At 42.8% G+C, this 53947-nt stretch overlaps 8 protein-coding genes across 10 annotated transcripts; 4 read left to right on the top strand and 4 right to left on the bottom strand.

The window, feature by feature from the left end:
- The first annotated feature begins 1611 nt into the window (after positions 1 to 1611).
- Positions 1612 to 3892, top strand: LOC104450327 (glucan endo-1,3-beta-D-glucosidase). Its single transcript, XM_010064839.3, has 3 exons — positions 1612 to 2759; positions 2916 to 3212; positions 3338 to 3892. Exons 1-3 carry the CDS (start codon positions 1691 to 1693, stop codon positions 3367 to 3369), a joined length of 1398 nt encoding a protein of 465 aa, XP_010063141.1. The 5' UTR covers positions 1612 to 1690; the 3' UTR covers positions 3370 to 3892.
- A 747-nt stretch (positions 3893 to 4639) lies between these two features.
- LOC104450326 (glutamate receptor 3.3) lies at positions 4640 to 10118 on the bottom strand. 2 transcript variants are annotated; one of them, XM_039315338.1, is made up of 7 exons: positions 9490 to 10118; positions 9007 to 9336; positions 7568 to 8904; positions 7202 to 7479; positions 6395 to 6426; positions 5902 to 6308; positions 4640 to 5337 (listed from the first exon to the last, which is right to left on the bottom strand). In XM_039315338.1, exons 2-7 carry the CDS (start codon positions 9302 to 9304, stop codon positions 4864 to 4866), a joined length of 2826 nt encoding a protein of 941 aa, XP_039171272.1. In that variant the 5' UTR covers positions 9305 to 9336; positions 9490 to 10118; the 3' UTR covers positions 4640 to 4863. The 2 variants fall into 2 exon arrangements, with proteins under 2 accessions (XP_039171272.1, XP_039171271.1); XM_039315337.1 differs by having other exon boundaries at positions 9007 to 9321.
- Positions 10119 to 14654: 4536 nt separating this feature from the next.
- Positions 14655 to 26497, top strand: LOC104450325 (Fanconi anemia group J protein homolog). Of its 2 annotated transcripts, XM_039315336.1 has the most exons (29): positions 14655 to 15143; positions 15429 to 15519; positions 16036 to 16111; positions 16681 to 16745; positions 16840 to 16884; positions 16960 to 17060; positions 17148 to 17289; positions 17506 to 17567; positions 17641 to 17714; positions 17799 to 17869; positions 18481 to 18568; positions 18649 to 18721; positions 18812 to 18907; positions 19495 to 19603; positions 19796 to 19889; positions 19981 to 20064; positions 20156 to 20312; positions 20501 to 20694; positions 21020 to 21064; positions 21179 to 21207; positions 21279 to 21400; positions 21587 to 21634; positions 22863 to 22987; positions 23107 to 23387; positions 23599 to 23774; positions 23808 to 24547; positions 24704 to 24769; positions 25464 to 25577; positions 25670 to 26497. In XM_039315336.1, the coding sequence occupies exons 1-29, from the start codon at positions 14768 to 14770 to the stop codon at positions 25712 to 25714; spliced, it is 3789 nt and encodes a 1262-aa protein (XP_039171270.1). In that variant the 5' UTR covers positions 14655 to 14767; the 3' UTR covers positions 25715 to 26497. The 2 variants fall into 2 exon arrangements, with proteins under 2 accessions (XP_039171270.1, XP_010063138.2); XM_010064836.3 differs by having other exon boundaries at positions 23599 to 24547.
- A 1060-nt stretch (positions 26498 to 27557) lies between these two features.
- On the bottom strand, positions 27558 to 29492 carry LOC104450324 (high mobility group B protein 3). Its single transcript, XM_010064835.3, has 8 exons — positions 29336 to 29492; positions 29166 to 29216; positions 28845 to 28940; positions 28543 to 28600; positions 28380 to 28424; positions 28164 to 28244; positions 27959 to 28048; positions 27558 to 27873 (listed from the first exon to the last, which is right to left on the bottom strand). Exons 2-8 carry the CDS (start codon positions 29204 to 29206, stop codon positions 27856 to 27858), a joined length of 429 nt encoding a protein of 142 aa, XP_010063137.1. The 5' UTR covers positions 29207 to 29216; positions 29336 to 29492; the 3' UTR covers positions 27558 to 27855.
- A 5169-nt stretch (positions 29493 to 34661) lies between these two features.
- Positions 34662 to 38905, top strand: LOC104450322 (pentatricopeptide repeat-containing protein At2g01860). Its single transcript, XM_010064834.3, is given in 3 exon segments — positions 34662 to 35423; positions 35426 to 36643; positions 37110 to 38905. Coding segments are annotated over 2 exon segments (1476 nt in total). The 5' UTR covers positions 34662 to 35044; the 3' UTR covers positions 36523 to 36643; positions 37110 to 38905.
- On the bottom strand, positions 36776 to 38666 carry LOC104452132 (transport and Golgi organization 2 homolog). Its single transcript, XM_039314615.1, has 5 exons — positions 38584 to 38666; positions 38292 to 38475; positions 37658 to 37864; positions 37222 to 37413; positions 36776 to 37143 (listed from the first exon to the last, which is right to left on the bottom strand). The coding sequence occupies exons 1-5, from the start codon at positions 38664 to 38666 to the stop codon at positions 37000 to 37002; spliced, it is 810 nt and encodes a 269-aa protein (XP_039170549.1). The 3' UTR covers positions 36776 to 36999.
- Positions 38906 to 41131: 2226 nt separating the features above from the next.
- On the top strand, positions 41132 to 46104 carry LOC104450321 (hypothetical protein). The gene is made up of 10 exons (XM_010064833.3): positions 41132 to 41135; positions 41624 to 42099; positions 42709 to 42745; positions 42850 to 42928; positions 43022 to 43067; positions 43139 to 43237; positions 44039 to 44107; positions 44192 to 44525; positions 44606 to 44748; positions 45065 to 46104. Exons 1-10 carry the CDS (start codon positions 41132 to 41134, stop codon positions 45821 to 45823), a joined length of 2046 nt encoding a protein of 681 aa, XP_010063135.2. The 3' UTR covers positions 45824 to 46104.
- A 1198-nt stretch (positions 46105 to 47302) lies between these two features.
- LOC104450320 (glycosyltransferase family 92 protein RCOM_0530710) lies at positions 47303 to 49693 on the bottom strand. Its single transcript, XM_010064831.3, has one exon. The coding sequence runs from the start codon at positions 49460 to 49462 to the stop codon at positions 47681 to 47683; it is 1782 nt and encodes a 593-aa protein (XP_010063133.2). The 5' UTR covers positions 49463 to 49693; the 3' UTR covers positions 47303 to 47680.
- Between the last annotated feature and the right edge of the window lie 4254 nt (positions 49694 to 53947).

Below are 53947 nucleotides of genomic sequence, written 5' to 3'. Positions count from 1 at the left end.
TCCCTTCGGTTCCTTTCCCAGTAAAAAATAAAGGTAAACCCCACTGGGTTACCCCGGCCACTCCCGAAAGGGAAGAAGGGGGCCCAACTGGGATCCCCGCAATGATGCCGCCAGGTGAAACATCCTGGACGCATTACAGGGAAATGACCAGAATGGAAATTGAGGAGAATTGGAGCTTTGTAGATGAGGTTGGGTTCCATCGAAATCTCTTGTAATTTTATAGATTTGTCACTGAGCATTGTTGGGAAGAAAACGAGGCAATGGGAGAACTAAACGCCGGCCCAGCCCAACCTGGGGCTGCGTTTCGAGGCGATACCACGACACATGAGCGAGAACACGGTCGGATCCTAATTGGGGGCCACAGAGCCAATCACGCCCCCCCTAATCAACGGCCTGCTCATCAGATCTGGCCCACGTCGGACGACCCTTTTGATGCTGCTTTTTGACTAATCCTCCCTGCCACGCACGCCTATCGCAGGCAATGCGCCTTCACTCGAAGCCCCCACCCCCAAGAAAAGAAGAGCGAAAAGACAAAAACATCCAAATTGAATATAAGTTTTAAAAATTAACTGAACAATTTCCACGAACCAAGAAAATCCCACCGGGGGTTAGACTGGGCAGTTTTCACTGGCGGCACCCAACCACCGCTCTAGCGGTCGTCCATCGTGACGGTCCCTCAATTCGACATCCTCAAAGATTATCGCCGGTTTCCTTGCTTATGGCTTACTTGAAAGGGTAGGGCTCACCACTTCCTTCTTTTTCAGTTGGCTTTACAGCTTTTTCACCGTCGCCAAATTATCTCTCTATTTCATTTCTACTCGATTGACTTTAAACTGGAAATTCATTAATGCCAAAGAGAGGTTCTCTAAACTTAAGGGTCTTATTGCTTTTGGTTCGGAATTTTGCTTAATGGGAAATATCATGTTTGATTTTCTAGGAATTACTTGTTAACGACTATAGTTGGAAGAGTGTGAGTCGAGAATGACCATGGTGATGAGGGCTTAGTGACAATGGTGACATGCATGAGGAGCTCACTAGAGATGAAATTTTCAAAAATTCAAATAGATTTTAAAAAATATAAGGATTTTAAAATATTTTCAGTTTTATCTTGGGCTTCAAATTTTGAAAAATTTAAAATCTATCTTAAAGTTAATTGCTCAAACATTTGATGGGATATTTTTACAATCTATAATATATTTGGAGGATTTCAATTTTACATTTATCTTATCATATCCCAATTTGAATTCGGATGAACAATCTCAGCTTGTAATATGTATCCATATTTGTTTCGTGAAAAGTTTAATATAACTTGAAAAAAATATATTTTTCTTAAAAAAATTATTTGTATTGTTTATATAAAAATATTTAGAATAATATTATCATAAATGATAAAAATATTTAGAGCTAAAGTATCATAAATGATCAAAATATTTTTAATTGGGTAGTTAAATCAATTGATATGACATGAGTAATGATTTTTAAGAAAATAAATTTTAGATTAATTATTTTTTACGAAATAAACGAACTGTAATAATCGATGGCATTTTCGGAAAACACGTACGCAGCAATTACGAGACAAGCAAATGGCCTGTAATATTTACGTTGCTTCTGTATCATCTTCTTCTGCCATTCTCACTCTACCACTCGTTCCACTTCCACTCATCACCTGAAACCTGCGAGACTCGCTCTCATGGCGAACCCCCACCTCCCACCGCTCTCCCTCCTCCTCCTCCTCCTCCTTCTCGGCTCGGCCCACGGCGTCTCCGCCGTCGGCGTCAACTACGGCACCATCGGCAACAACCTTCTCCCGCCGAAGAAGGTGGCGCAGCTCCTCCAGTCCACCCTCATCGACCGCGTCAAGATCTACGACTCCAACCCGGACATCCTCGACGCCTTCTCCAACACCGGCATCGACCTCGTCGTCGCCGTCGAGAACCCCCTCGTCGCCAACCTCAGCAAGGACCCCTCCGCCGCGGCCGAGTGGCTCGCCTCCCGCGTCGCCCCCTTCCTCCCGGCCACGTCCGTCGTCTCCGTCGCCGTCGGCAACGAGTACCTCACCTCCGGCGACGACAAGCTCGAGCCCAACGACGTGGTCCAGGCGATGCAGAACCTGCACGCGGCGCTGGTGGCGCGCGGCCTCGACCGCAAGATCAAGGTCTCGACGCCCCACAGCATGGCCGTGCTTGCGGCGTCGTTCCCCCCGTCCTCGTCCACCTTCGCGATGACTCTGCTCCCGACCATGACCTCGATCGTGCAGTTCCTCGCCGACACCGGCGCTCCGTTCATGATCAACGCGTACCCCTACTTCGCTTACCGCGACAACCCCAGCTCCGTCGACCTGGAGTACGCATTGCTCGGGAACAAGACGACCGTCCGCGATCCGAAGGGGTACGTGTACACGAACATGCTGGACGCGCAGATCGACGCCGTGAGGTCGGCGATCGGGGCGCTGGGGTTCGGGAACCGGTCGATCGAGATCACGGTGTCGGAGTCGGGGTGGCCGTCGAAGGGAGAGGACGGGGACAAGGCGGCGACGCCGGAGAACGCGAGGACGTACAACACGAGGCTGATAGAGAGGGCGCAGGCGAACAGGGGGACGCCGATGAGGAAGGAGGAGAGGGTGGAGATCTTCGTGTTCGCGCTGTTCAACGAGAACAAGAAGGAAGGCGGCGTCGCCGAGAGGAACTTCGGGCTGTTCGCCGGCGACGGGTCGAAGGCGTACGACGTGGAGCTGAGCTGCCAGTTCTGCAGCGGCGGAGGTACGACTTTTCAAATCTCTTCTCTAATGCTCGTTCGGAAGGAAGGAAGGAAGGAAGTCATTTTCCCTCCAAAAAAGGGTTTTCTCGTGATAAGACGTGATAATTTAAATGGTTAAATGTTCCCAAAACGATGTGATGCGATATACATGTGTGCAGTGTCGGGGTTCGGAGAGAAAGCGGCTGGGAGCAGTGGCGTGGCCCTGAGGGGGCCGTCGGTGTGGTGCGTGGCGAAGCCGCACGCGGAGGAGGGGGTGCTGCAGGCGGTGGTGGACTTCTGCTGCGGCGCCGGCGGAGTGGACTGCAGGGAGGTGTACGAGGGAGGGGACTGCTACGCGCCGGAGAAGGTGCACGCGCACGCGTCCTACGCCATGAACGCCTACTACCAGATGCACGGGAGGAACTACTGGAACTGCGACTTCAAGGGCACCGGCCTCGTCACGTTCAGCGACCCCAGTAAGTCGATTTTTTCAGCCGTTCGTTCACGTGAACAAACATGAAACGGGACGGGCACTCGAGCCGATGCTTTGGACCGTGCGTTCTGATTGGTTTCTCTGCATTGTCTTGTCGATGATGGTCAGGTTACGGAAGATGCCGGTACTCTCAGCAGTAGTAGAGGAAAGCAAGGAATCAAATCGAATGGGCACCCTGCGCGCTTGAACAGTCGAGCGCTTTTCTCGATGAAAAAGCACCCACCATCAAGTGTGTACTCGATTGGAGATTTTGAATGTGTTGAATTATATCGTGTGGGTTCCACTTCTATCCATAAATGTCTTCGAAAGTGATCTGGCCTTTTCCTCGACCTAAGCAAAAAGCTCGACTTTTTGTGTCTAGACAAACGAGGGCGAGCTCTCTTAGCTGGCGTTCTTTTCGGTGGCCGTGTCTTTCGTTTCTTTGCCCCCTTTTTTTGGGTCTTTCTTTGGGACGAAACTTGTTTCCGAGGTCCCTTTTGCAACCCCCTACGATGTTCGTGAACGCTCGTGCATGAACTCACGACCAAACCACAAAGTCGACATGCTTGTGGCGGACCATGGTCTCGAGTATCAAACGCCCCAAATGCTGCATCGAAATCCGAGTTTGCAATGTATTGGAATCTCTTTGCACGGCTTGTGCATTTATGAACTTTCCGTTAATCAGGACCAGAAACACGGTCGATGGAAATTTTTCTTCTCCATACAAAGCTGTATTAGGTCACCGAATTATGCATTCGAGTCCGCTTCTATTTCAGGTTTTCTCAATCAAGGTGCTGTATGGAATACATCTCCCTCGTTTTTTTATCCGATAGTGTCTGTCCTACGTCCCTTTGAACAGAATCGGTCGGGACTTCATACCCATCAGATGCAAGTGTCGCTGGTCGAGTTTCCCAAGTCCAGCCCGTGCTGTGTCAAAGGCCCCCTGTTCGCGACGAGTTAATGCGGGGCTCACTGCTTATGCTGCCTTAGTTAGGCTTTGCATTTTGGGGCAATAATGATGTTAGCAAGTATCTGTACATCACCAGGGCCAACACAGTAAGACATCTTTCTACTAGTTTCCAAATCTGATTCCCTTCTAAATGCTTTAATACAGACATTAGGCGGTTGTGCATGTCCAAATGTCGCCAGGTACTTGGTTCTGAGATTTGAACAAACGACGTTAGAACAGCATTTTTTTCAGCTGACTTTGGGTAACTCCAGGAAATGAAAGACGCGCAAACATCTATTTGGGAGCCCCTACGTGCATCATTCTGATTCAGCGAAGCAAAATTACGCGTCTTTTTTTTTTCTCATCTACTATCTCACGGAGCATCTGGCTCCCCCAGGAATCTATAGACACATCATCCACAGCTCAAATCTCCTCCCGCGTCCAATGCTGAACCGAATCGAGGACTCTGAGCACAATAACAATGTTCGGTCCCGCTTTGACAACTTAAATGTGCAGTAACTTCATCTTGCGCTATCGTTGATATTTGACAATTTTATTGGCAAAACTTTCAGATTTTCTACCCTACAGAAACATAGGACGGATGGTAAGAATGTGGTGACGACAAGAAAAGGAAAGTTCGTTCAAGTGGCTAGAAATCTATATCCAAGATCTCATACATTTGTATGACTGAGAGGTGATCCAAAAATTAGCTGACAGGGGCCGATGACTGCCGCTCATCCTGAATTCCCATTTGTCTCTTATTGTCTCTTTCTGGATTGCCGGCTATATCATTTTCGGACAATGCCCTCTCCACTTTCCTCCTTTTACTTCTTTTGGAAGGGTCTTCCTTCTCATCCATCAGCGACAGAAATCTCTGGAGATGCCCAGAGCGCGAGCTGCTTGAACCCTCTGGAACAGATTCGGCAGGGGTAGTGCACAGCTGGTGCAAAATCTGCAGGAAGTATATGAAGAGAGCAACAAAGCAAGCAATGCCACAGATAAGAAAGAGACCCCAGAAACTTTTGAGGTGAAGTCGGTCTGATTCAATCTCGGCACTGTCCGAAAGGCAACTAGTTTGCATCAGCCACTTGTCATGGATCCTTTGGAGATCGCCGTTCTCAGAGAGCGCTAGAATCGCAGTTGACAAGTCAACTGCTAGGGGAGAGTCCCGAGGAAATGCCTATCATGCAAAAGAGGATGCGCGTAAAACAAGGGGACGAGAGAGTTCAATGGGATCTCGGCATGTGGCAATGTTGAGGTTACATTAGATGCCAGACACTAGTGGTACTTAAATGGAATCTTTTGTATGATTCAACATTGATGTTCCCAGAATAACAACCAAGAATTTCGAAATAACTTTATGAGATTTTCCATTTTTCATATGCATCAGTCCACACTATCCGATTATTTAGTCTACTTTAGTGACAAAAATCCTTGATTTCAATTCTCACTTGTACCGGAATATCTACAAAAGCGGAAGGAGGCGTTTCAAACCTCCTCCTTTAAAAGATCCAAAAGGTTCAGAGGATAAACAAGAGAAACAACTTTGCTTAATCAATTTCTAAAGGACCTTATTTTGGCAAGTCCTAAATACTTCTGAAAGTGAAAAAAAAAAATATTAGGGGAAACAGAAGTCCTCTACAATTTATCTAATTTACTGTCTTCGCATATTGGTGAGCCCAAAGATACGATTTTCGGGAGAAAAGAAAAAAATATAGCAGAGCACTCGAAACAAAATACTTACAAAACCCCAGCCGCTTTTGGTGAATTCTGGACCAACAATCCTAAATGAGCATTGTGTCGAGAGAAACATTTCTACATATGGAAGTTCATCAACCAGAGCAGCCACGCCTCCCTTCCCTGGACCATCTCTCAGTGCTTTAGCATATGCATCTGGTGATCCCAGGGGCTTGAGTCGAGACCTAGATATCTTAAGCTCCTGTGTCAAGTAATGTTCAGCAAAAGAACCCACTTGAAACCCAATAGGCTCATCACCCTTTATTAAGCTATCAATTCCTTTAATAGGCGAAGATAGCTGCTGCACTGTGAAGATTGAAGTCAAACTTGCAGTGTAGCTTGAGTTGATTATCAGAACGACAAATAGCCATATAATTAGCACAACCCGACCAAGAGTGCTTGCGGTGTTCTCTCCTGCATAAGATATGGTGAAGCCAACTCAATAAATGCTGTTGTGTGCCATTCCATAAATCTAAAATTGGAGGAGCAGAGTAACTCACTGTGGGCAAAAAATAAAGTTGAGAAGCTAAACCTGAGACATCAGCAAGTCGGGAAAAAAATTGGTTATACGCCAACTAAGAGGTTAATAGGTGATAAATCTGATGTGCATACAAAATCACACTGGACAGAGTTCAACATTTGCTGAAAGTAGTTTTAATCACATCCTCCACAGGGCAATCCTAATCGCAGAAGAAAAACTAAGATAAAACACATCATTTCTCTGGGAAACACAATTAAAGCACATGATAAGTACTGAAGATTTTGATAGAGTGTCTTCACAACATGGCAGAAGTGGAATTTTCTAAATTAACAAGGAACAAAGACTGGAAACAATGTTGCCCGGCCCCTCCCCCTCAAAAAAAATGAAAAGGAAAAAAGGAACGGGAATTTAGTCTACCAGGTTGACACAATTAGCACCTCATAGTCTTACCCGTGCACCTCCCTAAGCATGGAAATAATATCAATAAAGTAGGTAACATCATTTTTATCTATTTCTCAAGACTAGAGCAGCATATCCAGCCTGAAGACTGGTCTATAAGTATTCACTCACTTGCCCGTATTATTGACAAATTCTTGGCATTTGGAACTCATACAACCATAGTTAGCTGATAACAGAACCCTACAGCCTCCTCGGAATCTCTTATTTTGCCCGTACATGTTCAACAGCCCTATAGGTGTCTTCTGTAAAACGGACAAACTTTGAAATGAATTTTACACAGATTTTGGACAGTACACGAGGGCATCTCCATGCTTGATCATGTGTACAATACCATATTGCTAGAAGAAATGTCTATAGAAGAACTCACCACAAAATGGTCATTACTTGCTGTCGAGGAGAACCTCTAAATTCATCGTTTGTCCTATGCTCCAAAATCCATATGACAATCCCAATGGCGAGGAAAAAAGCACCGGTCACAATCCACATCTGAGGGGTGAATGGGCGCAAGAAGGCCCAAGCACCAGTGTTCATTTTCCTGAATGGGGCCACAACGACAAGTCCAGATGCAACATATGGCTGTGTAAAATCTACAATCTTCGTCCTATTGGTAGTAATGGCAATATCACCAACGGCAGCATCAAATAACTGTCACAGCACATGAAAACATAAGCCACCAAATCAAATTAACATTGTGGAAAAATTCTTTCAAAGCTCAGGTCTTATAAGTACTCACACCGGTTGTGATCGAATTCACCAGATCTGTGTAGCTTGGGTTTTCATGACCATTTCCAAAAGGAACGAATTGATATGGAACTGCATAAGGTAACAGGTTTACGGCAGCTGCAAATACATCAATGCAAAACCCTTTGAACATATTGTCTGTCCCGCGGACTTTTGATACAAATTGACGGAAACTGGCTCGATCAGGTACACCAATCCGTAATTGCTTGCCATTACTTGGGAAGACCCATCCACGAGGTTTTGACAGTGTCTCCCCTGGCCAAATAACACTATAGAGCTGCTGGCTAGAACGGTTAGGTGCCCTCTCATAAAGCTCTTCAGGAGGTAGAGTGGACAACCCAGTATAATTGGACCAATAACCAATACGTCGTACCCCAGTCCCAACCACATTGATAATATCATAGGCAGGATGAATAAGACATCTATCGGAATTGAACTGAAAAGGACCTGTTAAACCAACAAAATTAGTCTGTAGAATGTTCTTTAATAAGAGTGGTCCAGTGTCAAAGAAGCTCATTTCTTCGAGGTGGAGGCCACCGCTTTCAATAGATTTTATCCTGGAGTCATTAGAGAAAGAAAGTACGCCCCCCTGCTCAAAGAACGCTTCAAGAGCATGAGCAACAAGCCAAACAGAGTCATAAGCATAAAGCCCATAAGAGTTCAGGCCAGGGGAGCCACGAGTCAGTCTGTTCCACCGAGAGGCAAATGCTCTCTTTTTATCTGACTCTGCGGTGTGTTGACGCAAAACGAGAACTCCCTGCAAAGAATCCATGGTTTCGGATGGCAAAGGAGAAGCAGAATCTAGAACTGATGAAAGCCAGTCCGTGGCAATCCAAACATAGCCATTACCCATCATAGCGAGATAGCGTGCTATGGCGAAAACCTCGAAACCTGACTCAGGAGTTACATGCAAAACAATGACCCTTGATTCCATGAGCGCAACCTTGACAAGAATATCCATGATTTCACCACGTTTAGCTGGCCCTGGTTGAATTCCTACCTTGTATGAGATTTTACAGCGTCTTTCCGCTAGCTTATCATTCAATGCCGACACAGCATTTCTGCCATAATCATCATCGAGATAAATGGCAGTCACCTCCTTCCAACCATAGAAATCAACAAGCTCCGCTACAGCGCTCATTTGATTCAAATCACTCTGCGTCGTTCGAAGAAAATAGGGGAACTCGAGGTATGATAGGGTGGGATCTGTGGCCGCAAATGAAAGCATAGGCACGTGGAGTTCGCTGGCAACAAGGCCCGTAATATGAGCTACCACGGAAGACTGTGGACCGAGGATGGCAACAACATCATTCTTCATGAACTGCAGAACTGCAATAGCAAGAAAACACCAAATATATATATATATATTAGAAGTGCATTTCCAAGAAGAAGTTCTGTTCATCAAATCACGCACACACAGAGAAACCTGACCTTCAACCATGCCAAAGAACCCACTGCAGTTGGTGTTTTGCATCTTGAGGACGAGCTCGGTTCCAGGGAGGATGCTGGAATTAGAGTTGACATCCTTCACAGCTTCCTCGATGGCAATCTTGGCGACTCTTCCAATGGTGGAATCGAATACGAGAACGCCTCCAACATTCACGGCAGCAGGTCTTGAAGTAACGTTCTTGCTAAAAACAGAGGGAAACGCTCCAAGAAACAAAAATGGCAACAGCAGAAGCCAAACCCTTCTCATTTTACATGACCAGCATTTCCCTTTAATCGGCATAAGAAGCCACTAGCACTCTGCAGCACACAAGACTAAACCCAATAACGTAACTGAGGTGATGAACAAATTTCAATAGACATTCCACCGCTCGGAGAAAATGAGAGAAGCGCTAGAGGAAGAAAGAAGACAAAACAAAACAAAACAAGGAACAACTAGTGGTGGGTTGGGTTTTCATTAAAACTCACCTCCGACTAGTAATTTGACCCGAGGGTACGATACTACACGCTTTCCATTTCTAGCCAAAACGAAAGCATCAGCGCATGTGGGTGTCATGTGACCTGTGCTCGCAATCCTCCCATTTACTTCGGTTCTTATCCGCAGTTGCCCCGCGAACGAGGCAGAGAGTCTACAGAATAAAGCTGGACAGCGCAGCGAGACAACAGCTGCTCAAGAGCAGGAAGAACCAGATGCTGATTCTCCCAATTCAAGCTAGAGCCCGGAAGCCAGGAAAAAACCACGGCGCGGACATCATTCGATTCTTGTTTCGTGGAGCGAAGCGATTCCCGCTAACCGGAGGCAACCTCCCACGCCCCACGCCCCACGCTCCCACCGGTCGCTTTTCTGAGCTGGTTGAAGAGACCCGTTTTGCAATCTCAGACCCGGTACTCAAAAAGTCGACAGGAAGGACAGTCAGCAGAACAAAAAATGACGCGCGACGGTCGCCGAGGTCGGGATAAGATGGAGAAGGGAGGACCTTCGGGACGGCCCGGTCCCGGTGGAGTTGGCGACCGAGGGAGGTTGCTGAAGTTGAGGGACTTCTGACAGAGGAAGGTCCGTAGGCTGACGTTGACGCTTGGATTTTGCCCCGACAGAGAAGGGGTAAGGGCGGCACGGGGAAGGGGCCAAGGCTCACGTGGGTTGCGGTTTAGCCCACGAGGGCCATACTATAATTACTATTGGCCAGCAAGGGATACCGGTATCCAACATACAACGTAACAGGCCTGACCGGACGCGATCGCGGCCGTTGATCTCCTGATCTCGCGGGGCCCCTCGTGTCGGGGGATCCGTGTGATCGACGGCTGCGATTCGTCTCTGATTGGTTCCGGTTCGGGCAAGCAAAATCCCTTGGCCAAATTCTGATCCTTTGATTGAAGGGGGGAATTTATATAATTTAAAAAAAAATAAGCGAAAGGGTTTTTATGAAGTAAAGCATTGGATTCTAGTTGTCGAAGGATGAGGAACTGCTTGATTTTATAATTCGAGGGAGGTTTATGAGATGAGATTATTATTTTTTTAGACTCGAAATTATAGATCTTCATATATGATGCACGGTTGTCGTCCATATAATGTCGATTGTTATCATAGATGGAACCGGCTAATCGGAAAAATTGGATATCATTGAATTTATTCCGGTCAAAGTTCTACTTTGAAATTGATATTGAGATTGTTGCGTGGAAGCGAGAGATTAGAGATGGGGAAGAAAATGATGGTTTGGAACTGCTGGAGTGTTGAGAAAAAAATAAAATTGGTGGGCCTCTACTGGTGGCTTGATAAACTGTTGACTTGTAACCATCGAGGCGTGAAGCCTAAGCTTTAGGTGGTGGAAGGTTGGAATATGCTTAACATAGCAATATAAAATGATTTGAAGGTTTAATAAAATAGTATAAAAATAGATGGTGATTTGCATGGGACTCGATAAGACACTAACACTGTAACTACCCACATTTGTTTATGAATTTCGAAGTACTGCCTTCGACAGACGTCTTTCCCTTTAATGAAAGATATTATTCCGTAAGAACATCCGTGAAATCTAGAGGGGTCATTTTTCCATAAAAGAGAAGGAACCCGATTCGCTTTATAATGCGTTATAATATAATTAGGTAGGTACAGTTCACGCACAATCTGAAAGGTTTAAAACTTCATTACGTAGATCAGCATAGTATGTAGATTTTAGTAAGAAATAATGTCCAATCAATCTTAAGCCTATTATGCGGCAACCAGTTTAATTATAAACTTTTAAATTTTATCAAGTTAACCATAAACCTTTCGACGATGGGTCAATATAGTCATTTCAATCAGTTTTAATAAAAAAAAATTGTTGAAATGACCACGGAAATTCTAGACTAAATTAATAAGTGATTAAGATATTTATAACTGTCTTGACAAAATTAAAATATCCAAGATTAAATTAGTTGCCACGTAATAAATTAAAATATCCGTGATTTATAGTATCTCCAATCTTTGGGTTATTATGAAGATATCAATTTATCGTGAGTGACGAATTCTCGAATGAGTGGACTTCGCAATAATTTATAATTATCTGTTGTGTGATTTTTCGTGATGCAATCCCTAATTGTTTCTGTGTCTTCTAATGCTGGTGGGAATCGATTCGGACGCCATCCACAATTCCGCCGTTGCCTATTAGCTGGAATTGACGCTCAACCGAGCAGGGTACGACGACTTTGACAAAGCGAATCGCTAGTGACCTCCTTTTACAGTCAGTTCCGCAATCAGATAAAAGTGCACTAGGACGGAATCATAGGTCAATTCGGTTCGGTGGGTGGGGCACACCACCGCCAAGTCGTGCCAATCAAGAGCTCGTCAAATCCGCCCCCGGGCAACCCGACGCGGAATTTCCTTTTTGTACTGATGGCGCGGTCGACGGGACAGGCAAATGTAGCGACATTGGACAGAAACGGATATTTTCCACGGCGCAACCCCACCTGATGCTGTCGTCCACGGACGTCGTCTCCCCGACTTTGCGTGCATCGGCCGCCTACCTATCTCGAGAACAATCTTTTTTGCCTTTTTGTTCAATTTAACGTGATCCGTATGGTATAATTCTCTCCGTCTCGTACATCCGACGTTTGACCCGATGCACGTAACCTAGCCTGTTGAGCGACGAGCACGGCACTAGATGCTAGTCTACGCGAAGAGGCGTCACTAGCGATCGCGAGGCCGGTTCGCCGTACGTTGGGTTTTTTGACCGGCCATTTCGTTAACGAATCCCAGGCTATCATCTGTCCGCCGCAAGAGAGAGAGAGAGAGAGAGAGAGAGAGAAAATAAAGTCTTAAAGCTTGAAAGTTCTTCAGTCTCACAGAAGAAAGTTGCTCATCGTGCGATTCTTTCGTTTATCTCACACATGGTCAAGGAATTTATCCCAGCAACGCTTTGTTGCAACGAGAAGCCGGTTTCACGAGGATACCGTGGTTTGCCTTCGGGCTTATCTAATTTTTACTGGATTATTTTTATGTCATGTACCCATCGATGTTCAACTTGATCAAGAGAGCAGGTTGATTCATGAGGAATTCCAGTCTAACTTATATTGCTCTTGACGTCACTCCACAACAGTCATTGTAATCTTTATTTTTTACGCATATTTATTTCGCCCTTCTTAAAGTCAAAAATGACACTCCACTGCTCCAGTCAAAATCTATCTTTATAAATAAATAAAAGATCCTTGACAAGTATTCAAGGACACTTAAACATTAGTGTCCAATACACCATTTATCTTGTACGGCGCATAACCACCCCATTTTTTTTTTTTGTTGGATATTGAAATTAAATTATTTCACATGCATGCCTTAGCGATGGCGTAACAAGCGAAAACAGAAAAAAAAAATAGAAAAAGGAAAATAAGAAAAATAGAAGCCAACAAAAAAAAGCATGGAAATTTAGGGTGCGTTTGGCATGTTTCACCTTTTATTTCTTTCCAAACGCGAACAAATTGTTTCTTTTTTTGTTCGTTTCTGGAACAAAAGAAACACAACGCGTTTGGTGCGTTTATCTTGTACGGCGCATTTTTTTTTTTTTTTTTGTTGGATTTTTAAATTCCCTTAGCGATGGCGTAACAATGTTTAAAAAAAAAAAAAAAAAATAGAAACTTGTCAAGCCAACAAAAAGCAAAATTTAGGGTGCAAACAAGAAACACAAAAAGTTGTTTCTTGTTTCTTGAACAAAATCTAGAAACAATTCTCTTTTTTTTTTTTTTTTTTTTTCTTCTTCTTTTTCTTTCTTTTTTTTTCTTTGGCCGGTCCGCCGGCCTTGGCCATGGCGGCGACCGGCCGACGAGGGCCGGCGAGGCCGAGCTCGCCCGGCCCGCCGAGGCTCGGCCTCGCCGCCACCGCCCGTCGGCGTCGCCCGGTGGTGGCCCTGGTGAGGCTTGGCCTTGCCCGGCCACCGCCGCCGGCGTGCCGCCAGCGGTGGCCCGGCAAGCCTCGCCGTGGCCGGGCGAGGCCGCCGCCCTCGCCGCCCATGGCCGAGGCCGACGACCGGCCAAAGAAGAAAAAAGAAAGGGCGAGGCCGCCCGGCCCTCGCCGGCCATGGCCGAGGCCGGCGACCAAAAGAAGAAAAAAAGAAAGGGCGAGGCCGCGCCCTCGCCGGCCATGGCCGAGGCGGCGGCACCGGCCAAAGAAGAAAAAAAAAAGGCGAGGCCGCCGGCCTCGCCCGCAAAGAAGAAAAAAAGAAAAAAAGGAAAAATAAATAAGAAAAATAAGAAAGAAAATAGAAAAATAAAATAAAAATATTAAAAAATTAAAAGAAATAAAAAATTATACAAATTTACCAAACGTGTTTCTATTCTTTTTATATTTCTGAATGCAGTTTACCAAACGCATTTTTTTTTTTTTGTTCAAAAATTGTTCGCGGAATAAACATTTTTTTCTATTTCGCTAGAAATAATTTTTAAACGAAACGTTACCAAACGCACCCTTAACGTCCACACTTGACGGCTCACGGGAGGGATTGGCGGCTGGAGAATGTCGGGACCATAGGAGAATACGCATGGCTGGCTTCGCGAAGCAGGTGGCCGCATCCTCCGCCCTAGAGATCGAAGCCAAAGCAACAAAGGAGGCGCTGTTGTGGTCCTCGGAAGCTACCATCGCAGCAGAAACTTTCTGGTTTGCACGTGAAGCTCCCGACAGACAACAAATCTGTGGTTAGATTTGTTGCTGACTCAAGCCTCAGCCTTTCCTTGAAGAGCCTCTTTGAGGAGTGCAAAGAATTATTAACCCATTTAAAAGTTATCTCAGGAGCCCATTGCCCATTGGAAGCCAATCAAGCCGCATGTTGGACTGCCAAGGCCCACCGCCTGGGAATCCTTTCTTCTAATTGGCCATCAGTACCACCCCAATTTCTTTGGGATATTTTATGTATCGATTTTTTTCATCAACGCTTGTCATGTTCTGCCTCTGAATGAATGAAATCCGATGTTTAGATTCTTTCTTTTTTTAATAAAAAAGCCAAGAAAAATGGAAACTTTCTAAAAAAAAGGAAAACGAGTAGCCAAGTCAAGGCCCACTGGGCCAGGCCGATGTTTTGGGCCCGCGGGGGTCGCTGGCGATTTGACTCGAGCGAGTCGGCGACTCAAAGTTTCCTCCCAGACCGCGCTCCTTCATTTTTCCCGCCAGAGCGCCAACTTTCCCCAATTCAGCTGCACCGACAAACTCCTCTCTCTCTCTCTCTTCATTTTTCACTCTTCGATCGGGGTCGATCCGAGCGAAAGCGAGGTCGGCGAAGCGTGGATGGCGGCCGCGAAGCCGGGAAAATGCGTGATCGTCCGGCCGAAACCGGACCCCAAGAACCCCCAGAACGTCCTCCACATCGGGGGCGTGCCCGTGGAGTTCCCGTACCGGCCGTACGGGACCCAGCTCGCGTTCATGGGCCGCGTCGTGTCCACCCTCGACCGCGCCCTCCGCGACGGCCACTGCCACGCGCTGCTCGAGTCCCCGACCGGCACGGGGAAGTCGCTCTCCCTGCTCTGCTCGACCCTCGCCTGGCAGCAGAGCTACAAGTCCAGGGGCCCCGTCGTGAATCCCTCGCAGTCGAAGGCTGCTCCGGAGGCGCTGGTGGATCCCTTGAATTACGGCGGCGGATTCGTTCCCGAGGCGGAGCCTTCCGGTGAGTCTTCGATGGTAGCTTTAGGTAGGGGATAGAAAATGGGGGCGGCCTTCTTTGCTTGAATGCGTGAAACCTGGGAGAAATGTTGAATCTTGCCCACCAAGTGGGTGTTGCAGCAGACGGAGCTGATCATGGTACTCGGAACATGCGCATGTGTCTCTATCCAAGGGGGATGGGAACATTGATTTTTCTTTTCTTTGATTGAAGGCGGGGACTTTGATTGATTTGATATAGCTTCTGTTAGAATCTGTATCCAGTATGTAACCAATATGTTATTTTGATTAGGGAATACAGCAACAGGAAATCCAGAGCCGGTTCAGTCGGTACCGGATGGCAAGAGTAAAAAAAAGTCAATACCCACCATCTTTTATGCAACGTAAGTTCTTTTTTCTGGAATTACATGGGTGTAATCCTTAAGGTATTAGTAGTTATCTTGTAAGGACGGGGAAAAAAACGAGAAGGTTACAGAATGAAGAGAGCATATGGTGCACACGTCGGTTATGTTGACTGGAGTACCTAAATGTAGCAGCCATGCATGGTGATTGTGCAAATTGACCGTACTTTTGTTCTGTGCTAAAGTTTTTGGTGCTTATTTTGATGTGAAGTCGCATCGTGTTCTCTTCTTCATATGAATATAATGGCAATCTCAAATATTATTTTACTGAACTCCCAACCTTTATAAATTGGCTTTGCTCTACATAAGGAGGCGAATGTTCCGTGTGATGAGATACTCGGAAATGTTTTCTCCATGTATCTTCTAGAAATAAATTGGAGCATCGGCTTAGGGGATAGAACGTTCTTTGATGTTACATGATGACTGGCCCCAGGAGCTCACCAGCTGAGGTTTATTAAGCATTACTGACTAAATATATGATTTGGTGTTGTTTGAAAGGAGGACACACTCTCAAATTTCTCAAGTCATTCGGGAATATCGGAAAACTGCTTACCGGGTGCCAATGGCTGTTTTGGTAGGCTATCGCTCCTCACAACCCTTGTTTAGTGCTCAATGATGCGCTAGTCCTGAGAATTTCATTTTACAATGGTTCAAGATGCGAACATTCTTTCGTACTTCCCGTCCTCACTGCTTGAAAATGGGCAGATGGATTAGTCCTTTCATACAGCCTACCAGCTGCTGCGCTACCTCTCTGTTAATAGATTGAAGGAGCAGGCAGCCATAAATGTGTCCTTTCCACTGGCTACGTATAAAGCGCTTATAACCCCATTGTAACCTCCCCATGTTGTTGGATCCATGCTTTATTCTCGGATGCATGCAGAGATTGAGGACTGTATCTCTTTGTATCTAAATCAGAACATTGCAGCTGCACTTGGTGTTGCTTCTTCCTGAACATGACAATTAATTCTTGATTTAGAGATTCATTGAATCAAGAAAGTGTTGTTGCGAACTTATTGGAACAATAAAGATTAAAACTCTGTCCTGAACTTACTGGGTTTTGGAAATCGTTGTTCTTTTAGCATTCTTGTATCAATGAAATGTGAACAGCTTTTTTGTTTCCATCTACATCTTTTTTTCGTTTAGGCCTCTCGGAAACATTATTGCACAAATTCACAAGTCCGAGGGAAAGAGAACATCGATGAAGAATGGTGATGCTTTTATCCAAAGGGCATATGTTTATTTTTTCCTCCGTCTGGTCAAGTTTGTTTTATGTCTCTCTAAATTATGTTATTGGAATTTCAGCAAGATGCTTCTGCGAAATCGAGCTGGTGGATGCTGCGAATTCAAGTGAGTTTATACCCGTAAGTTCTTTTATTGCTTTCTGGACATGGAAAGAAATCACTAACTTGAAACTCTTTACAGAAATGCTCATAAAGTTAAAGCGCATCCTTCCCTTCAGAAAGGGGGTTGCCACGAGGCACATGACATAGAAGATCTTGTGAAAATCGGTCAAGTTGTGAAAGGTCCACTTCATGTTCCAAAAAACATTTCTTCTCTTGTCTCTCTCCTTGTCTCGATGACGTTTCTGAGGGAACATTGTTGCATTTCAGGCTGTTCATATTATGCAGCAACATCTATGGCAGGCGATGCACAACTTGTTTTCTGTCCTTATAGCTACATCATTAATCCAATTGTTCGGGGAGCAATGGATGTGGATATAAAGGGAGCAATCATAATTCTCGATGAAGCCCAGTATGTCATTTTGACTCCTGGTGTATTCGTCATACCACATAAGTCGGAAATAAAATGCTGAGAAATTTCAGCAGGCACAAAACATGTGAATTTGATCTTTCCATCAATTGTTGTTAAAAAGCACAACACATCTAGTAGATAAAATGTTGTTTATTGTGGAACTTGGTCCATATTGGCTTCTAATCTCATTTATAAAGCTGGTTGCTTTGTTGACAGCAATATGGAGGATATTGCTCGTGATTCTGGTAGTGTGGATATTGAAGAAGATGTTCTCCAAAGTATGCTAGACAGCTATTATTTTTTCTGTTTTAATGGTTGGTGTTGGTTGTAAACTTTTACATACTATGGCAGAGTTGCAGGACGAACTGGAGGGACTCTGCCCCGTCGATGCCATGATTTATAAACCTTTATGTGAAATCACACAGGTAATTATGTCGTTTTATTTAACTCATTCTACATAGCACCTCAAAAGATTTTGTTAAGAAACTGAAAGTACTGCAAATGCACAGGGCCTCATGAGTTGGATGGAGCAGAAAAAGAGTTCATTACAGAAGCGAGATTTTCAGCACTATGTCTCTTGGTGAGAAACCTCAGTTACTGTTTGCATTCTTACTGTCTTTTTTCTTTTTTGGCTTTTTATGCTTTACTATTTTTCTATCCATGGCCACTATTTAATAGAGAAAGTTGTCCCAAATGCGCTCAAAATGATTATAGTGCATGAAACACAAAGATCTCCATCTGTTCAACTTAAACAAGTCTATTGGTATTGCATGTGATGATTTATAACCACATATGTACTTGTTTTTTTGGAAATAGTCTATCAGTACTTGAGCAGCATGCTATGATACTTTTTTTTTATTTATGAAGACCCTTATGGGTGCTGTTGGCAAAATTGGCATTTGATGTCAACTAATATCTTCGAATACAGGTCTGCTTAGTTTCAGTATTGGTGTTTCCTTCATCGTCAGATTTTGTCTATTTAAGTTAAGAAAAAAATTCTAAGTATGATATGGATAGTCGTAAATGCTCTAAGAAATAAATTGCTCGTAGCTTGGCACACGAAGAGTGACCTTACTTACCATATTACACCTCTATGCTGACTTAAGAGATGGAATTCCATTGCATCTTCAGTAATCAAGGAGATTTTTTCTGGCTTGGTCCTGAGCTGTTGCTGCTATGATTTTTTCTCAGTTGGACGGGTGATAATGCCGTGAGAGAGCTTCAAGAGGCTCATATATCACAGCAATGCTTCCCAATTTTGTTAGATTGTGCTACAAAGGTTCTATACTATTTAGATTTTATACATGCATTATTAGACATATAAATTTATTTATTATTGACTCAAGTATTCTACTTAAGGCAATTAAAGCTGCTACAGATTTAGAGTCTGAAGAGCCCCATTTAAGTGGCCTGTCTGTGATCACGCTAGAAGGTTCAGTTTCTTGTCTCTACTAAAATTGAGCTGGCTCGTTGAGCAATTTTTCTTGCAACATTGCGGATTGACATCAGCAATTTGTCACAGGGCTATTCTCCACACTAGCTTTTTTTTTCTCTCGAAATGGGGGTCATACATTTGATTATCAGCTTGCTCTGCAGCGGTATATTAAGCGAGATAAAAGTGAGTATTTAGTATTCGACAGTCTTTCTTCAATCTGCAGTATGCTTATGCAGTAGCAAAGTCTGGAAATTGTCTGATACTGAGTTTAAATGTCTGGACAGAAAAGTGATTTGTAGATGACATTGGCATAAAGGCCATTTATTATTGTTCTATTTTCCTTGATTTATGAGTCAATCATGTCAGTTGGAGCTATTGTTGTCGCAATTCAACCCTTCTGCCGGAAGGTTTTAGAAACATGTTCATAGAGATGTACGTGTGTGTGTGTGTGTGTGTGTGTGTGTGTGTTGATATAAATATGAATATATTTGTATATAAATTTTTTTTCTATGTAATGGCACCTCTGAAAATACTGCAATTAGTAAAATCTAGGGTGCGTTTCCTGAATTTGAGGGGCAACAAGTGGATGGGCAAGCATCAAGCGTGATTCAATATTTATAATTACTGAGTTAATTATTTTAATTGTAGTAAAGCACAATTTTTTTTGTACTGATGTTGCCGTATCATATTTGCTGTGCTTATTTGATGTTTCAGATAGTATTAAATGCTCAGGTACTTACTTTTCTAAGACCAGATGTCACTAAATGCAGAACAGGGTATTGGCTACCCGATACACAGTTTTAATTTGTGGTGCTTAAATCCAGCAGTGGTGTTCAAAGACCTTGCTGATCTCTCCTTGTCGGTAATTTTAACATCAGGGTAAGCAACTCTGCTTGGCATTTTCCTTTTACAGATAAAAGACTGTAGCAATAACTGCATCTAGAACTATAAGTAGCAAGCATTCTCACACATGATGAGAGATGGAATTCACAAACTAATTGTTAGGCTTGTCTTTATTTATGTTCTCTTTGGAAGTCCCTTGTGATAAATGTTATTCCCCATTCTCTATAGCACACTATCACCAATGACCTCCTTCTCAACTGAGCTGGGTGTTCAATTTGGCACTTGTCTGGAAGCTCCACATGTGATCAACGTCAAATCACAGGTGCCAGCCATGTTTTCCTGTGCCTCGAATGTGGTCGATTACTCTGCGTGTGTTGACAATGACAATGATCAAGCTTTTCTCCTTTTGGCAGGTATGTGCTGCTGTAGTTTCAACTGGACCCGAAAATTATCCTTTGAACGCGAGCTATAAAACAGCACATGTGTTTGCATTCCAGGTAACCTGTGCTTCTTGCTTTTGGCCTTCTCAATCTATTGTAGCTCCTCACCTAATATATCACCAAGGAATTTTCTCCTATCATTTTGTAGGATGCACTTGGCAAAACTTTGGAGGAAATTTTTAAGGTTGTTCCAGGTGGATCTCTTGTGTTCTTCCCAAGTTACAAGCTGATGGAAAAACTATGTAGTCGATGGCGTGAAACAGGTCAATGGTTGCGGCTAAGTGCGCAAAAGTCCCTCTTTGTGGGTAAGCCTTTCATATTAGCTGTTCTTCGGTTCCCCTTTTCGGTTTATCTTGCAACTCCTAACCAGTCTTGCTGCCATATCATTACAAAATTTTGTTTCCTTGGTGCTACGCTTGGACTTCTTGGAACTTCAACTACCCAGTTATTTTTTGTTTTGTTTGTAAATTCTTTGCTAATTCTGTGCACACAGAACCAAGGGGAGGGAACCAGGAAGGTTTTGAGCCAGTTTTGAAAGGTTATCATGATGCAATTCGCCAAGGAAATAAAGTTGTTGCTGATAAAAATAGAAGAACTAAGAGGCTAGAACATACCCAGTCCAGTAAAGTGGGGTCCTCAGGAGAATTGAAGAAAGGAGCTGCTTTCCTTGCAGTTTGTCGAGGAAAGGTATCAGTCCTCTAAAAATCTGAAGGATCAATGAGATTAAATTTGAAGTGACTTAAACATAAGAACATAACTGGCATTTTTCTCCATAGTCAAAGATTCTGCCTTGTAATGAAATGAGAAGGATGTTTAGAGATCAAAAGTCAAGGAGTTGGAGGAAAAGACAGGAAGTGGCATATTCTAATGGATATGTCTGACGTGTTATAAAGAAAATGCAAATAAATTTTAGTTCCTATATTTGTCTCCAGGGTAATGCTAATTAGAACTTCTCATTCCGATTCACATTATTACCATTGCATGTAAGATTATCTGAATCTGATACTTGCAGGTTTCGGAGGGAATTGATTTTTCTGATGAAAATGCCCGTGCGGTTGTATCCTCAAAATTTTTTTCCCAAATGTATGCCACTTTTATGTCCACAATTTCCTCTGATAGTTGTCAGTAATGTCAAAATCGATTCTCACCTCTGATTCCTTAACTGTCTAAGATAATTGTTGGCATTCCATTCCCCAATGTGTAAGTGCTAAACTTTCTCATTACAAGATCAGCTAATTGCAATGTGCTGATTGATGCTAGCTTCTTATCAGGAATGACATCCAAGTTGCATTAAAAAAGAAATATAATGACACTTATAAGTCATCGAAAAACCTTCTGGGTGGAAGTGAGTGGTACTGTCAACAAGCCTTTCGTGCTCTAAATCAGGCTGCAGGTACATTTATGTCATGGATAGTGTTTCCACTGATCTAACAGTTTCTATATGTCTATGTTCATCTTGAGAAACCTTTTGTACATTTGCATTATCTCATTGGAAGTTTTGGTTCTGTGTTTTTGCGTTTAATAGGATCACTAACATTTTCTGTAGATGAAAGCATTACATTGTCTTACTTCTTTGCAGGCCGCTGCATAAGACATGTGCTTGATTATGGGGCCGTCATTTTGTTAGGTAAGTGTTCTGCTTCTAAGTTTTAATAGGCTATCAACAGTGCTCTTAGACCCAGACCAGACTCACTGAACCGGGAACCGGAGCATGGTCCGGTTTCTGTGAGAGAATTGTAGTGGTCAAGAACTGGTCAAACCTGATGTGGAATCCTGTTCAACCGGTTAACCCAGTGCAACTCACAATTTGAACCTTTGTTCACTTGGAAATGCACTTGGGACACTTTCCACTTGTCCATTGACTCTTTTTAGGCATACGACTACGGATTATATTACTCGTTATTTAAAAATAAGTGAACTTGAATAGATAAGGCAAAGGGATTCGATCCCCTTAAGACGAAAGGAGTTCAAACAGTTCAAAAGCCTGTTGAACATGTTCCTGAACTGTGGGGCATACTAGTTCTCTGACGGGGCCAGGATTAAGACCATTGACCATCAATGACAGTATATGATTGTTTTTCTCAGTAGATTGGTTTTACATGTTGGAAATCTGATTCATCTGATATAGTCATCCCACTCAGAGAATTATTACAAATTATTTGAGTAGATACAAAAGAGTTGGTATGTAACTGTGTCAGAACTGACTATAGCTTGTAGGGAGCACTGTGCTTTTATGAAGGTATATCTCCTCGCGATGGAGGATCACAACTATCTTATATCCTTCAGTGTTGTCATCCGTCTACTTTTTCTCCTTTTCCCAATAGGGAAGGGCTGAAATGTGCGACTGCCCTATTCAGCCATCTATACAGCATCCTTCCTGCTTTAATCAGGCTGACAATCTTCATTTAAAAGGTTCTCACACTTCAATGGTTGGCAACCTCATTCATGGATTGGAGATGCATGTCTTAGCCTCACATGATACATTTTTATCCAAGACTATATAGTTATTCTGATTATAAATGTAATGGGCCAATCAGAAATGAACTAATGCTAAATGCATACTTTCCCCCCAACTTAATAGATTTTTTGGGTGAGAAACCATTGACACCTGTCTCCTGTCAAATAGGTTAATTGTAGAACCTGACGATACTAGGAGGAAGCAGTGGCTTTGAACTAATAATAGTATTAGCCTTGATATTATTGAGGATATTGCAGCTCCAGATATGACTTTTCGTAGTTTCTATTCTTGTGTCACTGCCATCAGCACTTTATTAGCTCACTGGAAAATGATGCAATCTTTAGGTAGTCTAATTATGAATTTAGTGATTATGTAAGAAATTATATTTTGAAAGCAGATGAACGCTATCGTGAAGAAAGGAACAGAGCTTATATTTCAAAGTGGCTCAAGAAATCCTTCAATCTGTACGAGTCCTTGGATGCATCACTTGAGGGTTTAAAATCGTTCTTCGGAGATGTCAGGGTATAATGCAATTCATGTCTACTTTTCTGGCTCTAACTTTTGCTGCTTTTGTCTATAGTCAAATGAACAATGGAATCAGCCAACTAGCAAGTAAATGATTCTTCTCATTTTGCTTACAGGAACAGGTTGGTGATAAAACCATGGATACGGTACCAGGTTCTTGCATGGATCCGGAGAATGCTTCTTTCATCAAGCAAAGTAAGCTGCTTGCTAGAAAGAATAATCCAGGTGATTCTGATTGTGTGGAACAGAAGCCAGTTTCTGATTCAAAGCAAGAGGTTGCTTTCATCCAGCTAACAAGTCAAGGAAATGTCAAATCAAATCCCCTCCAAACAGCTGTTATGGATTGCGACAAAAAGAGAGTATATATAGACCTGGACTATGATTTTGAGGAAAAGAGGTAAACTTAAAAAACATATACTCATTAGGGAATGCTTTGCAAAGTTACTCTCAAATCTTGCACTGTGAAGTTTTGTTCTCAAACTAACAGCTCACGTCATTCCATAGACTTCCCAGGATAAAATAATAGAACATCTTCTTTTGTAAAAGTCACTCTGGACTAGTTTCCTATAAGATGATAAGCTTCATCTCTCTGTTTCCATTTTAAGCAGGTGCCATACAGCATGCAGCAACGAGTGTTGTGAGGATCCTGAAGTATCCCTCGTGAAGGAGACACATGATATATATAGCAGCTTTGCCTCTCATGCTGGGGGATCTCTTTCTAAGGATAACACTTCACCCTCCTCACTAATTCAGTCTTCCATTGATTTCCCAGATCAATTGTCACCTCATTCAGTGTCCTTATCAGATCATGGCAAAGCTCATTCTGTAACTCATTGTTCCGTTGTTATAACTCCTCAAAGAGAAGCTGCAAGCGGAACCTTTGGCTTGAACTCAGAGATAGAAACTCTGTGCTCGAGTGTCAATTCTCATGCACAAAAAAGGAGAAAGTTCATATCTTCTCCATTAGCTGGCACTGTCATGGATGAATATTCAAATGCTCTCAACACCAACAAGACCAGATTGTATAGTTCAACAGAAATGTCAACAACCCATGGAGATGCTAATCGGAGAATCAAGTTTGATTCTGAAAATGAAACTGCAGAACGGATGTGCAAGAAATCAAGTGTCACTTCATCATTCCAAATTACTGATCATGTCATAGCTGCGGGGTCTTCTTGTCCTGCTGGGGACAAGAGACTCCAGATTTCTTGTTCTCTTTGCAGAGCCTCCTTTGGTCTTCCGGAGAGCAATTTCTATGTCCCATCCTCACCAACCTCACTGTCCAAAGTCCACTTGGCAAAACTGGTCAAAGAAAAGATTGGAGCTGGCAATGTATGCACATCAATGGGAATACAAGTGTTAATAACCGATATTTCGTCAGTAGCTCAGCAACTCTGGGTTGATACTTCTGATGGACATCAAGGACAAGCTACTTGGTGCGAAGAAGATGGTTGTGTGTTCAAGACCATCTTTTGCCCATTTTGTAGTTCACCTGGAACTTGTCTTGGTGTGCGGGTCATGGCAACTGATGCTTCTAATATTGGCTTACTCAACAAGGTAGGTTCCAATTAAAACCTATGAATTTCTCGTAGTATCTTAACTTGGCATTATGTGTATTGTAAATGGCTTTCTGGGATCTCAATTTTGGCGTGCCACTATGAGGCCCTTTGTTTTCTATTTTGTTTCTGACAGTCGAATAATTTTGAGGTGCAGATCCTGTTTTTTGCCAATCAATTGGAAATTAAGGAGCTTAAATCAATGGAGGACTGTGACAAAAAGGTGAGTTCAGTGTATGGCTTGTCAATGGTTCCATTATTCAAGTATAATGTACCTCACATAGGTTTGGTATCTTGATTATGCTATGCTAGCATTAGAAATCTCCATATTCCATTTGAGCCCACAAAAAACAAATAAATAAAAGTTCCAAGCAGAATCAGTATTTTAGTTTTTGATTTTTTTCTAAGATTAATTTAGATTTACTTTGGTTTATTAGGTCCGTAAGTAAGATTTGCTGTGTACATTTTTCCAAAGATTGTTTTGCAATCTGAGTTAGGTTTTAGCCGTAAAATGTAGTTTTTTGTGAGTGACAGTTTTCATCCCATAGTCTGCTTATTGATTTGGTAAAATTCCTGCTTAAATGTACGTAGACACTTGGCAGCATGCAAAATCAGAAAAAACCTTTTAGACATGTTTGGTTCAACTAGTCAGATTCCAACTTAAACAGCTTTCTAGTGTCATTCTTTTCAAACGTTAAACAAAGCGGATAAGACCATTAAGCCAGAAACTCTGCCTTGGATCAATTTTATTTGGTTTTGGAGTGGTGGCCTTCGGTTGTTCTTGAGCACTATGAAGGAGCATTTTGACAAGAAAAAAGATTACCGGTTAGGGGGCTCTTCTTTTTTGAATTGTATGATCTAGAACAGTAGAACTTGCCCTATGGACTGTTAATTGGCAGTTCTCTGCGAAATTGCAGGTGGGAGTAAAATCCTCAGACCATGCTGAGAATGATGCTTTAAAGTCCATAGAGAAATTTGCATACAGTCCTAAAAAGGTGAACTCTGGAGGCTGGAGGACAACGAAGTCTAAGGTCAGAAACATGCATCTGCTTTTACTAAGTTAAAATGGTATTCTGGCTGTTTGTTAGAAGAAAAAGACGCATAAATCCTTTGTAATTGGCAGTTGCGGCTTCCGAGGAGACCACTGCTTTCTGATTGGGCAGAATGATCCAACGGCTTGGCTGGTTCTCATTTGGCTACAGTATAAACTGTGAGGTGTCTGATCAAATGAATTCGAAGGTGATCTCCTAGAGATTTAGAGATGGGAATGATCTGTCCTGATAATTTGATGAGGTCAACCAGCGGCTGGACAGCCAGGAAAGCTATGCTTACCTGGATCATTGCGTTTCACCGCAACTTCACTGAGATTGCAGAGATATATTTAGCCGTTGCTTGGTTGTTTGCCTTAATTTATTTTTGGGGAAGTGACCGACTTTACCATACTTAAGAAGCATGTCAAGTTCTGCTCCACAGAGATACCTGTTGGCTTGTGGCATGAGAAAGCCAGTTCGAGCAGAGGAACATCAATCGGATGCCAAAGACAGCTCGCATGCAAGTGGGAAATGTTCAAAATAAAAGGTTGTGTAAATGGTGACCTTTAGGAAACTGCAAACACAGGGGTTCGTTTCTCGAGGCATTGACCAAGAGGATTTCAAATTATACATCACAAACTCAGGGCATCTTTCGAGCTTGGCACTCGGATGTCTAGGGGGAATGTACAGCGGAGCCTACTCATCTCGCGAGTGCGGTCTTGTCGATATTATTTCCCCCCATCTTGGGGTTATTACTCTCCAATGTACCGATAAAGTACTATAGTTCTCCTTTCCTTAAGTCAGATCCTAAAAGCAGGTTTTGCAATTAGTAGGCAGTGCTTACCTTGGAGTCCTAAAGTTTTTGTTCTCTTTTCACGTCTGGACTCATTTTCTGAGACTAAGGGGCGTGTTATTTTCAATACCTTCCTTCGTGGGTTAATTTCGCCTGGCAAAACATCGAAGAAAATTCGCTTGTGACGCGCGAGCCTGTCCTCCACATTTTGTACGCTATATAAAGCGTAAAATGTGCAGGGAGATTGCTGGAAGGCTGCAAAATTAAAATCGATTTCACGAAGAATTCCACTATTGTTTATTATAACGAGAAAACCCCTGCACCAAGCATTCAGTTTTCAGGCCTACCTAGAGAAAGCCATGGCTATACTAGAATACCTCTTTTTCTGCTTTACATAAAATCTTTCGGCTTTACATAAAGTCTACGCGTGCCATTTAAGTACAGATGCTCAAAAACAGTGGTCCTCTTCGATCCTTGCGATTCTAGCAGATGCAAAGTGCACCGCACTCGGCCACCGAGTGGTTTTCACCTAGGTCGCACGCTACTTAATCGCCAGTGCCAGTGCCAAGTCCTACCAATTACATCTTCTCAAAGACTCTTGTCAAAGAGGTACTATTTTGGCAAATAGACAAAGTTCACATGTAACCATAACCGAGAAAACAGTGCATAAGCAAATACTCGGGAGAAACCATTCAGATCCTCCTCCGTGAACCGTTACATACCAACAATCCCCACCGCATTAATCATTTCACTTTTCCAGACAAAAAGTCGACAGAAACCAAACTCAATCTGCCCACAGAGGTTAGGCTTGATGCTGATGATTTTCCTACATATATTTCATCCTCGTTTAAGATTTTTTATAAACCAACATAGCATATGCATCACAATCATTCAAAGACTAAAATACTAATAGCTGCATATTGGATTTCACCAAAAAGATGCAGGCCTAGAGATTATAGCTAAAGCTTTGATCATGCACACAAAAAGCTGTCGAAACTTAACTTCAATCCAACTCATCTGGAGTGATCACAATTCCACGGTCAAAAGCTTATTTAACATCACCAAAACAACATTTATCAATCAGTAAAACAATCATTCCATTGCATTTCTTGCTTCGGAAACAAACATGCAGCAGATAGCATGCATAACTAGCAATATTGCCAATAAAACTAGGACTAACTCTACAGTGGAGTAAATTTGAAGTCAAATATAAGAAGGAAAGTACCACCTGGATAAAATCACAAATCGAATTTACTTAATGATAGCTCTACACAATATAAAAGCCCCCATCTAAAAGTCATCAAGGCACAATACAAGTCGCTGTGCTCTCCCCCTTCCACAAGTACTTGTCTTCATTCCTCAAAGGGAACAAAATCAGAGGGCACCAAAAAAATAAATGAGCATCGAACTACAGATGCCTTGACAAAAGATAGCTAAACCGCTTTTTGATGACCTAGATAAAAACTATCTTCCCTTCCCAGATGTCTAATCATCGTCCTCATCCTGCAATCAGCAAAAAAAATAGCGAATCACTAACTATAAGGCTGGAAAGTGAGGAATTCATTACAATGACAGAGATTCAACTCACCTCCTCGCTGCCATCTTCATCTTCCTCCTCATTGTTCACCTCGGACATAGATTTCTCAGACTCCTCTTCATCTGCTTTGGTACCTTCAGCCTGGTTGCCACAAGTGCAATTAACCCAGTGAGCATAACACTAAAATGGTCATAAAAAAGACTTTCTTATACCACTGAGAAATAGCTACGCATATACAGCCTATCAATTCGCGTACTTGTCTTTTGTTGTAAGCTTTCATGGTCTTCTCATACTCAACCTTCCTTTTCTCGGCCTTGGCGATGTAAGGAGCTTTCTCCTGCAATTTTCATAGCCAATTTTAGCTCATTTAGAATCATGTTCGCAAATAGATTAAATCATAAACTCCACATCCCACTTGACAACAGCAACTCCAGAAATCAATCGACTCGAGACTCCAACTAACTCCACTTACATCATCAGACAACGACTTCCACTTGTCTCCCCCAGCTTTGCCAACCTTTAACATAATTACAACAGACAAAAGAACGTCATAAAACTAAAGCACCAGCATCTACCGCGATAAACAAAAAGTAACTGTTAGGGCCTGGAGGATGGGAAGGGGCAGATCCACTCACAGCAGCAACGGATTTATTATTAGGGTGTTTCTCCTTGTACTGCTTCCTGAACTCTTCCCTACAATAGTTAAGAGTCGAGTCAACACATCACGGTCCTATTCCAGAAAAAAGTTCCGAGACATGCTTCTGCTTTGACCACGTAATTCCAGCTAAATCAACAGGTTGACTTTTCTCAGATGAACCAGTTTAGCATACAAAAGTACAAAAAACCCTAAAAGAGAAAACGTCTTATGCAGGGCGAAAAACCTTCAAGACGTCCGGACAAAATCAAAGCACATCAAAGACCGCGTTATTAGGCTTACATGAAGACGAAGAAGGCACTGGCAGGCCTCTTAGGCTTGTTAGGATCCTTCACCTTCTTCTCCTTCTTAGTCACTTTCCTCTTGTTCACCGAAAGCCTACACAAACCGCACATCGCATCGAAAAAAAATCACTCCGACAGTCGCCACAAAAACACATACATCCGCGCGAGCGATTTCCATCCCGATCGCTCGACGAGCGAAACAGATCTTAGATCTGGAACCGACCGGAAGCTACGACGACCGAGAAGTATTCGGCGAATCGAGCAGGAAAGGAAAAAAAAAAACCGAAGTAAAAGGGAGGAGGCGGCGATTGAAACTCACGCAGCGTTCCTCGACTGCGACTTCGAGTTGCCTCCCTTCATGGCTGAAAACCTGCAAAAGCCAAAACGAACGCCGGCCTGAGCAAAGAGCGGGGCCGGAGCAATGGACGCCGGAGAAAAAAACGCAATACGATTTCTCGAAAAACCGATCGGGAGCGCGATCGAGCTTACCTCGACGACGACGACGACCCTTTAGGGTTTCCTCGCGGAGAGAATAGAGAGAGAATGGGGGAAATGGGAATGGGCTTGGAGGAGAGGCCGGAAGGCGGAAATAATAAAGAGGGAGGGGTTAAATCGTGAAATCAGCGCTCGGAGGGTTTCGGCGGGATTTCAAATATTCTTTTCGCCACGTCATCGATCCGCGTCCTCGGCCTCAATTGGGCGAGCTCCTCGCCCCGCCTCGTTTCCTTCTTCATGGGGTGCTGTTTTGCCCTGTGTTTTTTTTGCCTTTGTGCTTCTTGTGCTTGGTGAATCCGGCGTTTTGGGGGCGAGGATGGGCTGGATTTCCATGGCGTTTTTTGGTTTCGAGCCCAGTCGTGTGCCCGCGTTCGTCTTGTGATGTGATGCTGCGGTGTTTAATTTTATAGTTCGTGATATATGGTGAGGTAATGATGTAATCATCTCTTATCTAGTAAACCGTTTCGAATCAATAATACGTGTATTTTAATTAAAAAATACATTAAAAAAATATTGTTAATACTCTGAAAAATCTCAAACTAATACAAATTTACTCAAAACTATTTTTTTTACCACCAAAACCCAAAATTAATATATATTTGACAAATTTACTCCAAACTAATACACCTATAACAAATTTACCCATGTTAGTTTTCATTAAATTTTATTGTCAAATTATAAAATTAAATAACATATGACAGTTGACTAGTATACTAATTTAAGATTTTATGTCCCACTTGTCACAATTTACAATTTTTTAAATTTTTTTTGTATTAATCCAATTTAGCGAAGTATATTTGTTATAATTTTACCAGTTTTTGGTTTTTTACAGTTGAATAAATTAATTTATTGTAAAATTGTCATAAATATATTAATTTATGGTTTTTTATAGTTGGTTTGAGTAAATTTGTCACGAGATATATATCGGTTTAAGGTTTTTATGGTTAAAAAAATAGTTTGGAGTAAATTTGTCACAGGTATATCAGTTTTGAGTTTTTTAGAATATTAACCCTAAAAAAAAAATGCCAAAAATCAAAGTAATGCGTGAGTATCGTCTCCTTGTTTCAATGCTTGAATGGAGACATTTTCAGATTGAGATAACAACACAAATGATTCATAAATTTTGATTCATTGTGTAATATGGTATTTAAACTTTTGATTTATTCGATAGATTCTTTAAAATGTGGGTACATATTCGATTTAATCCCTAGACAATACGAAAATATTTGATATTATTCTTCTATTGATCGGATTTATGGATGACATCAAAATATTTCCATAATTTTCGTGAATTAAATTGAATTTGTATAAAATGTTCAACTACCATATTAAACATATTAAAACTTTATGGATAATATTGCACATTAGGTTAAAATTTATGGATTGTGTTAAATAAACTAAAAATTAAATTATCACATTGCATATTGAGTTAAAATTCAAAAACTATTTGTATCATTTTTCTTCTATCAACATTGCATTTGTGTTCTCGAGAGATGTTTGCTTATTTCAATGTCTGTCAAGTCGATGTTTATTTTTCTTAAGCCGACTCTTAAATCAAGAGCGATTCAGTTGTGGCCAGTAAAGCAAGTATAGATTGTAAATTATGAAAGCGAGGAACGAGAAGACTAAATCGGATCAGTTTTGATTTTGTTCGACATTTGACTACCTTCTATCCAATCGACATTGCAATGCTCGGGTGAACTTAGGAATTGTGAGGTGGCTTCTAATTTCTAGACCCCCTGCATCTTTTAAATATTACACCTGAAAAATTATTAATTTTCGATTTAACACAACGGACCCAAAACTTTCTAAAACGTACAAGTAGTAGCGTGCTCGATCAATTGGATATAACTTTTCATAATATCTCAAAACTTAACTTTTTACCGTCTTTAAAATTATGGGAAGAAAGTAATAGGCAATAAAATAGAAGTAGTAGCGAATGGAATTTGAAAAATGACTCTGTAAACTCAGGAAAAAAACGCTTTGTTTGGGGGGGAATGTACAAGTTCACTAGCGTGAGGACTTTATCGTACAAAAAATGATCAAATCGGGGATTAGATTGAAGGGAGATAATGCTTCCAAGATGGAAAATAAATATCTTAGTCGGTATCAATAAAAGCTGTTCCGCTCGCCCACCGAATATGACAGACGTTTTGCATCGGTCAACACTCCACCATGAGTCTGCAATCAGAGCTTTTAAGGCTGCTGATTGACTCTTTTAACATCGTTATTATGTCGTCGCTTTCTCTTTTCCCCTGGAGAATGATGGCGCACCGCCCGGACACCTGCCCTAAACTTTTCTTTTCTTTTCTCGAAACCTCGACCAAAGTTCAGAAGACACGGAAATTGCACCGGTTGGGCCATTTTTAGATAACCACGATAAAATATTTTCGTAAAATTGATCCTCCGTATCATTTTAAACCGTTCAATTTTTACGAAATAAATAAAGCATTAGAGAAAATTTAAATTGCCATGTAAATCAATGACCCGTTCAAATGAAGCCATTCTCATTTTAACTCTGTCGTACCACGGGCCGACGGATGCTTCATTATCTCGTTAACCCAACCTCCATGTCTTTTCTTTGTCTTCCGATAGATAAGCGAAATTGAAATGGTTTGCTATTCAAAAAGTTACTATAATTATTAGTTATTATTATCATAGTCGTTACTATGTAGTCAAAATTGAAACTGAAAAAGCATTCACTTTTGTGCTCACATTGTGCAACATGATTGTGTTGCATGACCTATGTTTATGCATCCGCGTTACTCTTTAGCAATTTGTCACCCTTAAAACACCTACCAGCTTGTTAATTTTCAATTTTAATTTAAGGCTAGGCGAGAAGGAAATGTCCATTCGACCAAAAACATAGATTAATTAAAAGATAAAACATCTCGAAGTCAATTTCTACTGTTCTTCCCAAACGTTTATCTCCCTCGACTTATCTTATTTATTTTAAATTCGAAAAAGAAAAAAAATAAAGATAAAGTATCTTCAAATACACAATTAATCCGTTTTATTTGGCGTTACTTCAAAAAGTGAATATATTGTATTAAATCGATCTCGATATCCGGCATTCTGATCAATGAGTTGGCTAACATGCAAGGGATTTCCCCACGTGAGTATTAAAATAAAAACCTCGAACAACTATAAAAAATATCATGGGTTTATTTTAGTATCAGTATCATAACAGCACATTTTGCCCTTTTTCAAAGCTCCGTTTCTTAAATAGAAAAAAAAAAAAAAAACCTATTTCTTTGCACCACAACAACCTATTTGTCAATGAAAACCTATTTATCATTCACTGGTAAAACCTATATCATGCAATTTTAAGATGATTTAAATATTAACTATTGTTGGACTTGTTAAAAATGAAGTCTCAAAGTCTCATCCACATATCGTGCCCCATTCCTCCTAGACTGAACTCACCTAGAATTTGCTAGATTTTTACCTTCAAGAGAAAGATCGAGTCTATAGTATCGAAAATTTGAGAGAATTTACAAAAAGTTACAGAAATTTAAGGGAGCCTTGCACGAGATCTGATGAACCTTGAGCAAGCTCAATGGGGCCTTGCACAGGGAAATTCGAGAAGTGGTCAGGGTTGGACGCTACCTGGGCCGCGCGTGCGGGCCCTTGAACAACGGTGGAAGCGGACTGTGCACAGAAGGAGGGCTTGAGGGCTGAACTGGGCCACGCGGGCCGTGGGCTGCGCCAGCTCAACCTCTGGGTCTTGAAAAACAATTAAATATACTCACTCGAGCAAGATCAACCACCCCTTCGCCTCACGCCATCTTCATGCCGCGGTTCATAACTCGACCCCTGAGTTCCTCCGCAAGGGTGTTCTTGTCTGTCAACGCAAAGCTCATCTACGTCTCCACATTGCTCAGAAGTCACCTGAAAATCCTAGCCCACGATCCAACCCAAGCTCCCGAGCTCCCTCACCGGGCGAGTGATCCATGGAGTTGCCAATTCCTTGGAAGTGACAATTTAAGGAGAAAAAATGCTAAGAATCAGAGCTCGTGTCAAATCGGGTTGAGTACGAATTGCCGAAAATTGTATCACGTTAAAGTGATTAACATGAGTTAATTTGGGACTACATTCAACTCGATCCGCTTATTTGACAGACCTACCCATGGGCTTAATTTGGGCTTTCAACTCATGTTTTCAATTTCGATATTGTTTATTTGACAGACCTACCCATGGGCTTAATTTGGGCTTTCAACTCATGTTTTCAATTTCGATATTGTTTCCTCCCCCTCTCTCTCTCTCTCTCTCAAAGGTTCAGATTCACCCATTTTTTTGGTCTTTAACCCTGTTTGATTCAATTTTCCCAAAAAGCTTTGAGCCTCCAAAACTTGTCGGGGAAAATATGAGGTGCTTGGTGTGTTCCAAGATGGGAAGTGGGAAATAAGGGATTTTAGCAAGTGTTTTAAGACCCCATTAGCCAAATGCTAGCATTGCAAATGTTAAAAGCCTTGAGTAGATGGGGACCTATTTTAGGCTCTTGATATTTTGGAAATGCAAGCCCACATTCACTATTTGTCTCGCATGCACATTTCATCTTCCATGATTTGCACAAGGAGTTACCAAAGGTTGCAAAAAATTTGCTCAAAGGGTTGTGCGTCCTTGGTGATGGTCGCCTTAGGGTTGCTTGTTCCTAATGATTGTCGCTTGGGGTCATGCGACCTCGAGGCCTCGCTTATACGTCGCTCGAGATTATTTTAGCGACCCACGGCCCATTTTAGGCGAGGTTTCTTTTTTTCTATTCTTATTTTCCTCTCTTCTTCTTCCTCCTTTAGCTAGTCACCAAGCCCGAGTGGTGGCTAATGACTAGCCAAAGGTGAGAGTTGCTGAGGTCAACTTTGCTTAGCCATGGTCGACCTTGCCAAATTTGGGTGAGGTCAACCCTCGCTTAGCCATAGCAAAGTTGCCAGACCTTGTCCTTGATCCATTGCCAACCATCATCGAGCCAAGTGACTAGAATAATAAAAGAAAATAGAGATAATAACTTGCTTTCATGATTTGTTTTAGAAAATAAACACTTATTATTTTATTCAAAATCTATTATTTGGCCACTGATGTATTCTCAAGAATAAAAAAATTGTCGACGTTGCTAATTAAATTTTTATTTCGAAGAAAATAGAATTAATCAAGATTTGGCCGAGGGTCTTTTTTTCCTACTTAAATCGGACCACCTCTTCCCTTCCGTCCACTCTGACGCCCCGCATTGGTTTTGGTTTGATCTGGTTCGGTTTTCGGGCCGGGTCTAACCCGATCACAGGATCCGCCCGACAAACCGGAGGAAACCCATTCAATTATGGACCGCACTTGTCCAAACTATCGATGCACGCCCAGACGAACCCAGCATCGCGGGATCAATGGCTCTTCGAGAATCTCCACCTTCCTTCCGAGAATCTCCATGGCGTAAGCGGCAAAGAAGGCTGATTCCATTGCCGCCACCTTGATTCGAGCTTTCCAAACGCCCGCGTTGCACCCTGGCTCCGTTCTGTCCTACTTTAGAACCCGATCGTACGCGATTTCTAGCGCGATCTGCCTGGCACACCAACTGCTCGACGAAATTCCTACCTGGGGCTTCCGGTTTCATCGGCGCGGAAAACTCCAATCTCGAAGTTGAAGATTATTTGAGCGATCTCGCTTTGGTCTAGTCGATTTGGTCGGTTCGTCTTCTTCTTGTCTGCGTAAACCATGTCCCGTGTGTTGCCCCTACCCTGTGAACTTTCAAGCGGACTTTCACTGAAGTTGAATTCTTTAAGTTGTAGTTTGAGAACTTTCGCAGTCAACCGTGGTACTAGATATCACAATAAAAGGATACCAAAGAATCTTCAGAACCGTCGGCGCGACAAGCTCCTTCCTCCATTTGGAGCTAATCTGTTCTTGAAGAAGACGAGCACCGATACTGAACGGACCCAAGTTGACCCATTTGATGAAGAAGGACTTGATTTAGAGATCGAAGAAGAAGCAGGAGGGGATGCTGATGTTGTGTGGGAACAAGATGAGATTCAAGCGATATCATCGCTTTTCAAAGGAAGGATTCCTCAGAAACCTGGGAAGTTAAGTAGACAAAGAGCCTTCCACTTCCACTTCCTCATAAGCTCAGACCTTTGGGATTCCCCACACCGAAAAAACACATCAAACTTCGTTCCGCCAAGGGCGTTTCTCCTAGGGCTTCTGTCTCCAAGCAAGTGTGTCGTGACCCGCGGTTCCTTATCAGTCTGGCAAGGGAGATTGGGAAGCTTCCTCCTGAAGAGAATGTGTCTACAGTTCTTGACAAGCGGTTGCGTTTTCTTCGGAAAGGGTCGCTTGCGCTGACCATCAGGGAATTAGGTCACATGTGTCTACCTGACAAGGCTCTACAGACTTTCAGTTGGGCTCAGAAGCAGCCTAATCTATTTCCTGATGATCGGATACTGGCTTCGACCGTTGAAGTACTAGCCAGGAATCACGAGTTGAAGGTGCCAACCAACCTGGAAAAGTTCGCTTGTTTGGCAAGTCGTGGTGTAATAGAGGCAATGGTGAAGGGGTTCATCAAAGGAGGAAATTTGAATCTTGCCTGGAAGCTCCTCCGGGTTGCCAAGGTTCACAACAGGTTGTTGGATTCCAGCATCTATGCAAAGCTAATACTAGAGCTTGGAAAGAAGCTGGACAGAGACACGCTTGTTTTGGCTTTATTGGAAGAGCTTGGTGAAAGAGAAGATTTAAACTTGAGCCAGCAGGACTGTACATCTATCATGAAGATCTGTGTTAGACTTGAGAAATTTGAACTTGTTGAAAGTATTTTTAGTTGGTATAAGCAGTCTGGCCATGAACTGAGTGTGGTCTTGTACACTACTTTGATTCATAGCCGTTATGTAGAGAACAAATACAGGGAGGCATTGCCTGTAGTTTGGGAAATGGAGGCTTCAAACTGCCTGCTTGATCTTCCAGCATACCGCGTGGTAATAAAGCTTTTTGCAGCACTGAATGACCTACCTAGGGCTGTCAGATACTTCTCGAAACTCAAGGAGGTGGGATTCTCTCCAACATATGATATATACCGTGCCATCATAGGAATTTATGTGATTTCGGGGAGGCTGGCTAAGGTTAAGGCAGTTTGCAAGGAGGCAGAGATGGCAGGTTTTATGTTGGATAAACAAATTTTGTCCCAACTTGCTAGTAGAAAGTGAGGGAAGATAGAGTTGTAAGGTTTGTAACATGAATGTTCAAAGGCAAGTGGTGAAGCAGCAATCTTGCCATGGTGAATTGCTTGGTGATGTACCACACTTCAGTGGATATTCTCCTACTCATGTATGTAAATTTGATGCTGTGTTATGCAGATTCAATTTTTTCTCTTGGTCAGGCAAAGATATAATTAATTAGCAGCAGTTTCCAAGAGAAGCCTCTAGCTTCTGGATGGTATATCGAATGACCGACAAACTCTGACTTCATTAGTGCATGGTTACATTCCCACAAAAGGAGAGTTGTATTCTTTCGATTTTATATCTTTTGAATGCATTCTTCTCAATCCAAGAGGGGCTCAAAAGAAAATCGTCCTAAGTGAGGCATTAAGCTTCTGTGCTGAGGGTAGTGCCATTTGCGTTTTGTACATAAAGTTGTTTCTACGAATGATTCTATCTTTATTAGCGTTGAGTGGTAGATTTCTGTCATTCTGTCTTCTTCAGCTTCTTTATGTGGTATTTCAGAGTTTTTTCCTTCCACTGGTCCTTTTCAATATACTTCTCATAAAAGCTCACTTCTCCATTTGCTCTCACAGACAGAACAGCTGTGCTTCTAGTGCCATAACGTCCCTGAATATCATAAACTGGTTTGTCAAAAGAGAATTTAAGTTGTCAGGAAAATAAAGACTTCCATAAAGAGATGCTTACCATTGGAGTGTCAACTTCGACATATATGGAGCTTAAATTAAATTCCCAGTCCAGAGAACAGATATGGGGTAAACTGCTCTTGTCAGCTTTAACTGTGTCCTTCATTAATTTTTCAACCATCTCATTCACTGGTAAGTCAAATTCGCCATATTTCTTCAGTAGTTCCCTGAAATTCTGTCCTAGACGCCGAGCCTGCAGATGTAGCTCTCATCAAAATGTGCAGACGGAATTTTTTTTTGTTTGTCTGAATATATTATAGTGAGAACAGTGGCATGTTCAGGCTTTCTCATTTTGCGCCGCATGTGCAAGAGCTACTATAGGCCGGGAATATTACTGTCTTAGGACTTCTATCTTTTGTAAGCCTCTGATCCCTGGTAACTAATCTCCTGACTTCTGGAGATCAAATTGGCAGTGCAACTAGCTAATGATCTTTTACCTTATGCCAAGGTGAGTCAAGTTTCGCATTGGATAGCACATGAATTCCAGGGGAAACATCTCGGATGGTTATGGGTTCTCCTTTAGGACGGTTGGAGATATAAACCATGGTTTTGGAACAAATGTCAGCAACAATGAGATTGAAGCCATTGTACTGATGAGCCTCTGTCACTAGCTGTTCTGCAAATTCTCTTGGACTCTTTGTGCTCTGCAAACATTGAGGTAAATCAGCTGAATTACATATTTCCAGGAACTTGTCTTTATTGTCCAAAAAAGGATTTCGACCAATCTCAACAAAGAGTCTAACCACTTGTTTAGACTTGATTATGCGCACATTTATGCAATAAAGGTTAATGACTAGAGCAATAAGCTTTTACTAGAACTCGAAGAAGGTGCATTTTCTGCAGGTACATACAATGGCGACCCAAGAGTCAACCATGAGAGGTAAAGTATAATGCACCTCTTCTGCTTGAACGAAGGAAATGAAAGTCTCTGATCTTCTTCTTAGCGTCAGTTCAAGGATAGCCATTTTGTGAGTTAGAAACATGGTCATCCAATTTTATGATTTCTCCTGTAAGTGACTGGTCTGGAAGACTTTGTTAAGTTGAGAGAATAGAATAAATGCTCATGCATACCTCCAAGAAAAGCACGGGAAGGTCGCCTCGGCTCTTCGCCTCATTTAGTGTATGAAGCTCCAGCACGTTTGTCAAGAAAGCTACTCTTCCCTCTCTTGAACAGGCCAACCAAGTCCCTCCAGCAATTTCATCTCTTCCCCCCAATATCTCAATCTCTTCCCACCATTCCACTGGCTTTGTTGGCCTTCACAAATTTAACAGAGAGAGGGATCAACAAACTAATGGGCACTATCTTCATAGAAAAGGAAAGAAGATTACAGACAAATGGAATAGATGCCAAGCATCAACTTGCCTGTTGTGATACTCATCTCTGTTTAGCACCAGAATCAAAGGGTAAAGTGGATGAGCTTGCCAAACGAAAGCTGCTATGCACATTGTACCTTGTTTAGCTGTGACCTCACTAAGTATCCGTGGAAAACCTGAATGCGGATTTGCCTGTTATGATCTCTCTCTGAAGAATTTTCTCAGAAAGCTAATGTGGGCAGTTGTAGTTAGGATGGGGTGAATGAAGTATATATTTATATGTTGGCTGATCTTTTGCCTGATTTTGGCTGGGACGTGGATAGGATGCGATGGCTACTTTATGTTAAATCTGTGAACTGACTTTTCTTTTACTCTCTCTCTCTCTCTGTGGTCTTAAAAACAAGTAGCTCCACTTAAAGCGGTAATTGCTGAATGGTCTCCTGAGTCCTGAAACAAGAAAAGAGAAGGGAAAAAACGGTGATCACAATTCACGACCCTTGCTACAAAACATTGATGGGAACAGATTTCGATACAACAGCATTAAAAAACAGTGATGAGGTATTAACTGGATTGATTGTGGTTATTTATATTATTTGCTTTTGCTTGCAAGAAAACGAACTGGGATTTTGCAGATTTGATTCTCTTACCAGAAAAAAATATAGGTGAAGCTTATCTGCAATGGTCAACTTGGTCATAGAGTCAGCGTATTACACGTCTGTAGTGAGGCCACTTTGTGCCGTCTGGTGAATGGTGGGGAGACAAGAGGCGCCGCACGTAATGAATAATTGAATATGTTAATATTGCTGATGGCTGAGATAAACATGCGATGTTTTCTAGTGTCCTCGGATTTAATGAAGTTGTGTAATATGAACAGGCGCAGCCCACAGACTATAGTGAAAATTCCCCCTTTTATCCATTGCTTTGGACTTACATAAAGTTTTAGATATCCATTGACTTGCCTTCGCCATCTTTTTATTCAATCTCCTAGAATAATATGTCATGCATCCTACGTTAATCCTAGTCACTGTGAGCCCCTCCTTGTTCTTTTTTCTTTTCCCATTCTGTCAATGGCTGACATCTTGGGGGAAATTTCAGTCAATGTAGTCCCTTTCTTCAGTGAAATGCCGGTGAAATATTTGAATTTCACGATTAATGCTCTCAACACTATAGAAGAGGCGTGTATAGCAAAGGGGGAAACTATAACTCGTGCCATAAATGTGAAAATATATGCGATTATGATGATAAACAACTTAAAATCTCAACTCATTTAAATCGAAAGTTCTCAACACAATAAAAGAACGTAATGCCAAATGATCATAGCCCTCTTGGACAACCCTGTGAAGTTATTCTTCCTGCACCGTGGAGATTAAATTGAGGCATCGAAAAGGAAAAGTCGGGTCAGTTCATCCCTCCTGCCATTAAAGAATCTCAAGTGATACTAGAAGAAAGGGAACATGAGGCCTTCTTGAAGGGTCTCGTGGATATTATTTCCGTTGTGAACGAGTGGATTGATTCGAAGGCGGAAACTAAACGCTTTCTTTTTGAACTTCAGCCTGGCTACAAGCCCATCCCAGGATCGGGATCGTCCAGGGCCGAAAGCCTTGAGCCCCCCCACGTCCATCGCGACCTGATTTATATTTAAACAACAGTTTTCTTGTAGATCCATGTCCGAGCACGGGTTCGAACCGGGGGACCTTGGTTCATGGTACGAGAGATCAACGGGATCATGACATCAGACCCGCGTAATCTATTCGTGATCATGATAAAGGGACAGAATTAGCTTGCTACTTATTGGATGTTGCTCGGTTATTGATGATTTTCATTTTTCACTAGTTCACTCGCTCACTCAACTCCATAATATAACTTGACCCCGTTCGACAATTTGTACCACATGATAGCTCATAATTAAATCCAACAACTTTTCTCTCCCTTGTCTTGTCTCCTTTTAGTCCATTGCCATATTGTGTCTTTCTTACTCGTTCTTTTGGATAGTTATATGGGATCAAGTGTCCATTTGTTTTGTGAAGGTAAATGATTTAAAATATATATTTTTAAATAATTATTTATGTTGTTTAGGAAAAAAACTGCCAACAATTGCTTATAATAATTTATATTTAATATTTCATGAATAATGATAATTTTTTTGTTCAAATTAATTTTTCTACAATGGATACAAAGCACCGGATGCCTAATGTCGACGCTTAAATATTCCTTCCAAAATCTTAATTACATGCAATACAAGAGATGAGCTATGAGAAAAGACACGATAAGATAGAATTTTCCTTGATTTTTAAGATATTCTTAATCTTCATAATTTTCCTTGATTTTTAAGATATTATTAATCTTCATAGTGAATGGATGAAAATGGTAACCGGTATTCGTTATACTTCTAGGTATTGCAATAAATGCCGCACATCTATCGTGGAATATTTGATTGAGCACAACACGTGATGTAAGGGTGTGACTTTGGTGATCGGTGTCAGCATAGCCCCGTGAAATCATAACAATTAATAAGTTTTTCCACACGTGACATGATACAACATGAGTTGTTGGAAGATTTGCTGATAACATGAATAAAACTCGTGATGTCATAGAATATGGGTAACCTTTTTTCAATTAGGACAGCAACCTTAGTACAATGGACTTATTAAAAAGAAAAGAAAAGTGAGAGCAACGCTATTGATGGATACGAAATTAGTTTGGTTTGGAGATATGTAAAATTCTACATGTATCCATTTACCAATAGGATTATTACGAACCCACCGAGATTAAACTTTGAAACTGTGCAATTACCTATACGAAACAGTCCACAATCACTTGAACCAAAAAAAAAGAGTACAAATTAATCATCACCGTGGACTTCCCATTATCGGAATAACAACAAAGATTAGCATAATCACTAACGAAAGTTTCACGAGAAAACCTCGTAAATAGTAAAAATTGCCCGTAGCCAGGGCCGCGGTTACAAGGGCGAGCGAGAGACCCGCGTGGGAGCGCAGGGGGACGCACGTGCCGAACGAGATTTCGCCGGATGATGAAAACCCCCCCCAAAAAAAAAAGGCAAAAATATAAAAGAGAAAATATTAAAGAATTGACGCCTGCTTGTGTAGAGAGAGAGAGAGAGGCGCAGAGAGAGAAAGAAGAGAGAGAGAAGAGAAAGAGGGGAAGAAGATGGGGAAAGCATCGTCAGAGACGAAGAAGAAGAAAAAGGGGCGCCCTTCCCTGCTCGACATTTAAAAACGCCTCTTCAAGCAGCAGAAGCTGCAGGCGGCCCCGCCGTCCCAGCGACACCCGCCGCGATCCCGCCCCAAACCCTAGCCGGCGTTCCGCCCGCCGGAACCTCGGCCGCGACGGCCCCTACCCGCCCTCCGATTGGGTCTCCGGCGGCGGCGGCGACGACGACGACGACGAGCGCGCCGAGAAGAAGCACCGGCTCCTGCTCGGCCTCGATGCGAACCTCTCGGCGAATTCCTCGGGCCCCTGCGGCTCCGATTCGAATGCGTCCGCTGATAATCACGAGGCGGCCCTCCCCGCGCGCAGAATCGGCTTTGGATCTGATTATCCGGTGATTACCAGCTGAAATTTTGTTTTTTCTTGAATGATTGTCCGGGGTCGGAGGCGAGTGCGTCGCCTAATTGCGGGAGCTCTTTGCTTTAGGGGTTTCGTATTCCAGGATCTTTGGTTTTGTTGAATGGCTTGAAGGGGGGGAGGGTTCGTTGGGTTTCGCGCGCGAATTGAATTTTCTTTTGGGGTTGATTTTCGTTGGGGATCGGGTGAGGTAGAGTGGCGATGCGGTTGACTCGGTCAATTTCTTTTTGGGAGGACTTTATTACTTTAATATCTAAGCCTTTTGAAATTTTTTTGGGTTCGTGGGTTTTGATTTATTTCGGGGGAGCTTAGGAATTTCACTTTTTACCAGTTGTGTATAAACCTCTGATTGTCTGTTTCGGGCCGGTGCATCGACCGCCATGTCTGAAAAAGTTTGAATTTGTCTTTTCCCGTTCATTAATTCCCCGCAACGTCTTTTTGGAAGCAATTATTTACTGGGTTTTCTGAAAAGATGTACTTGCTTTTTGTATTGTTTTCTGTTGCTGAAATTAATTATATCGCAATATTCACTTGGGTTCGCTTTCTGGGTTCTTATTGGCGATGGTGCTGGGGTTAAATCTTGCAGAGCGAAAAGGTTTCGAAAGTGACAGACGCGAGGAATGGTACCAATCACTATCTCTGTTCTTGTTAAGGTGGCATTTCTGTTGATTTTATTTTTTATTCATGTGGTTTCATTTTTCTTCTTTGTGATTTTACATGTGGACAGGGCCGCTGGTGGAGTCTGGTCCCACGACACCTTTGCCCGACAAAAAGTTGTTGGTGTTCATCTTGGACAGGCTTCAAAAGTATGTGCTGTTTGAGCTGCTTATCTCTGTTCTTCCCTGTACTACAATGGGCATTTTTTTATTGGACTTTGATTGGTTCATTTATTTCTGCAGAAAGGACTCTTATGGGGTCTTTTCGGAGGCAGTGGATCCGGAAGAGGTATGTATCTTGGTGTACTGTTCATGATATGGGAGCCTGTATTGCATTATATTAAAATCTCTTTCTTGCAGCTTCCTGATTACCATGACATCATTAAGAATCCCATGGATTTTGGAACAGTGAAGAAGAAATTAGACGAGGGAGCCTATGCCAACCTGGAACAATTTGAGGTTAGCTTCCATCCAACGAGCTTGTTGGTGTCCATGTTCTTCTGACGTAACTGAATCTGCCATTAAGTCATATAAAGGAGACATGAGTTGTTAGAGGTAGAGAAAACTCACGTGAGATGATGAATCCTGGATTTCATCTTCAGTCTACTAGCAGCTGTACAAAAGAACTTTGCATAATGAGAAGCTGTCAAATTTGCAAACAAGCAGATATTTTAACATCTCTGGTCGCAGTCACTATGGTGATTACTTTATGGAGTTGTTTGCGGTGCTCAGTTTCTTAATTAATCTGGCACCTGTTCATTCGCAATTGTTGGACGGTAACTTCATGGCCTCTAAGCTCTCACAGATTTCATCTATCACATAGATCCTCACTCCAGCGTGCTTTTATGCGGAGATGATGGCGGCTGCAATTGTAGTTCATACTAAACTTTTCCCATCTTTTATAGTAGTTGTTTCATTATTGAACCGGGTATGGACATGCTGATATAAAGTGTATTGATTGAATCTTTACATGTAAAGTAATCATTTTGTTATTTGTGCTTTGTAAGTATAATGTTCCAGAACAAGCGTATCTGAGATCTTCAGTGGTTGACCTCCTCAGTAGATCTATCTGGGTTGTCTGTTTAGTGCACTTCAAGCTGAATTTCACAGGGAAAGCTCACTTGCACGACAATTTCCTAGTACCTCAATCTGTGAATGTGTGCTCTGAATGTTCACATAGCATTCTGATTCCTTGGAAAGCACTTGATGCTAATTAGGTAGACACTGCACACTTGTAACTGATTGCTCTGGTCCATGCAGAAAGACATCTTCTTGATTTGCTCTAACGCAATGCAGTATAATGCACCAGATACTGTTTTCTTCAGACAGGTTAGGCCAGTCTCCAATTCATGTTACTATTTCCAGATTGATTTTCTATTTCCTTACATTTGAAAGTCATGAATATGTGTATAGGCCCGAGCAATGCAAGAAATTGCAAAAAAGGATTTTGAGAATTTGAGGCAAGAGAGTGATAGCGAGCCTGAGCAACCAAAAGTTGTGCGGAGAGGAAGACCACCTGGCAGGGGCCTAAAGAAGTTGCCAGATAAGCCTGCTGTCAACGGTGTCAGTAGAGAGGGCTCGTCTGATGCAACTCTGGCTAATGTAGATAATTCCTCCTGGTCTAACACCTACAATTTGAGAGTCCACAATCCAAGGCCTTCTGATTCAATCGGCAATGCCACCCACAGGACTCCCAATACTGAGAGTCAACCAAGCTGGTTCTCTGATCTGGAGAATGAATTTCCGGGTATGAAACTGGAATAAAAAGTCCTTAGATATCGATTTAGCAGATTTTTCCTCCCTTGATGACTTTCTGTTTCTTTGCAGCATCTGTTTGGAAATCTGTCCTGAAAAATGGGAAGAAACTATCTCCTGCAGAAGAGAATAAGCGCGACACCTATAAACAGCAGCCCACTTCTAGACCTGAACAATCTGGTAGCTTTGATGGAGAAGTAAAGCATCTATCAGCGGTATGTATGTGTAGGATATTACTCGTGACTTCTCAAGATAATTACAGTTGATGAGAGAGTAGAGTACTCTGTAGGTGTGCGGGTATTCTGCTTCTTTTTTTCTTTGGTGGGGAGTGGGTGGGGGCATGTGTCTATTCGTTGCTGATAAACAAAGCTGGATTCCTACCCTGGGTGGTTATTATACTCAGAAAGGAATTGAATTGCGAAAGAAGTGTGCATTCAGACATTTTCCTCAATTTTGATGTCGTACAATCTTTGTAAAATGCGGTTGGGTTCTTGCTGGGTTGTGGACTTAACAGTTTTGCTAATTAATCAGGTAGGTGTATATCTCAATCATGGCTATGCGAGGAGCTTGGCTCGATTTGCTGCAGATCTTGGTCCTGCTGTCTGGAGGATAGCATCAAAGAAAATTGAAAGTGTTTTGCCATATGGGGTTAAATTTGGTCCTGGATGGGTAGGAGAAGATGAAACCATGGACCATCGGCATCCTGGGAGGCTAAAATCATGTGTATCTTCTGGGCATCCTTGTGAAGATCTGCCTATGACAGCTGCTGTCAAAAGCTTCAGCAATGCAAGTGGGCGTTCTCCTCAGTCTGCAGAAGAAATGGGAACCCTTAGAAGGCTGAACTCGCAAAGCAAGTTCATCAACGCAGGTGATTTGAAACCTCTGGATGACACTCCTGCGACCTCTTTTGCTGGTGAAATCAGGATGGCAACACAACCAATGCCACCTGTGGTCACTGCTCATTCATATGAGGCTCCAGTGACTGTTGAGGGGCAAGGAGTGGTTTCAAGCAACTATGCTACGGCTCATCCAGCACCTGGGAGTGTCCTCCAATCAACTTCTGCTGAGTTGTCTGGAAGCACCGGAACATCGCAGCCCTTCAATCCCTTCAGGTCACGTGCAGCATCAGAAGAGCAATGGTGGAACTGGCAAGGAGTGCCAATGGAGCGTAAACAGGATGCTGTCCCAGTTGTTCTTTACCAGAACAATGGATTCCAGCTGCAAGGTTCACTGAATTCGAACTTGCAGCTTGGTTCTCCCCGGCAACCGGACTTAGCGTTACAACTATAAGGATTAGTTGGTCACTCTTCATCTTGAATGGTGGCACATTTGTTAGCTCCGTGGACAATGCATCATAAAAAGGAGGATTTTAATTTTTTCAAATGAACTTTTTGGTCTTTGTTGGCGCCATGAATATCCTCAAGCCATCATTTATCTTTAGCCTTCTGGAGAAATTCTGTACAGAAGTAGGAACTATAATGATATACGAGCTGATTTGAAAAACAAATCATTGGTTCCGTGACGTGAGGCTCCAGATTCAATGAGTAGAAAACTATATTTCCTTTTCTCTATTGATGTAGTTTTACCGTGAAGAAGGTGTCGTGAGAGCGGAGACTCAAGAGTATGGAGCTAGGGTTATGCTCTTTGATTCAACATTGAAGTCGTGAAAAGCAGGGCTTATGAGACCATTTAAAGCCACAGGGGAAGTTGTCCTTGTTTGTGGGGTCAGTGAGAATTTTTGTGTAAAAGATGCTGGTGCACAGTGAAAGCCAAACCACGACGAGAAGCTCAAGGTATTGCTCTGGCTTGCAGGCCAACGGTCTCAGTTGAATCCAGACGGTGGTCGGTTGACCTCGAGCTTGACCAGATTGTTTGAGAATGTCCGACACCCTTTTTTCCTTCCTTATTTACATCCACTGAAGTTAAACCAGACAACGGTAACGTATGCGAATGTTTCTATACAAATACAGGCTTTCGTGTCCTGACAAGTGATGTATAATGTGGAATTTTCGTTTATGCGCGAAAGACTACAATTCATTTCGGTTACTGGTCACCACCGAGCGTTCCTTCAAAGCAGTTCTTACACGAGAACATGAATAAATCACACTGAGAACTTAGAGAAACATGATCAGCAGCCGCCGAGGATCAGATGAGCAGATTTTAGAAGACCGAAAAGGTACCGACTGAAGAAAGAAGCTCGAGAAAAATGGTCTCATCATGCTTGCCTCAAGAGGAAGAAATTCTTTATTGAAGCTTCAACAGTTGGGGAATTGGGCGACAAAGTAGATGGCTGACTGCAAAGCACTTAAATATGACTAATCCGTCATGGGTTAGGTTAATCACTTGTTGTTATCTAGACTGGAGTAGTAGAACCTTGGTTTTTCGGTTGGACAAGAGAAGAGAAAATGAAAGAAACGAACAGAAGGCAATTATTACAACGTTTTCAAAGCGATTCTGTCACCAACAACTTTTCTACATACAACAGAGGACCAAAGGGATTATCTCTCAAATTCAAACGGCCATAGTTCGCTACAAAGATAGATTCTTGCTTACAGAATCAATTGATCCGACTCGGAACATACCATCGCCCCAGCCAACGTTGACATTCAACAATCTCGATAATGACGTTTGGATGGTCAAATGGTAGCATCGAAGAACACTGGTATGGGAGTCCGATGAGCCGGGTGCTTACTACAGTAGCCCAATTAGTTTTAGTAACTTCCATGGAGCATCACAGAAGAAAATTTACAATTAACCACATATTGCAACGACCTGGAAAGCGGGGACGCTGAACTTGTTTGAATTGTATTTACAGCAAAACTCAGGATGGTCAAGAAAGACAGCTGAAACCTGAACAAAGAGAGCAAGCGGAACTGCAAAAAAGACAAAAAAGAAAGAAACAGAAGTCTCTTCCTCTCTAATTTAATCTCCAGAGATTATTAAGGTAGGTAAAAAGAAAATTCAACGAATCCGAATTCCTAAATCCCCTATTCTCCAAAATCTTGGACCAAGATAACCAAAAAGAATCGTCTTCCAGTATATTTCCCCCGTGTATTTACCATCAAATCTGCCATATATCCTCGAGTCAAAACCACGCCGAGAAAATGAGAGTATCATCGGATGGTCGAATCGCCGTCGTCATCATCGTCATCTCTGCCAAGCCATGTTGAGTTCGGAACCCGACTCCGACCCGAACCACCTCCGCGTCAATGCCTTCAGCCTATCGTCCCAAACCTCGCAGAACCGCTGGGCCCAACCTCTGGGCTCGACCGGCTCGAACCCGAGCCCGGGGGCCCGGTCCTTGGATGCCGGGTTGATCGCCTGCGTCCAGTCCACGACGTAGGCAGAGACCCTCCTCCTGAACTTGGTCCTGAACTCGGACCACGCCTGGTATTTGTAGTGGTTCACCACCGCGTCCTCCAGCCTCACCTGCCTCGACCTGTACCCTTCCTTCAGCCTGAAGTGGTGGATCACGTTGAGCAGCGAGGCGTCCGCGGCGTCCAGCCGGAGCACCGACTTGTGCCGCTGCTCTATCCTCCTCCGGCACGTGTACCCCTGCGTCACCCCCTCCGGCGGGTGCGTCTTCTGGTGCGACGGCCCGAACTCGTAGCACTTGATCGACACCTGTCCGTTCCGAGCCGGGTCGTCCCGAGCCGGCAGCAGCGAGGTCAGCATGAGCTTGGAGGGGCGCGCCGAGCTGTTCCACGCCGGAGCGAAGACGAACTCGTCCACGTCCACGTACGCCATCCATTCGCACGAAGCGTTCGCGTATATCGCGCCGTGGGAGAAGCCGGCCTCCTGCGTCTTCGGCCACGGCCACGTCAGGACCTGGACGTCGTAGCCGCCGCGGCTGAGGTCGTCGACGACCGACCGGAGGCCGTCGTCGCTGTCGTTGTCGTACAGCAAGAAGCGGTCGACGCCGACGCTGGCGTGGTACATCACCCACTCCTTTAGGAACTTCGCCACGTTGTGCACCATCGTGCACGCGCACAGTAGCGAGCGGGGGCCGTCCGCCGCTAACCTGCGCTGCTCGGGGGTGTAGTACGCCACCGAAGGGATCAGTGTCACCCGATTCTCGCGCGCGACTTCGAGCGTGATTTTAATTTTGATTTCCGTTCCGGAGTCGGCGGCGGGGAGCTTGGGGTGCGCGCAACGGAAGACCTCCTGGGCGGAGCTCGTGACGGCGGTCCTCACGGCGGTGGCCGGATCGTCGCCGAAGACGCAGCTCAGCTCGTCCGGGGACCTGTTGATGCCTTGCCGGTTGTTCACGCCCTTCACGAACAGGACGACGTCGTCCTCCGTGGACAGCGACTCGTACGCGAGGAAGCTCCACCGGAAGAGCTCCTCCGCCGCTGTCGCCGGGAACGTCCCCTCACCCTCCTCCTTCTCCTCCGAGGACGACCGCGTCAGCGCCGGCTGGAAGAACGGCCGGAGGCGGCGGACGCTGGGCGGGAGCCGGCACTTGAACATCGCCCGCTTCGTGAAGGGGAGGACCCCGGCGGGCGTCGCCGGCGAGGTGGCGTTGTTCTGGAAGACGCAGCGCCAGCCGCGGCCGCCCGCCGTCGCGGGGGGCGCGATGACGAGCACCTCCCAGGCGGGGAACAGGATCGAGACGGCGTCGGTCGACTCCTCGGGGACGGAGGACACGTGGCGGGATGGGGCGGACCCCGCCTCCCGGACGGCGTAGGCGAGGGAGAGGTTGGAGAGGTTGGAGAGGTTGGAGAGGTTGGAGAGGCCAAGCCGGGGGTCGAGTGGGGGAGAGGGGCGGAGGTGGACGTGGAGGAAGGCGAAGAGGGCGAGGAGGAGGAGGAGGGAGGCGGTGCGGACCTTGCCGCGCATGGCGACGGCCTCGAGAGCGGGGAGGTGGTGCTGGTGGTGGGCGGTCGGCTTCGAGGAGGGTTGATGATGATGATGATGATGATGCTGCATGGTTTTGCGTGAACCCGTGATTCTCTTCTTCACCTAGGGATCGAAGAACGATTCTTCGTCTCCTTCTTCTCCCTTCGTCCTTCTCGATTCACTCCATCATCGGGCGATGCGAAGGTCTGAAAACGTTAAGTACAGGCGATCGGAAAGGAAGTCGGGAGTGGATTGGAGAAGAAGAAGAAGGAGGAGAGCAACGGGGGATGACGATGAGGTCATGGAGGAGAGGGCGTCGGCGTTTTGGCGACACGCGATCGACTCAAATTCGAGTTCGGACTTTTCGAATTTCGCCCCTCCTCCTGCTCTCTCTCTACCCCACCCCTCCCATAAAGGAATTTTCGGGGAAGACAGGGTTTATTATCGTCGGTTAAGTGATCCTTCGACTTCTTAGAGATAGTTACGCGTGCCACGTGGCGATTTAATATGGTTTGTATGACTAGATCCGTCGCTTTTTTACCGAAAAGATAAAGTCGATTGAAATTTAAAGTGGCGGTCTCAAATTTATTTACTTTCTTTTTCTTTTAATTTAGGATCTATTTATCATAGAGACACAATTTTTCATGTATATTAAAAAGGCACTGTATATCATTGTTAGATCTTACTTCATGCTTTGTTGAAGAGAGAAATTTCCAAGAAACTTAATTCTTCTCTATTTATAGATAAATAAATTATCAAGTAGAATCTAGAAATAATTCAACATGGACAATTTTTTAGTGCAATTATTTGTTTATAAATTTTCATTTTTGTTATTCATATCACCATCGAATCACTGTCTTATTAGTCTTCTTATATGCACATATATCAAATGAAGCCATCTACAGTAGTTTCTACTTATTTTCAACGATCGAGTATCAAGATAGATAGATTTTAATCATCTCCGTACATTCGTGCATTCTTTAATAAATTCCCTGCATTTTCAAATTGTCTAATCCAATCCTTCAATTATTTTAATCAAGTCATGGAGCAAGAGGGGCAAGTCCTCCCCTCTCTATCGTAATTTTTGGTAACATAGATATATGGTGAAAAAATTTGATCACCAGCAAATTGTCTCCTCGAAAAATTAACAATCTCTACTATTCAGAGAGTACTTTGTTTCTTAGTTTCAAGTTAATTAGATAAGAGTCAACTATCTCAAATAATGTAAAAGTAGTTCTTCCGTCCATAAAATGTAAATAGAAATATGCAACTTTCCATCTTCTAAATATATGCAACGGTTCTGTTAATTTCTTTCTTATTGCATATAAAAGTGTCCTTTCTTTCCCTAGTTTGAAGGGAATCGAGTTATTTTTCACCATTAGTTTATAGTCGTCATCGCATCTTCTATTAGGGAGGATAAAGGGTTAAACAGAAAAGGAAAAAGAAAGAACAAACTACTTTGGTATTATATATATAATGGACGGCCAGTAAGGAAAAAGAAGCCCGAACAAGTCTAATAATGCAAAGGAAGATGGATTGAAAGGTATAGTTTGGCAATCTTCGCACGCCAACTATTTAAAGAAAATACTAGAAAAATGCCCCAATCGCTGTCTTCTGATTTCTTCTGCAGATGAGAAATGCCAAGATTCCTCCCGAATTGTGGAAATATATATGTGGGTCACTTTCGATACCATATAACTCGAAAGTTCATCTGAGGAGTTAGCATCCGCAGTGGGTCAACGCCCTTTCTGTCGACCCCATCGAAGGATTGTTTAAAGGGAAGCAGTTGGCCCTGCCCCGGGTATTCTTCATTAACACAATGATGGAGAACCTAAGGCTGAAATCAGGAACCTAATTGTACCTATGCTTTTCCGACTTTCGAGTGTTTGCGACCTCATTTCTCTGAGTCTCTCAATGTCCGTCGTGTTTATAATTAGTTTCTTTCATGTCTCGACCTTAGGCCCAAATTGTTGGACCACCGGTCTGTACCCGAGGGAGTATAAGGACTCGTTATTGATTAATTGCTGACCATTTTTTTTCATTCTCTACTGATGAAATGACTTTATCTATTTATTTATTTATGTATCTTTCTTCTTCTTTCCTTCGCCCCTAGGCCATCCGTTTATGCAATGGAAGAGGGTTATTTAACTATTCTAAACCCTATTTCTAAACAGTTTTATCAGGAATATTTCACTCATTTCTCTATAGCCGGGAAGTTTCTCAAATGTCAGTCAACCTTCCAAAGAATGTTTCATCCATCGCCATTATACACAAACTTAGATTAATGAGTATATTTTAATCGATCATTTGATCAAAAGCCGGTGTGATGTCCTATGATGTCGGAGCACACTTGAAAATGCAACCTGAGGTTCTACTGGCAAGCATCGTTTCATCTTCCGGACATTTTGCTCACTTTCCTTTTGAATAATAGTTTGAACCATTGCTGGCTTGAAAAGAATCATTTTATGTCCACCATTGGATGAATGAAATATGCGTTAGGACTTGACTTTGTTATCATATTATTTCATGTGTAAACATTTGATGGTGAATATGTAATTTAGTTTTTACATCGATAGTAGACCTAATCAAAATTCGAAGTGCCATATTATTAATTAAATCTGAAACTAGGTGCACACCAGCACCTCCACAATGAAATAATGGGTCAACCCTAAAGATCTTCCACATGTATCGATCAGGATATTTATTAAATTGCATATACTAAGGACCGTGCAAAGTTTCTCCTGGTGGTTGGTTGCAATGGAATTCGTTCATCGGCTTTGTCTTAGGACCAAAAAGTATACTTATCTTCCGGTACATCGCCACATTATTTTTTGGCAATTCAGCAAAATCTCAGTATTCCTAACATCATTCTTCGGAAAATATTGCTTGTCACAAGATAAATTGTCAAATAAGTATTTAAAATTTTGGATAAAAGCTTATGCGCAATTTCTTTGTGTCAATAGCCGATGGAACGAAGAAAATGTGAGCGGGGTCCAATCGAAGCGAGACCGTGGGGCAAGGCTTTACAGCGAAGTAGCTTTATCTACCTTCTAGGACCGATGCAACATCACTTTGGTACTTCAGCTCCACACAAAGTACATTCCTAGAATTCCATGCCCCTTTTTTCTTGCCTATGAATATGATCTCGCAAATCCACATTTTGTCCTTTAATTGTTCCCAACGTAAAGTTGCCCTCATATGACTTCCGCAGGCGGTCTACCCAAATTCCGCAACCACGTGCGCGGAAAGTTTGTCCTATAATTGAGCAAAAAGGCAAATTTCTCTAGCTTAATTATGGTCACATGCTCACGTAATGAATGCATCGAATCCAATCATAGCTTGTTTTCTCCGTTCCGTGATGTTTCAAAAGAGATAATTACATAAATAATACTTAAATTTTAGTTCAATATCGTCTCTCAATTTTTAATAATTTTAATGCAGTCACTGAACTGTAGTACAATATATAATGTCATTCATGAATTTTTGATTTGTTCAATGCAAGCTCTTGAGCTTTTGATATATATTTAATCTAATACCTAGACTATATGGATATGTAAAATATTGTCCCCGTACTTGAATTAATGGAAGAACAACATTGAATATTTATATGTAATTTGGGGATTAAATTGAATATGTACCAAAACTTTAGAAACTATATTGAACGAATTAAAAGATTAATGATGACATCGTGCATTGAGGGCCAAAGCTTAACAACCATTTCATGTCATTTTCTCCATTAGAAAATGATTAATTTATCATTGACGAAGGCAAGGATGACCATGTATCAGATGTATATTTCTGGTAGCATCGGATGTCTATGTTGTTGTGTGCAAAGTGGTGACGTCCGACCTAATAACAACAGCAATAATTCAAAGGAACACGTCGGGTGTGAGCGAAGATTCCATAGCATGCGGACATTCATCATTATTGGGGAGGGTCTACCAATCCCCTCTTGCAAACCATGAGCGACACTAACTGGTGATTGATTTCCATGAGACGTGTCCCCCCACGTTTTGATTTTTGCCTTCTTTGTCTATTTGGCCTGAGGGATACGTGCGTGAATATATTACGTACCCGTTGAAATGGCATTCGATCAATCGCTCAACGTCGTAGCTTGGCATTGACCGCGAAGCATCGGCCGTCCTAATGGCTTTTCCATCGTTGACATCGAAGCCGCCTGCGATACGTTGCTTTGCTTGTGGAGGAAGAAGACAACGTGCGAGCCACTGCCAATGTGGATGAAGAGACCGTTCAAAGGGATCGGTTTGAAATTAAACATTCTTTGGCTCCTACCACGTGATAATCGATTGCTTGCTATGCATTTTGATCGATGAGTTCCTTGAGCATAGTTGAACAAGAGCCGACACTAATTATGACAATTATCGATCCGATATTGACCAAAATCAGAGTCATTGTTATGTGCAATGCATGCGTCGCCGCGAGAGGTCGGATGTTCATTAATCGAACTGATTCGAAAATCAGTGCCATATAATGTGACGTAAATTAATGCCTAATGATCTGGATGGAAGAGTGCAAACAGAATCCACTTGGGAACAGCGGTTCGTGGTTGGGCCT

This window comes from Eucalyptus grandis, chromosome 6, assembly GCF_016545825.1.
Source record: "Eucalyptus grandis isolate ANBG69807.140 chromosome 6, ASM1654582v1, whole genome shotgun sequence".
NCBI lineage: Eukaryota > Viridiplantae > Streptophyta > Magnoliopsida > Myrtales > Myrtaceae > Eucalyptus > Eucalyptus grandis.
This window is presented reverse-complemented; position numbering and strand designations above follow the sequence as displayed.

Coding starts and splice junctions, on each gene's coding strand:
- LOC104452132 (XM_039314615.1), bottom strand. CDS start 38,666: ATGTGCATAGCAGCTTTCGTTTGGCAAGCTCATCCACTTTACCCTTTG. Junction 37,414..37,657: donor TTGACTCACCTTGGCATAAG/GTAAAAGATCAT, acceptor CTACATCTGCAG/GCTCGGCGTCTAGGACAGAA. Junction 37,144..37,221: donor TCGAAGTTGACACTCCAATG/GTAAGCATCTCT, acceptor TATGATATTCAG/GGACGTTATGGCACTAGAAG.
- LOC104450321 (XM_010064833.3), top strand. Junction 42,929..43,021: donor ATCTTGGACAGGCTTCAAAA/GTATGTGCTGTT, acceptor TTATTTCTGCAG/AAAGGACTCTTATGGGGTCT. Junction 44,108..44,191: donor ATACTGTTTTCTTCAGACAG/GTTAGGCCAGTC, acceptor ATATGTGTATAG/GCCCGAGCAATGCAAGAAAT.
- LOC104450327 (XM_010064839.3), top strand. CDS start 1,691: ATGGCGAACCCCCACCTCCCACCGCTCTCCCTCCTCCTCCTCCTCCTC. Junction 2,760..2,915: donor CCAGTTCTGCAGCGGCGGAG/GTACGACTTTTC, acceptor ACATGTGTGCAG/TGTCGGGGTTCGGAGAGAAA. Junction 3,213..3,337: donor CGTCACGTTCAGCGACCCCA/GTAAGTCGATTT, acceptor GATGATGGTCAG/GTTACGGAAGATGCCGGTAC.
- LOC104450324 (XM_010064835.3), bottom strand. CDS start 29,206: ATGAAGGGAGGCAACTCGAAGTCGCAGTCGAGGAACGCTGC. Junction 28,425..28,542: donor ATAATAAATCCGTTGCTGCT/GTGAGTGGATCT, acceptor ATTATGTTAAAG/GTTGGCAAAGCTGGGGGAGA. Junction 28,245..28,379: donor GGAAGTCGTTGTCTGATGAT/GTAAGTGGAGTT, acceptor TGAAAATTGCAG/GAGAAAGCTCCTTACATCGC.
- LOC104450320 (XM_010064831.3), bottom strand. CDS start 49,462: ATGCAGCATCATCATCATCATCATCATCAACCCTCCTCGAAGCCGACC.
- LOC104450325 (XM_010064836.3), top strand. CDS start 14,768: ATGGCGGCCGCGAAGCCGGGAAAATGCGTGATCGTCCGGCCGAAACCG. Junction 16,746..16,839: donor GAGAACATCGATGAAGAATG/GTGATGCTTTTA, acceptor TTGGAATTTCAG/CAAGATGCTTCTGCGAAATC. Junction 24,548..24,703: donor ATATTGGCTTACTCAACAAG/GTAGGTTCCAAT, acceptor TTTGAGGTGCAG/ATCCTGTTTTTTGCCAATCA.
- LOC104450326 (XM_039315338.1), bottom strand. CDS start 9,304: ATGCCGATTAAAGGGAAATGCTGGTCATGTAAAATGAGAAGGGTTTGG. Junction 8,905..9,006: donor GTTCTTTGGCATGGTTGAAG/GTCAGGTTTCTC, acceptor TTGCTATTGCAG/TTCTGCAGTTCATGAAGAAT. Junction 6,309..6,394: donor AACTTTATTTTTTGCCCACA/GTGAGTTACTCT, acceptor TATCTTATGCAG/GAGAGAACACCGCAAGCACT.